General features: G+C 38.2%; 1 protein-coding gene across 1 annotated transcript; it reads right to left on the reverse strand.

Moving 5' to 3' along the window:
- Positions 1–471: 471 nt before the first annotated feature.
- Positions 472–52,410, reverse strand: FAM83B (family with sequence similarity 83 member B). The gene is made up of 5 exons (XM_061989831.1): positions 52,257–52,410; positions 46,960–47,464; positions 12,695–12,859; positions 5,103–5,227; positions 472–3,041 (listed from the first exon to the last, which is right to left on the reverse strand). The coding sequence occupies exons 2-5, from the start codon at positions 47,407–47,409 to the stop codon at positions 683–685; spliced, it is 3,099 nt and encodes a 1,032-aa protein (XP_061845815.1). The 5' UTR covers positions 47,410–47,464; positions 52,257–52,410; the 3' UTR covers positions 472–682.
- Between the last annotated feature and the right edge of the window lie 19,679 nt (positions 52,411–72,089).

The raw sequence follows: 72,089 nt of genomic DNA on the forward strand, positions 1-72,089 counted from the left end.
CACACTAGTTTTACCATGTAAACAGGTCTGTGAAAGCTCAGATTAAGGTCACTTGAAGATCCACATGCCAAATACTTCAGAAAAATACCATATTACATGGAAAAGTCAATAAACTAAGACAGATCCATCTGCCACCCAAACAGTTCAATAGATGCTATCTATTGCTATTAACACAATGAAGCCTAAAGGAGATTTTCAAAAATCAGTTTAAAGAGAAGAAACATGCAATGCATTAACATTTGTGTTTATCATTTGAAAGTGTTCATAAATGCTGAAAAAATGTAAGCCATAGTGCTATCCTATTTTTAAAGGACAAATCTTTGGAAACAGTACTATTTGAAGTTTAAAAACACCCTCCATCTTTTTTTTCCCCTCACGCTTAATTAATCTTTCAATATGCTCGTATGTACTTATTTCACAAGGAAAATGTATAAAATTAATCTTACAATATAAACACTATAAACAACTCCCTTGAAACATCTTCTGAACACAGAATTTCTGTAAAGACTTAGGTATAACAATTGTAAGATAATTATGCAAAAATATGTACATTCATCTCAATATTTTAGACCCAGGAAGAAAACCAAGTAAGCTCCTCAAACTTTGCCCATCAGTCTTGTCTGGTTACGATTATGTACATCTTTGCTACTTTTGCTGTGTTTCAATATAATCAACAGAAGTTTTACTTGTTTTTGTGTAGGAAGTTCCCAAACTTTTGCATAAAGCCTCTCAGCTTATTTTCATTGGGCTGCAATGGATGGTAAGCGGTTGAGTTGTAGCTGACCATGTGATTACTCCTGCCATAATTATTCCCCAAGGTCTTGCTTTTGATATCCGAGAGATGTGAGCTGCTGTTGGGTGCATTTCCTGCAGGCTGGCTGGTGTTCTCCATCTTACAGAAGGGTTCAAAGCGACTATATACACGCCTTTCGCTCAGACGTGACCTCAGCTCCTCTTGGCGTTTGGAGCTTGCCAGCTGTGGAGTCATTGAACTTGCCCTTTGAAGAGCAGAAACAGGGGCACTTTCAGGAGCAGTGTTTGTGGTGACCTCCTTTACATCTTGATACTGAATCTGTTCTGTATTAAATCTTGGTGTAGATGCATCTCCTGCGGTTTCTATGAACTTACTTTCAAGAGGGCACAAGAGAGGACATTTCTTATTGCTCTCATCAGATGGAGGTTTTTGAGGTTTCGGTGATTTTGGAGACTTTGGAGACTTTGTCGGGCTCCCGGTGACATCTTCTTTACTTCTGTTCAAGCTGCCTTGAGAATTTGATGATGTGTTTCTCTTTCTCCTTGGGGAAGAATCTGTCTTATTCTCAGACACCTTTGGTTTTTGATTCTCTTCTTCAGAAACCAATGTGTCAGAACTACTACACATTCTGTAAAAGGCAGGACCTTTGTTTTTTGACAAGCTTTCCTTTTTGTCTGGTGTGAGATTAAGAAGTGACCGCAATTTCTGGGATCCTTTCTTTAGAAAACTTGGGGAATTCTTACTTTCTTTCTTTGATGTACAATCCTTACTAGACTCCTCCTTGCTAGCTTCAGTGAGAGCAGCCATAGAGATTGCCTTGCTAGCAGTTGGGCTCTTAAGTTCTCCTTTGAGGTTCTTTTCCTCCTGTGGCAAGTGGTTGGTCACATTGTGCAAACTTTTAGAGCTCTTCAGCATGTCTTCTGGAAGTTTTGGACTAACTGGCTGCTTAAGTCTATGCCTAGTCAGCGTGCTGTAAACATAACTGGATGCATGTTTGTTGGCACTAGGGTCTAATATGGACTTTGAATTAAACATGGGGAAACTTCTCCTTTTTAGCATATTTTCATTTTGAAGGTTCTTCAAAGTTTCTGCATGTTTGTCTGCACACAGTGTTGCATACAAATAGAGTGATGAGTCACCCACTGCATTTGAATTTACACTAGGTTTTGTGTTGTCTGCAATATGAATTCTGTGGTCTTTCGCTGCATCTGATTTAAGTGGGACATTTGTGCTAAGCTCTTCTAAAACCTTATCTGTTCCATTTTCCACACTCGGAGCATGATTAGATGTCCCTTTAGGTGTTGCACTTCCCTCCGACCCAATTATAGTTGAATTGGAAGAACTTGCACAGCTGCTTACCTCCTGCTGTTCAGGTAAAGTTGGCTGAAACACCAAGGACGACCGTAAGCGAGAATGAGAATAAAGCGCATGAGCTTTAATATTTTCAGGCGTGTCATAGCTATCGTATCTGTCACCCAAGGCTGACCCATTAGGCTCTGCTGGATAGTCTGAATGATCATTTAGGTATGACTTTATTCGCCAGTTACGTAGGAATGACTTTGTTGTGTGTTCGAGGGTCGGCATCCTTTGCTGCAGGTGGCGGATGTGATTGTCTGTCCCATTAAAAGACCTCCGTACAATTGAGTTTCTTTCTGCAAGATTTACCTTGGGTCGTGCAAACTGATCGGCAAAACTTTGCTGGGGTGTGTTGTAGTTATTTGCGTATCCTCCTCGTAACGAAGAAACGATACTAAGGCTGTCAGATGGCATCTTCCAACTATTTGATGGATTGTTGGCTCTATTAATGGCTCTGTTGAGCAACAGGTAAGGTGTCCTTTCTGGCTTCTCCCCAGCATAACTATGTCTCTTCCAGTGCTCGTTCTTTTCACTAGGCTGATACTGCTGGATTGGATTTTGCACATTAAAACCTGGATGAAACGGTTGCTTATTATAGGCTTGACTTCTCAAGCCGAATTTATCTATTTCATTTACTGGATATCTTCCATGAGCTTTCCAACAAACAGGATCCATCTTGAGAATCTTGTCCTGCCTACCGAAAAGGTTTCTTTGGCTAGAAACTGAAGCCAAGGAAGACACTGAATGTTGGTACGTATCGTTCTCCCAGAGTGTCCTACGACTGTTTACCCGCACTAGTTCTGGGGCAAATGAACTAGGAACAGAAGACCGGGCATACAGTGTCCTAAACTCTTCATCAAAGGATTCCACCAGCTGTCCTGTGATAACTTGAACCATACTGAGGTTGGTTTTTTCAAATGACCACATAAAGCTGAAAGAAGAAAAAATTGACCATTAGAAACAGTTCTTCTGAACAAATACTACAGTGGTCCTTAAGAAAGGCGTCACACAAATACTTTCCAAATAAATAAATTGTGGGCATTAGATTTCAAATGTGTAATCTAATACCCGTTGAACTCAGCTGGAGACTTTCCACCGCTTTCAGTGGGAGCAGGGGAGAGTTTGTAACTACTTAATTGCCCTTATAAAAAGTAGATAGTGCAAAGAAAGTATTCACAAATGTAGAATAGAGGAGTACAAATACCCAAACGAGCAAAATTACTTCTACAAAGACTAAGCTGTGATTGACTAGACTCACTGTGTTTCCTCTTGAGTCAGAGAATCTTAATGTGTAGTTATGTTGTGAAACAAAACCCATGTCTGAAATAATAAGCAGAACTACTTCAACAGTTCTGAATGTATATCACTTTAAATGTATTTTTAAAGAGATGTCCTTTGGAACTGTTAGAAAGTTCACATTTTCTGCTATGCACACCAGATTGGATAGGAACATATTTTTTAATTGCAATGGTGATATCTATTGAAGGAACTTTTCCTCATTTCTAATGTACTTGGAAAGGCTGAACGCAGACTTAAAGCTAAGTAGCTATAGTTACTTTAGAGCTACTAAATGAGATGAGATACATTAACATGTATATTAAAGATGTTTCAACAAGTCCAATACCATGGTGTCAAAAGCATGAAATTAGTGGATTACAGCAAAGAGAAAATTTGTTTTGTAATCGTATTTTCATGCAAAATTTAAATCAGTGAACTTGTTTTATTGGCATTTATCTTCTGGATGTTAGGTAACAGGTAAATTGTTGATGTAATTTAAATTGCTTTGTTAGTTTTGTATTTTTCTTGACATAATAGCGTACTGAGATTAAATCAAATCGTGGTGTATAAGGTTTTTTATGAATTTTCACAATTAAGAATAATATATTTTGTAATATTTGCAAAAAATCTGTTTACTGAGTTCACAGAATCACAGAATCCCAAGGTCTGGAAGGGACCTTGAAAGATTAGAGGTTAAGAATTCAGAAAGACTTTAGGACATTAGGTTCTTTTATAAAACAAACTTAATTTCTACAGAAAATGATGACTTCAGACTCTGTGGTGCTAGGTTTTAAAGCAGTATTATATTTCAAAATGAACTGAGAAAAACTATCACATTCTCACACTCTTAACACTGGGTATAGATGTCAAAGCAGATAGATTCTCCATGGACTCTCTTACATCAATTCATTCATCAGCTTATCACTTACTTCACTACCATTTATATACATTGGTAGGAATCCGGGGCTAGCCGAATCTCAGAGGAAATAAAAAGTCAGATTTTTGAAAGCTTATAGTGGTGGAAATCTATGAAAGTCAGTGGCTGTGGATCTGGCACCCAGGCACTATGCTGACAGAAACTAATCAGTAGGCTAAAGGAAAAACGTGAAGCACAAAAAGAAGGAAAATATTTAATAATGTGTAAGATAAAACTGTCTCTGCTTTAACTTAGGTTTTTTACAGCTTTGCAAAGTTTTAAGTTTGTCCAGCCTATGCTTTGTGCACACATACGCTGGAAATAAAATGGAAAGTAGAATAAAGAAATTTTAAAGAGAGACTTTGGCAACTTAACATTAGCAATTCTGAATTTGACCATGATGTACTATAGAGCACCATAGAACAGATTTATAATGTTAGCTTTAGAAGATTATTACATGGAAGAATTATCCAAGAGAGCTTGTGAAATATTTTTTTTAATCTTCTTCTGGAGATAATTAATAATTCTCCAGTTACAGCAAAAGCTGTAAATAGCTATACCTTTTTTTCAAAGAAACTAACAAAACTAATAGAAAAACTGGAAAACTAACAGAGGATCTAAAAACTTAGCCCTCTGTTTGGCTGGTTTGCAATCAATATCGAAGGTTAAATTACAGAAAATATGATAAAATTTATCCATGGAGTTGCCTGGAAGAATTTTAAGAAACAGAAAAGAAACAAATTCATGATAGGAGAGGCACTGAGACACCTCCGTGGACACCTCAGCAACTGATCTTACCTGTAAGAACCATATATGACTTTCTTACAGTCAACAAGAATAAATTTTTGTTCCATTTTTCCATGGAATTTTGCTCCCGTTTTAGAATAGTAATCTTGTCCTTTTACTGTTCGTACCCTCATGTTCTGAAAAAGACAATTGAAATGCTTTAGTCGGTATACCGTATTCAACATTTAGCATCCAGGGGTTTAAAAGTCAGAAGTACAGTAGAAGAGTTATATTATTGCATATTAAGGAACTCTGCAGGGAAGTAAACCCTGTTCAAAGTCATCCCTTAGTGACCCAAGCCAGCAAGTTATTGCTTTCTTTTCAAGATTGATAAGATTCCCTTTGGCCACAGAAAATGAAATACTGCTTTTTCCATAGTCACCACACTCAGAAATGAGCTTCTGGCACAAGTCTGTAACAAGAGAAAGAAGCTTTGTACTGTAAAAAAAAAAAAAACACCTTTCATAATTGATGTACAAGATTTGTAAGATTTCCAAGCATCACAGCTAATCAGAGATAATACCTAAAGAGCCAAGATCACTTTTCTTACAATTGAACAAGCCTGCTCCATCTACAAACGCAGTCCACTCTGAGACAACCCATTGAATGATACCACCTGGCATTAGAGTCCCTTGCAGTTTTACCACCAATAAGATTTCTCAGTCCGCTTTGCATCACAGGATCAATCATATTTCTAAATTCAGATGCGCACAGGTAGCACAAACTCTATACAGTAGTTTTAATTCTATTAAGAGGCTTTATGTTTTACTCATGTGAACTCAGTAAATTGCACTTGGGGAAATTTTCCACGTTTGATCTCAAAAATGTAGTCAGTTTTTCTCCCACACTATGGGTGAAATTGATTCAGTTAAGCCAGTGTAATCCCCTCCCCACCCCCTTCTGTCACTTGTTTCTTTAAGCTCCTAGAAATTAAAGGTGTTACAACACTTTCTGGGCTGTACCAATAATAATTAAAAAAAAAAAAAATCTTGCATGTATTTAGAAAAAAAAAGCATTTATCAGAAATAGTTACAGATTATGTTTATTTACAGAAAAAAAACTATTCATAGAATCATTGAATCATTTAGACTGGAAGAGACCTTTAAGATCATCGAGTCCATTCAACGCAAACCAAGCTACAGCATCTACCTTGTGTGGCTGTGAGATACAAAATGCTTCACAAAATATTGCACAGACTGTATATATGGAAATAGTGGAATGTAAGACTTCTGAATCTAGAGGAATGTCTTGCTTCACAGAACTGCTACAAAGACAGCAGATGTGCTCTGTGAAGGTCAGGTACAGATGGACTAGGGTAGTTCTGGAAGTAAATTTGTTAAGATTGTGTATAGGGTAAATTCAGTAAAATCGTAAGGGATAAAAAATTGGAATGGAATGGAAGAGAGAAGAGAAGAGAAGAGAAGAGAAGAGAAGAGAAGAGAAGAGAAGAGAAGAGAAGAGAAGAGAAGAGAAGAGAAGAGAAGAGAAGAGAAGAGAAGAGAAGAGAAGAGAAGAGAAGAGAAGAGAAGAGAAGAGAAGAGAAGAGAAGAGAAGAGAAGAGAAGAGAAGAGAAGAGACGCTTTGTCCAAATGCCTCTTAAACACTGACAGGCTTGGGGCATCAACCACCTCTCCAGGAAGCCTGTTCCACTGTTTGACTGGATGATTAAACTTACAAAAACATTTAAGTTTCCAGTCTATAAAGTAACTGAATTTGCAAGAGAGTTATATAAACCTTTATTATCTAAGGGAGCACTTAAACATTTACCTAAAATATATGAAGATAAAAGTTGTAACAGTTTTCGTGACAGTTTTAATGATAGTGTCTACTACAAACCAACAAACCTCATCTTTCCAAACAGAAAATTTAAAAAAATGGGAGAAAAATCTCCATTAAATGAAAGTTCATTTCCAAATAACATATGCTTTTTAGATCAGTATATATTTCACTGTTGGTATCTTAAAATTTGTATTAAAAGATCTTAAGAGATACTGAGTTGGTAAATTACAATTTAACTCAAGCTACGCAAGTTCCTTAAATTTTATTTATTTATGAGGTGAGTTTTTACGTAGCATTTTTATCATGCAGTGTTTGAACAAAAATGCAACTCTGTTAAAACATACATAGAACTTAAAAATTACTTTTGTTTGTGACCTTAATATCTAGAAAATGGGCTAGACACATAGAACATAAAGCTTATTTCTTAATTAGATAAATAAATGCTGTACAACTTTAAAAGGTAAAAATTTTAAAAGTAAAAATACAAGTAGATGCTTAGGTCTATTTTCAGAAACAGTTAGAAAAAGAATCAATAACAGCCCAATTTGCATTATTGAATGGAAAGTTAACATAATTTCACATCTCTATCTGATAATCACTTTTGAAAATCTAGCACTGTGTTGAAATTTCAAGTTTTCTGCATTCTGATTAGAAGTTTTCTATCAAAGAAAGTCATTTTCCTGCTTTTCCCACAGCCACTCAAGATTTAATTAAAAAAAAAAGCTTTTATTTGAAAGATAAACAATGTGAAAAAAAATTTAAAAAACCATCCCAAAGCAACTGAAATTTACCCATTCTAAAGATTATCATAATAGTAAATCCTTATGTACTGTAATACAAAATTTCATTAATTAGTCATGATATTCACATTTACTTCAGTTTACCCAATTCTGTACACCATATAATAATATTTTTTCCTGTCAATTATATTTTACTATATTAAATTACATTTATGTCATTATAATTTGAAAAAAGGTAACTTGAGAGGCAGTGTATATATTTTTCAAATAACCATAAGTAATGCTGGCCTAAAGACATGCCAGTTGAACACATCAAATTGTACTGAGATAAGGCCTGATCGGTACAGGACAGGATATCACTTGGGAATCTGGAATGCTGGAGGCGTAAGCACGGCTAATGGCTTGAAAATTACTACACTATATAAAAAAGCCCCTTTGCCTTAGGTGCTCATAAGTTGAAATATAATTTCAAGAATGCGTATAAAAAAGGAATAAAATTTACATTAAATTATCAAGATTTTGGGTTTGTTTTTTTTTATAACACCCATAGTCACTGCTTCCTCTTTTCTCCTTTTTCTTTGCCTTTTCTTCAGTACAATTCTTCCTGCAGCTTTTCTAACCTACTTCCTTTATCCTGCCAACTCTTTCCCTGTCTTGATAGGTCATCCACTCAAAGACAGGAACATGGCAGTGTTATAAAGCCATGTGCCAGAGATCATGCTCACCTTTCTCACATAACAGTTCTTTTTCCTCCACAGCTCACCTTGGCATTCTTCAGCTACTTCAGACCCTCTGTTTAGTTGCCAGGCATATATACTTCGAATAATTGCTCAAAATGCCAACATTATTTGAGGATATATAACAACAATGTGTTTCACTTAGGATTAGAAGCAGTACGTATATACAATAGTGAATGGGAATCCCCATTTGGTATGACATGCTGGGCTTCATCTTCCTACTTAGTTTCATCTTCAGGCGACAGGACTCCCCTGCTAACTGTACTGACAGTAGCATGTCACTGATCACTGCAGAAGTGTTATGCATCGTTATGTGCAAAGCAAGAATTTCTCTATAAATCCTAAGAGGAAAATCATGGGCAAACTGTAAACTGTACATCCTGAAGGATCCCAGCTATCCCAACAGGACACACAGAAGTATCTAAGATGAGCCACATTGAATCAAACAGAAAGTCTGTCTGGCTCTGTAACCCATTTTTGTCAGTGACTGCTAGTGGATGCATATGGAAGAATAACTTTATCAAGGACTTGACATTTTAAGGTCTTTAAAACAAGATATAGGATATTCTTGCCCCTCAAAGAGCAGGGTGTAAGAAATCAGGGACATTTAAAACATCCAAAAGTTGCAATTTAAGGATAGTCATCAGGGCTATCCAGTTAAATAACATCCAAATAATGAAAAGGAAACAAGTTCTAATCTCTTTTATGTATGACTGCACCATTGTCTTCCCAGAGAGAGACAGATAAGCACGATTCAAATTTATGAAGTATAATTCAACATTACACATCTACTTTCATCAGTAAACGTGAAACCCTCCAATGTGATATATAAGTACAATGAATATACTGGTCTCAAACATTTCATTTCAGCACTTTTTATTTGTTGAGTATGTTTTTATCAGTGTTCAATTACCCTATATGTGCTGTCAAGAAAATGCTCAAAGAAAATGGATACCCATCTAACAATTTTAAAGGAAAAAAAGTCACATTTCTCATATTGTCCATCATTACCAATATTGGTTAGTATGCTGGGCCGCCTCTCTTCTTACTAAGAGATAATAGTTGGTGTACAAATGCTAAGCAGTTTTCAAGTTCTCTTCTATTCTGACCTCAAATCTGATTCAGTGACCACTGAAGATAAGATCTCAATGACTTCACTGGAGTCTCTTAGCATATAAGTATGCTCACATACATGACATTGTGCTGTGCACATCTACTTAATAAAGTAGATGGAAATACTGGAAAACTTTTGATGACTTTGACAACACTGGTGTGAAATAACAGGCAGCATCATGTCTCATGAGCAACCCCTAATATGCATTTCAGCGTGCATATCTGCAAGTAGAGTTCACAAAAGGAAAGTAAAATGAATTCATTAGTGGTTCTATTTTCTCATTCCTACAATTCACTAAAAATATTGAGAGATATATCAGGTGACAGTTTCTGTCAGACTGCTTTCAATATCCTCCGTAGCAAGATAATTCTTTCTTATTGGCAGAGAAGTAAAAATAGGTTTCTGCAGAGCATGGAGCCTCTGTCATATGTCTCACCTCATATCAACTAAAACATGAAGATCTGGCGTCATCTGAGGAGCTGGATTAACTTCTTAGGCATTAAACAACATTGCTTACACTAGTTGATTGTTTCTAATTCAAAATAAAGTTAGTGCATTGCGAATTTTGGTAGTTCTGAGTCTCGGATTTGCACTGCATTTTTGCAGTGCAAATCTATGTCATAGTTCACTGCAACACCTCTCAGTAGCAGTAGAAAAAGAAAAGCATCTCTCAATAAGCCTAGATAAAGATAAGAAAAAAAGAAAAACACATTAATTACCAAGGAAAAATGTAGGAAGGTCAGGAATCAGATAAATCAAAGCGGGGAGAGATAAATGGGAAAGTATAAAAAAAGAATTATCTGAATGGAGTTCCACTGCTGATGTTAAGGTGAACATTAAGGAAAATCCACAAGAAGAAATGCTGTAGGAAAGACTGACAAAGCTCCTAGTAAACCCCTAATTTCATATTTTCCTATACAGAATCCACATAATAATCACAGAATGTATGGTCACTCCATTTTTTCCATCTTTCAATAAATAAACATGTCCCGATAAACAGATGAGAAAAAATTTATGCGTAGACACTGAATGTAGATGTATGAACAAAATCTTCTTTTCTTCCATAGAGACTTTTGAATTTTACTGATTCAAAGGAAAAGAAAAAGAGTCTGACAAGGCACTGAGTCAGAAAAGCTTTACAGAAATTCCTCATCATGAGTGCATGGCATGAAAAGAGTCTGCATACTCCTGCAAGCCTGAACCAAATCATGCCAGAGAAAAACCAGACCAGTGCTACTGGTGCTATATCCTGAGGTAAACAAACAGATCCATACCTCTCTGCCCTTTTCTTGTTTTCACTGAACAGAAGGGGAAGACTAAAAGCCATCAGCACGAAAAATTAGCTTGTTGTTTTGTTTTTTTTGTTAAACTTGATGCAATATGAAAAAGATAAAGGGAGAAAACTTCTCCAAAGTACTGGTTCTTTCATAGTCACCATCAGTTTCTCCTCATCCTCAAGAAAGGCAGAGGAGAATTACTATGGGAGTAGTAAGCGTCTATTCCTAGAGTAATAGTCACTAGGAGTAGCACTTGGATGAGAAGACCATTAAACAGCTTTATTACAAGCTAAACTGGAAACCCATCACACAAGTCTATTTTTTGCTTTATGATAAACCTCAAAGTATTGTACGTGAACCTTGCAGGGTAAAGATGTACTTTAATTCTCACATCACTACAAAACAGAAACGTAGAATGCATAATGTCACAGAAGAGACCAAGTCCAAACTTCTCAAATCCACACTAATCCATACAAAATCCACTCTAATGTATGTACACCAATTCTTTCAACCATAGTATAAATGCTTGTAGGTCTATAAAACCAAATTAAAGAGACAACCTCAAGCCCACCCAAAAGAAGTTACATTGTTGAAACAGCTGTAGATACACATTGCACAGAATTACTTGAAAACACATACTATGACATTTTTTGAGATATCACTGAAATGTATATTCCTAATTTCTTTTGTTTTGTGAGAATAGAACTCGTGTCATAAAAAGACATACACCATTGTTGGCAACAGCTACGGCATAGTTAACCCAAGTAATCAGCAATCGGTGCTATCTCAAGTTACAGAGTACAGAAATGCTGCCAAATACTGACTTTATGAAGGCAATCATGACCAATGTTTCCAGACTCATGGTATATTTTTAGTATTTTCACTCCAGAAGTTCTCATAGCTCTGTGTGCTGGGCCACCAGAGGGCAATCCCCCCCACACACACATGCAAGAAACAAGCATGGAAATTGGTGTGGGAACTTTTAAGAACCTAAGCTAACACTTCAGAGTAAAAACTGTTACAAAACGGTTTACTCCAAAATTCTAAGAAAAAGCTTTCTTTATCCTCATGAATACACCACACCTCTGACTTTTGGAGTGAGTTCTTAAAAGATATGCTGCTAATAAGAGCTTTTGTAACAGTTTTGCCAGAAGCAAACATCATCAAAATAGTTACAGAAACAGGGAATTGCAAATGGAACTACACAGCCAGGCAGTGCTCAAAGCTTTGAAAAGAAACTCTGGCAACATCCTTGGAACTTCTTTAGCGCTACCTACGGTACAGTAAATTTAGAAGTATTTATGAAATGTTTACATCAGTTCAATGCAGCTCATGGTTTGTATTCTAATCTCTGTTAAATACTAGGGCAGCACAGGATATCTTGTGAAAAATGTAAATGTTAGTATTTCTGTTATCTTTCTTAGAGAATAAAACTCCATATTTCATATATAACAGTAATACTGAGACAGGATACAGACAGACACGGTAATACAGATTTCAGAAAAACAGTAATAAAATAGAACTTCAGGCCTTTTAAAATATTTTAATAGATAACTTTAAAGAAAAAGATAATAAAATGAAATGTATCAATTCACACAAGCTTTATCCATCTATTTGCAAACTACTTTAAGAAAAAGCAAAAGGAAAGTTTTTCAAAAGTGTAATATTCCTAAATACATAATAATCGAAAATTATTTTATAGTATATGAAAAACTATATCATTCTACCTAATACTTTTGTTTTGATTTATGAAAAAGACAGTCATCTTTCTAAAGGCAGAAACAGTTGTGGCGCACGTTCCGCTGAGAGTATACTTATTTACACCTCTTAGTGAATTTGAAAAAGCAGTATTTGATAACCATGTTTTGAATGCCCCTTTTCAGTAGGTTGTGGAGGAAAGAGTACTACTTATTGAACCACAATGAATGGTCACACATGGGAACATAAAAAGCCTTACCCTAAGCCTCTGAACTTGACAGCCTTGTTTCTCTGTCATTTTCAGAAAGTGACCAAAGTTGGACTCATCAAGTAGGAGATACACTGCAATCCCTCTAGCAGATGCCTCCACAATTTCTCTGAAGATATCCACATCTGTAAACATATCCATAACAATGGCGATTACCTGAATAAAACAGAAAAGACACAAATTATTGTATTGTATACAGTCTTCCACTGAAACTTGCACTGGGCAGCTGACACACTATTTTTTTACACATTAAAAAGGTCTGGCAAAATCTTGTGTTGGGAGTATGTGTTGTGATTTGTTATATGAGTAGAAGGAAATCCAGTGGAAGACAATGGAAGAGGAAACATCAATACAAACACAGTAGAAAAAAAAAATGATCAAATTATAAATACATGATCATAGAATCACAGAATGGTAGGGGTTGGAAGGGACCTTTAGAGATCATCTAGTCCAATCCCCCTGCAGAAGCAGCTCTACCTAGATCAGGTTGCATAGGAACATGTCCAGGTGGATCTTGGAGACCTCCAAGGAAGGAAACTCCACAACCCCCCTGGGCAGCCTGTGCCAGGGCTCCCTCACCTGAACAGTGAAATAGATTTTTTCTTACATTTGAGTGGAACTTTTTGTGTTCCAGCTTCATCCCATTACCCCTTGTCCTGTTGCTAGCTACTATAGAAAAAGGGATGTCCCAACCTCTTGACACCCACCCTTTAGATATTTGTAAATGTTAATAAGATCTCCCCTCAATCTCCTCTTCTCCAGACTAAACAGCCCCAGTTCCTGCAGCCTTTCCTCATATAAAAGATGTTCCAGTCCCCTGATCATCTTGGTGGCCCTGTGCTGGACTCTCTCCAGCACTTCCCTGTCCCTCTTGAGTTGAGGAGCTCAGAACTGGACACAGTACTCCAGATTATGTATAAATAAATATGATATATATAAATAATATAATTATATATATTATGTATAAACCCCCCCAGATAACAACTTTGTACAAAAGGCTTCTTTATCTTCCATAATTTTCTCTAAAGCTAACAGTGCAAGAGCTTGAAAGAGTCAATAAGCAGACACTGAAGAGCTCTAGGAGTTGAGGAGTTCAGGATCCATACTGTTGCAGCACTGTTACTCGGATGAAACTTCCTCAGCTAGTGAGAGTTTGGTTGAAGAGATTAGAGTGCTGAACACCAGCTACTGATGCCTTTCAACAACAGGGATCAAGTAAGTATTTCTGATTGGGAAAAGCAAGTCCCACTAATGGTATGTTGGAGATGATGTACTACTGGCATAGCATTAGCAATTTGAGAAGAAGTAGTACTGTAGTGTTAAAGAAAATAGCAGAGGGAGAACAGTAAATGTGTAACTTTCTTATCCACTAGAGTCTTCAAGAAAATTTTGAATGAGAAGGCTCAGGCATAAATTTCAATCAATTGAAACCTTCCACAGGTATCAGAGCAGGCTTGACAGTAAGCATGCTTCAGCATTTTCACTAATCTTTAAACTATCTGTACCTCACCTTTAATTTTTAATCACTCATCTTGTTCTGGAACCAAAAAATTTCTCTCACAAAATTTGGTAAGTGCTGTAGCACACACCTGGGTAAAAGTCATATCTCCAGTCAGCCATTTGAATTACCTTTCTGATTCTCACCTGCTTAGAACCAAAGTCTCACTTATGCCAAACATCTACTTTAAACACTAGAAATATTAATAAGGGCTGACCTTTAAAAAGTAAAATAACAATGTCATTAGGAAAGATAAAAAAACAGCTCCTGAAGTAATAAAAAAGGATTTGGCCTTACCATAACATGTCATCTGGCAAAAAAAACCCACTTCACAAATCCACCAGTCAGAGAGGAACTGATGATCATGAAATAATTCAATTACTTAAAAAATCTTAGAGTCTTAGGTAATATGCCCATGCACTACCTCATTCACTTTATTGACTTCTTGAAAATGAAACATAAATGTGATTTTTAACAGTAAAAACTATATGTCTTTATGTAAATTTGAAAGGAAAGACTGAGAACCACAAAAGCTTATCTTGACTCTAGGGACCTCAGCACTTTCAGAGTGCACTTTCTGGTTCATCTTGTTTCTAAGATACACAATGTTAACTGAACATGGCAATCCTATTTATTCATTTGTCTTGTTTCAGTTATGTCTGAGTACAAATCTGCCAAGATAGATCAAGTGTATTAGTTAAGAAGACCAAAGAAGAAATTCTGTCCTCAAATCTATTTCAGTCCCTGCAACCTCCTCCCTCTCAACTTGCTAATTTCTTCTTAACTTTTCCTTTTCTTCAGATCATTTAGAAATAAGTGCTCATTAGCTTCAACGATATATTTAAGAGAGATATCCTGAATGGATTCATTAGCTCACATTGACATGAATACATGAAACATGCAAAATCAACAGGACAGCCTTCAAAAAACAATAGTTCTACTATTTTCCTATGGCAGATACCTAAGACGCTAATTTCGCTGCAGTATCTGTGGTTGCCAAGACTAACTTAGCAGAAAGATAAGAAAAAAAACCCAAACAGGAATGAGTAATAAAAACTAAAACCCAATACTGATTAGAATGTCATATCTATCTTTATGAAGAAGGGAAGAGAGAAATAAATACATAAACAAGCAGGCCAGTAAGTTGGTGGCAAGAAAGGGACGTGTGTGCAGTACTATGCAGGCGTTTCCTAACTAGGAAATGTATGGGGGAATCTTCTTAGTCTTCACTAGTAGAACTGTTCTTAAACCATTTGGCTTAATTTTTGATATAATTCTGCAAAGCATCAAAGTAGTCTTGCAAGAAAAAGTAGGTTGCGCTTCCAGAGTTGGAATAGGTAATACATTCTGAAATCTGAAACTTGTGCTAGCTGCAAAATCCTCACTGGATTTAAGGACATTTATGCAAAGCCACAGTTGTGATCTGACAACCCACTGGACATCCATTCTTGCATTCCCTGGAAACCAAAGATGAATCTTGTATGCCCTCATTAGCCTGGCTGTTCACTCTTAGCAACACTCAATTAATCTAGGCAATACAAATATAATTAAGCTTAATTGCTGAAGGAAGAAGACTGTCCAAGCTGAACAATACATATGATATACATTCATAAGGAAAAAGTAATTTACAGTGATAAGGTCATTTCTGTATAGCAATTTCTATAAGCCAGACTAGTTGCTGATCATAAACTCTAGATTACGATGCAGAAAGAGTGGCTGCTGTAAATATCAGAGCATATCCTGGCTCTTCAATCTGTCAACACTTTTTTTGTTTTCTGGGGGGAGGTGTGGCATGGGGAAGGGTAGATTTCCAGCAGAAGGGAGTCTTGAGCTTGGGCAAAGAAAAAATCAATATAGTGTCCAGGGTCCCAAGTTTTTTATTCATTAAGGATACCAAGACTAGGAAGTTACTTCAAAAGAGAATATTCCATAATGTGTATCCACCTTTAAATAAAGCTGTAACAACAGTTGCAACACTAGTTACTCAATTCATCACTTTGGAAGAAAGTATATCTCAATATATTGTGTTTTCACACTTGTTTTTGCAGTTGCAGAGCCAACTTCCACCCTGATACTTGTAAGACAATACTTATACTTAGCACTGGAACAGGCTGCCCAGGGAGTTGTAGAGTCTCCTTCCCTGGAGGTCTTAAGACCTCCAAAGTCTTAACCCTGCAGAAGGACCCTTCCAACCCCTACCATTCTACGATTATAAGAAGCAGCCACATCAGTTAAATTCACCAAGGAAAAAAACCTGGTGGAATTCAAATTGCAGAAAATAGGTCAGAAAATTGCCTATTCCACAAATTCTGTTTCTTTATGGCATAAAACCACTATCCTACATCAATAAAATCCCCCAAGGCAGAACACTATATTGTCACACAGTAGGCTTCTTTCCAATGAATATTTGTTTTCCTTTGTGACCTACTCCAGGTGGTCCTGCTCTGGCAGGGGGGTTGGACTGGATGAACTTTTGAGGTCCCTTCCAACTTTTAAGATTCTGTGATTTTGTGAAAATTGCAGAAGTGTTTCCAAAAAAGCAAGAACCAATGCTTTTACAGGAAATACAAAGGCCATCCAACCATGCAGGGGACCCTGGAGAGCTGCATTAGTTTTCTGTTGAAAGCATTCTTCAAATCTTGACCACCCTGATAAAAAATGACCCTCAGTTGGCAATAATTAAGCATTTTACCTTTCATACAGGAGAAAATAGTTGTTGGAGCAGATACTTGCTGTATATAATATCAGATAACACTGATATTATGTACAGCAAGAGTGAACTACCAACATGTGACATTCAGTATTAGACAGAAGTGCAAAGATAGTGCACAAAACATTATTTTCCCCAAGTTAAATTTAAGTGATCTTAGATTGTTGCTACTAATCTTTCCGTCCTGTCTACAAAATCTTTTCTTTAAAGTGGTGAATGCTTTTTAAGGTTAAAATGTGGTTACAATGGCATTCTTACAGAAGAAGAAAATTTGCCAAAGTCAGTAAGCACAAAATGACTCCTAATAAAGATGACAGTTTTATCAATTTAAATGAAGGCACCAGTATACTTATATCTTATTATTCTCACTACTACATTGACACTATGAGTATGGTTTGCATTAGAAAAGTAAAGCTTCACAGATCCCTGTATACATTTAAGCTGAAAAGTATAATTGTGTTGCATAGCACGATTTTTATACAAATATTTTAAAACACTTTCCTTTGATAAGCTGATGTATTTAATTTAATGCTCACAGTTTATTTAATTTAATGCTCACAGTATTGAGTAAAGCAATATTTTAAAATTCATCTCTAAACTATCAGAACATTTTAACACAAAGTTCTTTTAATTTTTTATAAGTTTTTAACTCTAAGTTCAGGAAATTACATTTTACATAATTATAGTAACAAGATTCATGACAGACAGACACCCAAATTTTGAAAGTGAAAATAAACAGTTATAGGTGAAATATCCTGCAAAATTGTGCAGATTCTTTCAAAACAGGAGCTTAAGTATGTGGTAACATGACAACACACTGGATACTATGAGTGTGTAAATGAAGGCCCATGCTCAGTTCTTTGATCTATCCTGTTACAGCCCCATTTGCATACATTAAACAATTCTCACCTTCAGAAATGAGCACTATTCAAAAAGCTTATATAGAAAGGAGTTACTAATCCCAACAATACAAATACATCTATCGCTAAACATCTCCTGAACATGTCTAGAGGAGAGATACTCAGAACTGAAGCACTTGCCCTATGAAGAGTACATGAAGCAGCTGGGTTTGTTCAGTCTGGAGCAAAGGTTGCTTCAGGAAATGTTACAGCAGTATCCAGTTCTTTACAGGGAAGATCTTGAGGACATACAGCCAAGTTCTTCATAGTGGTATCAGGAAAAGAGACAATGATCAAACTGAAACAAGAGCAGGTCTGATTGGATATAGGGAAAAAAAATGTTATTCCCTCAAGGATCACACAGCAGTAGAGCAGGTCGCCCAGATAAGTCATCCCGTCACCACAGAATCATAGAATGGCAGGGTTGAAAGGGACCTTTAGAGATCATCTAGTCCAACGCCCCTGTAGAAGCAGGTTCACCTAGATAAGGTCACATAGGAACCCATCCAGGCGGGTCTTGAAGACCTCCAGAGAAGGAGACTCTGCATCCTCCCTGGGCAGCCTGTGCCACTGCTCCGTCACCCTCACAGTGAAATAGCTTTTTCTTATATTTAAATGGAACTTTCTGTGCTTCAGCTTCATCCCATTACCCCTTGTTCTGTTGCTATATACCATAGAAAAAAGGGATGTCCCAACCTCCTGACACATCATCCTTGGAGGTTTTCAAGACTCAACTGGATAAAGTCCTGAGCAACCTAGCTAGCCCTGCTTTAAGTAGCGGGTTGGACTGGAGATCTCCTGAGGTTCCTTCCAATTGACCAAGTGTGCAATTCAATAATCCAGAGATCTCCACTCCCATCAGTGTCAAAATCCAAGCATATTTTGTCATGTTTGGCAAAATAATAAAAAAAGAAAAATCATAAACCTTGCTGTGAGGCTTAAAGAAAACAGATTATAAATGAAGAATACTGAGAAGCAAAGGAGTTTTTCTGCTTCTCTCATTTTTAGTAAGAATTTTGGTAAGAAAAATCAATGGATTTTAATCTTCATAGCTCAGTTTTAAGACATCAAAATCAACTCTTTTAATGGGTGTGTACTGAAATGAAGACATAGATGTAATGAAAGGCCTTTGCTGCTAGTGCTCTGCAAGTCTATTTTGTGAACTACTGACAGTTTCATTAACCCAGTATCTTCACTCCTTTCACAAGCACTAATTACAATTCTTTAAGGAATAGCTTGCAGAGTGTGTTATGTAACATCTCCCTTGCTATAAACAGTAAAAAAACAAGAATCCTCTAATACAATTGCTTCCTTAGGTCAGGCTTCACTGAAGAGACACCTACCATTTCATCAATAACCTGGTAGGGAATAATGCTAAAAACCTTCCCTACACAGCAGGAATATTGATTTCTTGTAACCTACATGAGGCTTACTTTAGGCATGCTATGACAAAAATCCATACTGCTTTGCAGTGTTTTTGAATGCCAACATCGTTCCTCACCCCAGGACCAAAGAACCACACTTCAGATAGAAATGTTAACTCTGCTTTTGTTGACCTTTTCCCTGGTATTCCATTCAAATTCCTTTCCACAGATCTCTGTTTTTTGAGAGAATCTCCTCGTGGCACAGGCTCAGTGCTATCTGACGTTATCATTTCTCAGGGAGCAGGCAGATCATGATGCACGGAACAGTGCAGAAACTATGGTACAGCACACCTTGTCGTTAGCAACAGGAGGCAGGCAGCAAGTGACAGTGGGTTTCAGAGAGACAAATTCTGTGACCTGTACAGACAGCCTTCCTAGTAGTAAACTATATAATAGATTCCACAAATTACTTTGGGTCTTTTAAAGTTATGCTGTTGTTTACAGTCGAGGGTCTAGATACAGTTTATGCTTGCTGTGATTCACATTAGCAGTATCACAATAAATCACCTGATATCCTTGCTTTCCGGCACTGTTGTCAACATGAATGAATGTGCTTATACGATGACAGATCATTAATTTTAGTATTAATTCTCAAAATTGAACGCAGCCCTGAAATGCTTTGCACAACACACTCTTCCATTGCAAAACATACTTTGAAATCATTGCGACTTGCTCCTGACTGTCTCGGGTCACCTTCAGGCTGGCTAAATTACTGAGCTCTCACATTACAAATACAGAAGATCAGAAGTCTTGAAATAAAATGACAAAGACCAGTATAATAGGAAAAGCCTTCTCTGTAAACACAACCAAGATACCATAACACAAATAGTAATCAAAAGGATCATCTCTAGAGGTCCCTTTCAACTCCCATCATTCAATGTTTCTATGGTCTCAGAGTATGAGCCATTCTGCTACAATTTCTGTGGTAACATAATGGAAGAAATACTCAGATGACTTACAACACTTCCATGAAGTTAATGGCACTACTTCTAGTATATTATGACCAAAATCAGGCTCCTTAATATCATGTTTAATTTATTTAACTTGGCTATGCATTCGGAGAGCAGGTAGACCATACCAGCATCCTTTGAAACATTCTTCCATTATTGTATTCTTTAAAAGTAATTTAACTACAGGGCAAAGCCTGTCACTTCACTATAACAGGTAGCTACACTACCTCAGAACTGGTTCTCCTAAAGCTCACTATCCTCTTTTCCTCCTCCTGCTCCAAATAATTTCCACCATCAATTCTGAGGATACAATTCAGTGTGCAACTCAAAACTGAATGCATCTTCTGTTCTGATCACCAAGCCCCAGTTTATCACATTACATATAACCTACACAAGATAAGCATTTTGAAGGGAAAACTAAGTTTGAATGGAATAAAAAATAAATTCAACATGTAAATTAGCAGCCTTCCATAACCTCAACAGCTTCTCTCTGTAACACAATGTTAGACCTGCTCAATACTAACAAAAATTCATAGGAAAAAAGTCATTGTCCAGAAAATAAAAAGTAAACCAGGATTCTAGAAATCTCCTGCAATACAATATGGAAAGTCAATGCAAACCATTCTCAGGAAATTGTGAATGCAGGCAGCCACATAAAACACTATATAAATACTTCAACTGTATTCAACTGTGTAGTCCACTTGGAGAAACCTAATTTCTTCTGTTTGAAAAACAAGTAAGAAAGCTGTGTGGTAAGGGAACTTTCTAGCTATCAGCAAGAGGGAAAACTTCTTGATTCTGGTAGTAAAGAATGATACAGTAGTAAAAACAGGAGTTCTGAAGAAGGACATAACTTTGAAATACACTGGGAAGATCCTTTTTCAATACACCATTTTCTAACAACTACTTGACAATAATGACTTTTGCTTAATTTGGCAACTTTTGTGCAGCTTAGCATGTCTCTAAAAATGCAGATCAGAAGATCAACAGCAGCCCTTCTATGAATGAAACTAAAAGCAACACAAAAGATTAGTTCTCTGAAGTGCAGCTAAAACTGTTTTCTCTGAAAAGTAAGCATGAATGTACAGTAGCCTTCTGCATTACCTTTCAGAAAGCTACTGCAGGCTGAGCTAGTAATAAATACATGTGCCACCCTAAAATAACACCTTCTGTGTCACCTCTTCAAATTCACATGACTGGGAATTTTACAGGTAAGTATCTTGCAAAATGTATGGGAGTGAGCTACATTAATTCTGTAAATGTGATCTGTATCTATGGGTTTGGTAGCTGTTATTCTGGCTGAAGGATTAGCAAGAACTCAGCTTGAGCTGACTGAATGACAGGAGACACCACCTCACAGCAGTCAGCAGCAGAGATGGTAACTCTTCTAAAGCTTTACTTCTGCACATACAAAATTGAGTTTCAGCAAGACACAGAGACAAGAAGAGGGAAGGAAATATTCTGGAGATTGTTTGTGGGGACTTTCCAAAAAGCATTCATAAACGTAACCATTGGAAGACAGGATGTGCAAAACAGCTGCTGCGCAACAACTTGTGTACCACAGACAAAAAAAGATTTACCTAAATCTGCAAAGAAATTTCCAAGCATTCACAATGTTCAATTTTAACACTTTCCCTTCTGCTTGCAAGGATACCATCAATAACCAAACCGCTTTCAGTATTTACAAGCAAGCTATGTTCTGTCACTGCAAAAAGAAGCAGGTAGAAGTCCTACAGAGAAGCACATAAGGCAGCTCAGAAAATCCTTGGCATAATGGAGGGAACATTTTTGGAAGCTTACTCTGCCCTTTCTTCTCTTGCCACTGATGTTGTTGCTTTATTCTCAGTGCCATGTGGACTGCAGCTGGTTGGATAGTACGATTTTAATGTTTGTATTTAGCTCTTCAGGGTGTTCTTATGCAGTTGTTAATTTGGGAAGCTGCCAAGCTTTTCCTGAGGAAAGCAAACAGAAAGAAAATGCCAGGATTTCTGACAGCCTACAACTTTGCTATACCAGAATGGAAATTTATTACAAAAATAAAAGGTACTTCTCTAGCCTCTGGCATTCTGTCTGATGAATTTCAAAGACTTGCTGCTTCACAAATATTTTATTTAAAAGAGTATTAACAGCTTTAATATGTGGGTTCTCGCTGGATCCCTTAATATTTAGGGAATGTTCAGGCTACTTGAATTAATATTATAATGTTATACTTTGTATTTTAAATTTGTTTGTAAGTACTCATTTATTCATATGTGTATTACTTAGTGACTGCCCAAAAACGATGTGCAACCATGGGATAAGCCTTCTTTTTTTTTTTCAAGTGACAATAGTAATTAGGACTAAAGTCCTAATAAATTTTACTTTTTGATCCACTGTGCAGGATTGAAAACCTCACATGACAACCTCAGAGACCAATCTCAGTTTTGAGACAATCGCCAAATAATTGGAGTACTAGTAAGAGCAGATGTTCCTGACTAGCTTCTACCCGTCCAGGAGAAGTATGAGTTGACTACTGTAAAGAACTGTTTCAACACTCGAAATTATGAATGGCTGCCATAAATTGCCATACACAGCTAAGCATATGGGGAAAGGCCATCTTGTATGGTACTCTGGGACGTGGTGAATGCAAAGGGACAAAAATATTTTTTAAAATGTACTAAAATTGTCCATTTAAATCACTCCTACTTAGAAATATTCTTCATGCCAAGGTAAACCAGACTGGATGCCAACACTTCCGAGGACTCTTTCTGAGATTTCCTTCAAGAAATCTTAAAATCATTTGCTGCTTATCAGAGACTCAAAGTAAATGTCTGAGATTTCAGCTAATTTGGATTATAATTCTTGTAAAGATTTTGGGGGTTTTATACCTTTTGACACTCCTTTGGTGGGGTTTCTCAGACCAGGAATTGAATGAAGTTACAAGTCAGTCTGCCTTCCCACTGCTACACTCAGTTTCCTCAAGAATCCTATGTAAATATAGTTTCAACACTGAACCTCACTTCCTGAGATTTTACATGTTTAAAAAGAACTAGACAATCTATAGAAAACCACAATATTAATGAACACTTACAAGCTGCAGAGTTTATAAAAACAAGCAACATTTCTCTAAAGCAGACAACTTTGTTGGCATTTGTTAATTAGACACTTGGAAACAATGAAAGATTATCTTTGTCAAAGGCAGATGTATAGGAAGAAGAGATGATTCAGACACACTTTTCTAGACTGGGAAGAATAATTTTGCTTTTAAGTTTGCTTATGTAAGAGCTGTGCGTTGTTTCTCATCTTTGAGACCTTTATGGTAAACACGTGTTTCTGAAACGAATTGGGAAGGCCTGAATACCTAATACTAATATTTTATAAATAAACAACATATTTAAAATATCCTGCAGAGGGTTCAATGCTGCTGGTAGTGTATATGTATATGTGGAAAAAAAAATCCAATAAAACATAACTATATTGTTCAACTTTATAATATTCCTGAAATTCCTTGTTGTTACTTACAGGAATTAATATGTACTACTGTACACTGAGGACATTAGAAAATAATTAAAAAAGAAAGGCAGGGACTTGAGACAGAGGTGGAAACAGTGCTTCCATAGAGTATCTTGTAAAATTATTGAGGCTGATGAAAATAAGTGCTTCAAAAGTAGGAAACACTTATTTTTTGTGTTCCAGTGCACAGGAAGAATTTGGTGGATCCATGTCATCACACAAACCTGATGTGTTTCAGAGTTGTTTGAGATACAGAAAAATGAACTTTTGAATGTCATTATGCAGTACATTAACCACAGTCCACAAGGATGACCTGTCAAACAATTTTAGTATGCAGAAAATAAAAAAACATACAGTTGTAGTGGACTTGTAAACCAGGTACTATAAGTCCAGGGTCCTTATACCAGGGAGACCTTGCAGTAAGTAATAGAACTTCCTTAAAAGAATATTATTTTCTAACATAAAAAGCCATTACATCCAAGAGAAAATAAATCTATTCTGTATGGCAGTGCCCAATTTAAAAAAACTCCAAACATTCAGTTGCCAGATTTCAAATTAGTGGAAGCCTACAAACCAATGAGCGTGACCTCATTATATTTAATATTGAGAAATAAGACCTAATTATGTCATTAATTGTTGGAGGTTAGTCCTTTATAGACATTCAACACTCCTTTTTCCAAAAGGTAGATTTCATAATCCCAAGGAACACTACTAGTAAAAATGTCTCAGAGATCAATGGAGAAGAAAAAAAGAAAAAGAAAAAGTCCTTGCAGAAGTTATTGTTCATAGAACCCCAACTGAGACAAGAACCAATTCTGCTAAAAAGCCTCCCCTAGTTATGGTATAGTGAAGGTAATTATAAAGGGGAGAAAGCAGCCCTCAATAGAGGTTCCTGTTGGTCTTTGCAAAGAAGTAAGATAATTTCTTAAATGGTTGTGAAGGAACATGAGTTTATTGCAACAGGGTAATATCTTTTAGAACAACTGCCATTAGCACATCTGGATAGTTCACACCTAAGACTGTGAAGGAATTCCCTGCTCTGCTGTTGGTCATTTTTAACTAAAATTTTGAGTATCAGGGAAAGAACATTTATACCCAATATTAAAAATTAGCCCGAAGGCCAAGTTCGCTGTTCAGCGTGATTTCCAGCAGGAAACCTAACAAAGAGTCAATGAACACAGAAATAAAGGCTAATTGTATATTTAAGGCAGAGTACATGAGAAAAAAGCGTCTTTTCAAATATTATTTCATTCTTTGGCAGGGCTGCAGCCTTTTGTATTCAGCTTCATATATGTGATTACAAGTCAGTAACAGAAACATGAGGTATATGCATTTAAGGATTGGTTAATGACAAGATGTTTAATGCAGCTGTCCTGTGAAAACATTTTTATTACATCTGTTCCTAGCAGCTTGTAAGACTCAATAACACTAAAGATTTTCATATTGTTGACACAAAAGTGCAAGCAAAACCATTATTATTTACAGATTTTTATGACCTCTTCCCGTCCTCTCCCTTCTTGCACTGCGTTTCCCTTCCAGCTCTCATTCCTTTCTTCTCTCAGCTCTCTCCCTTGATTCCTTCTTTCTCTGTCCCTCCCTCCCTCCACTCCTCTGAAAAGAACTTCAAACCCAGGTAAATTTGATACCGAAAAAAACTGGTTTGGATCACTCCTACATGTTACGCAAACTTCAAACAATGTCACTTCTTATTGCACATTTTATGACCATATATAAAACTTTTGCTTCCTACTACAGATGCTCTTTACCTCACTGACACTACTTTCAACCACTCTAGGTGTACCTAGTGCTGTCTAAAGAGCTTAATTCAAACAGTAATATGGTTAGGGTAAACCAGAAAAATGCAGAATCCAGGACGCTTAAATGTGACCATTACTGGTCACAGGTCAGTGATGGGTCAGTGTGAAGGAAAGCCAATGATCCTCCCATATAAATAGAAGAAGATGAATAATGAGAAGCTTCCTCAAGGTTTAACACTGACAAAATCTTTGTTCACCTTATAGATTACTTAACATTTTTTCCACTTCAGCTACACGACATAGTAAAATGCATTTATAAGTAAAAATACCATGCCTGAACAAATACCTGCAGTCACATTTATGTTGCTAAGAAAGCAACAGCAATGATGCCAGATCACTGTTCTGCAATATATATTACACACATAATGTATGCCTCCATAGGTCCAGGTGACACATAATTAATCTGAATGGCAGGTAAACAACCCAGACAAATAATTTTCACTGTTTATTTTTTAAACATGATGCCACTTAATCAGGAAGCTCTCCTGATACTCAGGAAAAGCAGATTACAGGCACGTGCTTATACAGCAGCCACAATTAATGGTGCATCATGTTAGTAATGACTCTATGCTGGCAGACTGTCTTTCAGTTTCACCTATTTTAAAGACAGGTCACGAAAGCAATTAATTAATTAATTAATTATGGCATGCAAATCATGTTGAGACCCTCAGGTGAAATGCTAGATTATGTATTACAGAGGAGATAAAAAAAGAAAAAAAATAATTGCAGACTTGTCTTAAAGTATCAGCAGAATGTCTTAAAAAGAAGATGAGATTAATCTAGTTAATAAGTAACTATGTGCAGCTTTTCAAGCAGAAAACAAATTTAAATTTTTATGGACATCACCATATGGAGCAAGATTTCTGAAACAGTAGAGAAGCAATTAGATATACCCTGCTCAAACCTCCTGTGAAGCAAACTGAAATGAAGCAGATAAATAATCCTACAATTCTCCTAGAACCCAGTGGAGTGGATAGTGAATTGGAACTAAATAAGGTATTAAACAAAATTTAATTCCCGGATCAAGTGTAGCGCTTAAAAAAATAAAACAAGAGAGGAATTACAAGCAAAATTGCTACTAGTTGAAAGAGTTATAATTTCAGTAGAAATACTATACTTTAAAATGTATTTTAAAAATTATTTCTATTTTGAAACACTCTGAAAAACTTGCTAAAAGAAACCTGACAGTTCTTGCTCAAAGGTAGATTTTCCACAGATAGTGAGCCATTTGAGGGAGTGGCAGGTACAAGGACAAGAATAAAAATTACCAGAAACAAGTCAGAAAGATTTGGTTTTAATTTTCTTTCTTATTTCTTTCTGCCAGCTTTTTGTTAAGCTGATCTTCTAATCTCTATGCGAGATGAATTTTGAATATGATGTACGTGAAATTTTTTTAATGGTAACTATTACAACCTATATAGCTTAGTGATCCTGGTGACACTTTATTTTTTTGCATGATTTTAGCATCCATTTTCACTGATCTGAATACAGCTCCTCAACAAGTCAACAAGGTAAGTATTAATTCTTTATTTGCAGTTTGACACTACAAATATGTAAAATCACAAGAAAGATTGTTTGGTCTTTGCAATAGTCAGATACTCACAATGCTCCATCTTTGATATCTACTAGTCTTTCCACCTAAATGTAAAAGTTTAATGTTTAAAAGTTTATCTATAAAGTGTATTCATAATGTTTTTGTAAACTGAGGTCCTTGGCCATTCTACGGATGCATCTGGGGAGGAAAAGACACGTGGCTGGGCTGCACGACAGAGTCCACTGCCTCAGCCACACACAGGTAATGTCATCCTATGCTCATGGTCTGCTCCTCTCATTTTTCTCATCCTCACAAGGATAACGTGAAGCACTCATTCATAGAACCATATAATGGCAGGGGCTGGAAGGGACCTTTAGAGATCATCTAGTCCAACCCCTCTGCTAAAAACAGGTCTATGTAGACTAGCTTGAATAAAATTAGTAGTTATTCAAATACACGAGTTATCAGAGGAGGAGAGATCTTAGACGAGATTGAAGGGATCTCAGAGTGATCTAAGTGAACCTGCTTCTGCAGGGGGGTTGGACTAGATGATCTCTAAAGGTCCCTTCCAACACCTACCATTCTATGATCAGTGGATCAGTGTGAAAGTATCTGAACTCTTTATACTCAGTCAAGCTAGAGACCAACACGGCAAATTAATAGGGTTTTATTACTGGGTAGAAGAGAAACATGTTATCACAAATCTTCCACTGTACAACTTCCCATATGAGTACTGCATGTTGGTTCAGACCCCCCTCCACCTCCCTTTCTAGGTAGTGAGAATCGGAGATCTAATCAGGAAGCATGCTTAGCACCTGTGAGAAATGCAAATCTGCTGCTAGGGCAAGGGAGTTTCTCATGAAACATCACAGCAGCCACCTGAATTTAAGAATGGGGGAAGAAGAAAATCCCTCTGAGACACCTACTGCAGCTCTTGATTAGTTTATTTTCAGAGGTTTGATGCTTTATGACAGCGAGGCCCTTACAGCCACAAAGTATTCCTGTGCTGAACAGATATATACCTCACAGGTATACATGCTAGCAAACATGAAGGGTCGTGTGAAAATTCAGTTGTTTTGCCATTGAAAACAGAATGTGTCTAGTCATAAAGAACAAAAGGCAGAAACACCACTGACCAAACTACCCATGGACTTATATTAAGCAGTATTCTGTTGGAATATCTGTTCTTGAAAAACGTGCCAAGCATGCCAATAGCTTAATATATACCAGATGACTTGAGCTGCTTGAAATAAGGATGGAGATGAGAACCTGCAATACCTCTGTGGAGTAGAGGTGAACATTTATTCCAAGAACACTTCGGAAAATAACTGCTTTTTGATGCAAACTAGTGCCTTTCAAATAAACATTTGTTCTTACGAAGTACCTCTCTGATCTCAGGAAAGATCTTCCCTTGAGTAACCTGTGCACTGTAAATTCATGCCAACACGGCTTCCAATACCTGACTGCTCTGCATCCTGTGTGTGTATGCGCACCTAAAACCATACTTTCTGTAGCACAGTTTGTACACATGCATGTAGAGGGGATTGCACACACGTGATTGAAAAAGAAATATTTTATTATTTGCCTCTTTCCTTTAGATAAAACAATCACAGCAGCATTGTACTAAAGTGTGATTAAAGCGTGGAAAAAAACAGTATTCATTTCGGATGTAATAACAAGATGGCTTTTATCCCTTTTTCTTGCTTACTTAAAAATGCATATAAATTTTGCTGTTCTTCAGAGTCTTTCCTTGTAATTCTGAACCTGCTCTCAGATGTCAGTACACTTCATACTCGCTAGAAAGATGAGATGAGATGCAGCTCTCAGGAAGGAACTTTTCAAGCAGTTTATCATTTTTCGTCAACTATCACCAGTAGTTAGTAATTAAAAAGATACTCCAGTCTCTTATCAATCATAAAAAGTACGATATACACATTTCTAATTGGCAAGGGAACACTCTTTGCAATGAAATGTGAGTCAGGTATGCAACAGGTGGGACTTCCTTGTTTCTCACAGCTGCATGGAAGAATACTGTGAGAAGAATGTAATAGTAGAATATAAGCAGACAATGGCCAAGTGAACAACTCTCCTTCATATTTGGATAGGACTGAAAGACTTCCACTCTAAAGCAGACAAGCAATCTCATGCACAAGCAAAAATACACATAAGGTTGATGTAAAATATAAAGTTTTAAATCACTAGAAGCACCTGAGAGGGCTGACTTCAGCTTAAACTCTTGAAACCTTGTTCATTACCCCAGGACCAAGTATCCCAAACAGCATACCTCAAACAACATAAACTCATGAAGTTCAACAAGAACAAGTGCGGAGTCCTGCATCTGAGAAGGAACAACCCCATGCACCAGTACAAGCTGGGGGACAAACTGCTGAAGAGCAGCTCTGCAGGGAGACAGCTGGGAGTGCTGACTGATAATAAGCAAAACATGAGCCAGCAATGTGCCCCCCGTGGTCAAGAAGGCCAATGGCAGCCTGGGATGCATCAAGAAGAGTGTGGCCAGCATGTCAAGGGAGGTTCTGCTCCCCCTCTCCTCTGCCCTGGTGAGGCCTCATCTGGAGTCCTGCACCAGTTCTGGGCTCCTCAACTCAAGAGGGACAGGGAAGTGCTGGAGAGAGTCCAGCACAGGGCCACCAAGATGATCAGGGGACTGGAACATCTTTCACATGAGGAAAGGCTGCGGGAACTGGGGCTGTTTAGTCTGGAGAAGAGGAGATTGAGGGGTGATCTTATTAAGATTTACAAATATCTAAAGGGTGGGTATCATGAGGTTGAGACATTCTTTTTTCCTATTGTATCTAGCAACAGGACAAGGGGTAATGGGATGAAGCTGAAATACAAAAAGTTCCACTCAAACATAAGAAAAAACTATTTCACTGTTCAGGTGAGGGAGCCCTGGCACAGGCTGCCCAGAGGGGTTGTGGAGTCTCCTTCCTTGGAGGTCTTCAAGACCCGCCTGGACATGTTCCTGTGCGACCTGATCTAGGTGAACCTGCTTCTGCAGGGGGGTTGGACTAGATGATCTCTAAAGGTCCCTTCCAACCCCTACCATTCTATGATTCTGTGATTCTATGGACACATGTCTTCAGAAATCACTCTCAGCTAATATTCATGTTTACAGAGAAGGAGTCTATGTTCTAAAAGGAATTTGCAGGCAAGTCTTTCAAATCCTAGACCAATGCTTTTAATCATAAGACTTTTATATTCAGCAAAAATAAAAGGATAGAAATAGTAACTTTTTTTCCTTCAGGATGTAAACAGTCTTTGAATTGATATTAATGTATGAAACTAGAAAAGCATGTGAATCACTCCCAAAAAGCATTATAACTAGCTCTAGACGATATTAGCATAGAAATACATTTTTAACAGACAAATGTTATTTATGGCCTTGCAAATCATCCATGGCATAAGTAAAAAAAATTTAAAACTTACTAAAGTCTGCTACTTCTTTGTCATAAAAGACTAGGAAAAATTACAAGAAAAAAACAAGTAGCTTTTTGAATTCCTCCAAAATTACTTAAAATAACACTTAAGTGCATACATAAAGCTTTTAATATGTAAAGCACAAGCCATTTCATACATGTGGGAATAACATTGTTGCATCTATTTTTATCTGGGAAACTGAAAATATGAAGGGGAATGTGTGCGTGTCACACCGCTGTCCTGTGCAGGGACATGAGTCAGCCCATGGCTAATTATTTTTGTTACTGGAAACAGTCTAGTCACGCCAACATGATGCTCTGGGAAGAGGAAAACGCCCTACTCCTTATGAACCTCCTCGCTGCACTTTACCATGCCATGCAAACAGATCCTCAGAGACTAATGGTCTGGATTCACGGAGAGACGCTGAGCATCCCAAAGTCCCTCTGAAAGCAACCCCTGCAGCTACACAGATGCCGAAGCCTCACCTCGCCCTCCAGTCCTGCATTTAAAATTCTCTGCACCTTCTGTTTTGGCTGACTGTCATGTTGACTGATGAGATACACAAGCAGAAAGCTCAAACAGGCTTGGTCTGGGCTTGCAGAGTGTGTTTCTTCAAGCAAATTCCACCATTTAGAGAAAAGTGATTGTATAAAAAAAAATCTGATCTCCAGAGCAATTATGAATTAGTTACCCACAAGTGCTGACTGTAACACTACATCACCCAAGTACTTTAAGGTCAGATTTATTCTTAGCATCAGCTCTTTGAAGATGCAACACTGTCAGGCAGGGAGTCAAAATTTCATTATCATAATGGTCCCTTCTGGCATTAAAATCCATGGATTTCTTAGTCTTACCAACCTCTGCTGATTTTGCAGCTTGGAAAAGGCTGCAAAGTTTATCACGGAGGGCCCAAAAAACTGGTTAACAAGTTACAAGTTTTTAAAGGATGCAAATATTCATTACAGGTTCATGTTTACCCAGCTCTTTTTCAAAACAACTTCCCATAGAGTCATATCTGAAAAAGAAAGTCATGACAGGGCCCATGGAGAGGATATGTGAACACAGTATAAGACTGATTTATACAAAAAATCATATTCATTAAAATATCAGAAACATTACTAGTCCTGGGTGGGGGAGATCACGTCTGTCTGAATAAGCTCAGAAGTAAAGCCTTGCCACTGGGATTTTGAGGGGAGTGAACTTGGAGCATACGAAGTCTCACTGGATAAAGTGTTGAAGATTCATTCCTTTCAAAATCCCAGACACGAAGAACCCAAAAGCATGCTTGAAAATAATCAAGCAAGTAAAAAATGCAGACAAATGATTCTCTGAAACATTGGGGAGTATCTGGAAGCTCAAAAACAAATTAAACTTTTAATTTTGATATTTTCTTGGGTTTGTGGTTTTGAACAAACTTGAGAATGTCAGAAAATAGAAAGTATATTAACGTGAAAACCCTTCCCAGACAACCTGCTGACCTTCAAGAGCCAACCACGACTTTGAAATGAATTAGAATATCCCAAGTGAAATGCCATTCTCAGTTTTCATAATACATTACCTTAGTTAAATATGTTAATAATTACTATTAAAGATGTTTTGCATAGGTCATACTCAAGGTGTTCTGTCTTTCAACCTGTGTGGTGCAATACTCTCTGTAGCAAGCTGCTGACACAGCAAGCTTTTCAATAAAACTCCAGAGTGTGTGTGTACATTATTTATGTATATAAATATTATGTAACCTGTCTATACAGATAATATGAAAAGTTATTGCCATTGAATGCCACTTCTTTCCTCTTTTATACTTAAAGAGATTTCCCTATTGAGTTTATATATATTTTATAATCATAAGATTGACCAAGCACAGTGCTCTAAATCTTAACAGTTTCAGGTTAGAGATACAGATAAGCAATTTAAAAACAAAACCAGAATAAAGTAACACTTGTTACCTCCTTTGTAATTGCTATGGTCTTTATTTATAGCTGTTGAAAAATAGGCATGCTATGATGCAAAAATATAATTCAATGTATTTTACTGTACTCGGCACTACAGGATTTAGTCAATGGAAGACAGAAACTAAGGGGGGTAAAAAAAAGGTACTTCACTGTTTTTCATTTGTATTCTACAATGCTTCCCGCATTTCCAAAATTCTCCTCAGTAGAGAAATAACTTAAAGCCTGGTCAAAGCCATTTCTTGCATAATTTCCAAATAAGATAATATTTAGCATAATTATCAGTAACATCTCCACGGATAGAGCAGCAATGCCTCCAATAGAATCATAGAATCATAGAATGGTAGGGGTTGGAAAGGACTTTTAGAGATCATCTAGTCCAACCCCCCTGCAGAAGCAGGTTCACCTAGATCAGGTCACATAGGAACATGTCCAGGAGGGTCTTGAAGACCTCCAAGGAAGGAGACTCCACAACCCCTCTGGGCAGCCTGTGCCAGGGCTCCTTCACTCTCACGGTGAAATAGTTTTTTTCTTATGTTTGAGTGGAACTTTTTGTGTTCCAGCTTCATCCCATTACCCCTTGTCCTGTTACTAGCTACTATAGAAAAAAGGGATGTCTCAACCTCCTGATACCCACCATTTAGATATTTGTAAATCTTAATAAGATCACCCCTCAATCCAGAGAAGATCACCCTTCTCCAGACTAAACAGCCCCAGTTCCCGCAGCCTTTCCCCATATGAAAGATGTTCCAGTCCCCTGATCATCTTGATGGCCCTGCGCTGGACTCTCTCCAAGCACTTCCCTGTCCCTCTCGAGCTGAAGAGCCCAGAACTGGACACAGGACTCCAGATGAGGCCTCACCAGGGCAGAAGAGAGGGGGAGAAGAACCTCCCTCGACCTGCTGGCCACACTCTTCTTGATGCATTCCAGGATGCCATTGGCCTTCTTGGCCACCAGGGCACATTAGGGCACATATTACAATAGGTATCAACAAAAACGTTTTTGTACTTCTGCACCCTAGCAGAGATTTTTTACTTTGTGAGACACTGATCAGAGTCTGCCCCGATTTGGATCTACTGAGCAAGGAAAAATTACGTTTAAACCTATGTCCATGTATTGTTGCATGCATTGCAGCATGGATCGCCATACAAACAGGATGAAAACAAACCATATTTGAGTAAGTTCCATTTGGGTTTTTAAACCTAGAAACTGTATGTGAACGTCAGGGTGAGCTGAAATGCAGACAATAACATTATCGTTACTTCTTTAACAAGACATGGAGATTTCTGTATTTGGAATTAAAATGTAAACAATGTTTTGTTTCTCAGACAGTATAGTATTTTTACAACAGATAATGCTATCTAACTGTGCTGCTAGAATACTTCAGCCAATGTACTTTGCTGGAACCCACCCCCCGCCAAAATCTTCAAATCATAGAATCAAATACCTAGCTTTTTGTCCTAGCTTTTTGTGTTCTTTTTAAACTAATTACATTGTATCAAAAAAAGGTCTACCAGAGAACATCTTCTAATGCTGATTTCACATACAGTACTCAGCTTGTTAACTTTAATGCCTGCACTTAAGTACTGTATTTCAGAAATTTAATCTTTTCCCTTTTATAACTATGTGTATTTTTGCTATGCACAGTTCACAGAATGGAAGGGACCTTTAGAGATCATCTAGTCCAACCCCCTCGCTGAAGCAGGTCAGGTTGCATAGGAACCCGTCCAGCTGGGTCTTGAAGACCTCCAAGGAAGGAGACTCCACAACCCCTCTGGGCAGCCTGTGCCAGGGCTCCCTCACCCTCACAGTAAAATAGTTTTCTCTTATTTTAAGTGGAACTTTTTGTGTTCCAGCTTCATCTAAAAAGTTCACTATGTTAGACAGATGGGCTGTGAACTAGAGAGTAACACACTAAACTAAAATGCTTTCTTATTTTACTTTATATCTCAAGAGGGACTACTTTGTATAATTAAATGTAGTGAGTCATCTCCTCAGGGAGTATAAGCAATGTCTCTCCATGGAATATAGTAGATATGAATTTCTGATCCTTAGGATTTTTTAAAGCATTGCTAACAAAATTCAAAATAACTATGTCTATCTGAGTAAACACGATTTTCTATCAGCACAGTGTCGTATTTCTTCATGAAACTCTCTCTCAAGGTGGTCGGTTCATTGGTTTGTTTTAAATTAAGAATATGCAGCATTTAAAAAACAAAATCCATAAACTGTTTTGGACAGTTCTGCCATATTAATTACATTTCAGATGCCCAGTTCTTACTAATTTTCCTTTTGTTCTGCTAGCTCACATGCAAGCCTGCACGAAGAATTGCACGTGTGCTTTTATACATATTGGATATTTTGCAATCATTTCAAAAGCCTTACAGTACCAATTGAGAAACTTCTCTGGGGAATCTTCCTTGCATTGTATACAAGCTCAGTAAATGATCAGATCTGGACTGCACTGTGGCAGAAGACAATGAAGCATCTGTCGCCAGTACAAACTCTTAAGGTTTGCTAGCAGAGAACACGATCATTTTGGTTGAGTCCATTTATATGAAGTTAGAGAAAAAAACAGTTATTTGATAGGTATTTTATATTGGTGGACACTACTCTTGCTCTTTTACACATCAACATGACAAATTAGTCTCGCTATTCAATTTCTTTTTAAAGCCTATCTTTTATGACATTCCTATATGAATCCATTCCTTTGGGTTAGACTTCTGTGGGACCCGGACCTGTGTGTGCATGCTAGGATCACTAACGGAGAACTGAGTGATGGAACAGCCTTTGGGGAAGGGGAAACTTTCCACAAGTTTCAATGCCTTGCTTGAGTTTCAGATATTCAGTTATTCAACGTAGTTTTTATTTAGAATAAAAAACTTAGAGCAGTCTATTTGTACATCCTTTATTCTTTTTTTAATTTCCTCACAGTGGATGCAATCAACTGCAGATATGTGCTCATTTTGTACTGCAAGTGTATTGTGGCATGATTTAGGAGAAAGAGATTAATTCAATGTTTAAAACTAGATTCTTAATGATAGTCATTTCTCTAGGCATCAATTCTGCAAACATGTATGCATGCTAAGTTAATGGAACCTCTCGTGTACACCAATTATTTAAATCCACTCAGGATTAGGATTCTCATTTTTTCTGAAGAAGAAACAAAAAGGTATTACATTTTTCTCTCTGCCCTTCACTAAACACACAAAAAAATATTTTCAAGTTTTTTTTAGATGTAAGAAAGATGAGTAAGATGCAAATCTGGCAAATAAGACAGTCCTAGTCAGAAAACACACCTCCCCTAATATTTAATATTACATGTACAATTGACAATAAATACTAGAAATCTGCCAATGCTATTCAGTGATTTGACTAGCAATTCAAAAGCATTGCTGTATTTCTAACATTTTCTTACTAGGAAAGACAGAAGATGGGAAAAGAACGTAAACCCTCTACTGCAAACACTTGTGTCAATTGGCACCCTCCAAGGCACCCGTGTTTCTCTACTGACCTAAGAGGGAGCTCATATTCCCAGATCTCAATCCTGGAACTGCATTCAAGAAGGCCACCAACGGTACCTACAGCAGAGAGTAGATGATCACCTCTAGCTGAAGTACACAATAAAAGGAGAAAAGTTAGAGGAGAGATGGCTATCTGTGGAGAAGAGCTGGAGCAGGAGGCAAAGAGGGAGGGAAGGAAAGAGGAAAACTGTAACCAAAAATGTATAGGTTTCCTGTTGTACTGTAACTACTGTCACTTCAGGAGGTGAGAGCAGGAACGCCTGCATACTACACACACTACCAACAACTTTCATCCCTTACTTCCATCCATTTGATACCAATTCTTACAGAGTTACTTCTGATTGATCCACAACAGCATAGAGCTGACTCCAGATGAACTGAACATTGGTCCATCTGCATTTGTCTTAGGCTGTCTCCTCCCACATGACACTGTAATACTTAAGTAAACCAAAACTACCAGCATTTTCACTCTGGGCACAGGCTCCAGAGTGTTATGGTCCCTCAGGAGCTCTAAACAGCATTTAGTTGTTGCAGTGGTTTCTAACAGAATCATAGAATCATGGAACTGGAAAAGACCTTTCAGATCATCAAGTCAAACCACTAACCTCACACTGACAAGTCCAGCACTAAACTAAACCATATCCCTCAGCAGGAAGCCTTCCAGCAACTGAAAGGACTAACAGAGATCCCTGCTTCTCTGACATGCCTCCTTCCCAACTACAATGAACATTTTGTCTTCTCCTTCCTTTTTATTCCTCCAAAAAGCACTTGCGGTCCTGGCTTTGCAAGACTCTGACATTTACACGGAAAAACTTCTTGGGCTCTCACAAGCTCATTGCAAAGACACTTTTTAATTCCTATGAACTTCAAGTCAAAGTATGAAGCCTTTACTTGGGACAAAAATCCTACAAGAAGAGTACAATCCTGTGTCACAACACTTCAGATCTGGACTGCACTTCCACCATCAAAATTAACTTCTGCGTAAGAAATCAAATAATCTGACTAAATAGATCTCTAGCACAGGAGGCTTATTGTCACTCAATAAGCCTAGAATTCATGAACAAAATAGATTATATTACTGCAATCATAAAAATGCAATGCTGATTGCAAATCCATACAGTGATTTATCATACAGTGCGAAAACACAAAGAAGGTGATGGCAAATAAATAAACAAATAGAAGAATCAGTCATGATTCCCAGTTTCAACTCAAATCTTAGTTTTCTTATTTCAAAAGTATCTCCTTTGAGCAAAATCATCCAGGTTTTGTTTTACTTTCTGTTGACTCATAGCAGTATATACTACTGTTAAGAGCCAGATTCATTGATGGTTGATGTTTTTAGGCTCATCCTCAGCAAAGAAAGGTTACAGATCTCTATCTCTATTGTGCAGCCACATATATCTGCTTACTATTTAAAAGAAACCCACACCCTTGCCAGTGACTTTCAAAGGAATTACTGCATGCCTGTGCTAATCCACCAGTATGTAGTGCCAAGAAATTATCAGAACAGTGAATAGCTTCAGATATTATTGTGCTACCATGCTGGATGGAGACTTGGTTGCACTGACAGGCAGTATCCCTTTGGCATTTGAGGGAAATCAGATATGTTGGCTGACACTGTCACTTCTGTTTGCTGCCTCTGAAGTCTCTGATCAAGAGGTACAGCTCACTAGCAGTTAATTCTGTGCAGCTTAGAAACGGCTGTGCCTTGGTTGATATTTCTTGAGAAAGGTCCCACCAAGAATCAGCAGGGATTTGCTCTTCCTCTCTGACAGTTACTTCATTTCATCCTCATTACTATTTCTGGCATATTGAGCATCAAAAATCTAGCAGGAAAACACTAACTGCAATACTTTCTGTGGGCTGATGCCACTCAGATTCACCTGAATTAGAAGGTGATGTCTAGCACTTTACCTAGTGCTTAAGCCATAAAGGGAGTTTATTGAGCTGAAGTGCAGCCTGCCTGGCAAAGAGCACCTGCAGCTCCAGGAAACAGCATGAAAATCAGGCTGAGATGTTTTATCTGCCTTTTGAACTGACGGCACACCCTTTTGGCTTTCTGAATGCACAATCCTGTGCTACTGTTTGAGCCCAATTGCTAGTGGATGAAGCAGATATCAAAGTTTTCTTTTCATCTCTAAGAGATATGGTGCATAACTTCTCATATTATCCTATCTCCCAGCTTCATCTCTTACAGCAGGATCATTCGCAGAAGTGAAAAGGCCTGAGGAGATCTGGTGCTGCAGTTAGGAAAAACCCCTGGCTAAAAGGCGCACCACCAGCATATGCTGAAGGCAGCTTCACGACCACACGCCTCGCTAGGGTGAGCAGGGGTCACCATACACCCTGTTTTTCCCTCACATCTTACATCTGGGCAGTCAGTGCAAGCACTCCAGACCAAGAGACAGAACTGGTTAAGATAATCTGCTCTTAGCTAAGGTATGAGAACACCCTGTGCATGTCTGAAAGATACACCCTCTTTATCTGAAGATAAGAAAGGACTTTATGCTTTTACAAATATTTTTTAAAAGTAAGCACTACAAAGCTACAGTTATATACCAACATAAACTGTTTTGAAGAAGCACTGACATTCTTCAAAGTCAGTTTTCATGACTATAACACTAAATGCATAACTATAATTTTTCTTCTACCAACTAAAACCACACAGATGAGAAAACAAAAACCTGTTATCTTTCCCCTACTTGCTCTGAGTACCGTTTGCTAACGTATAATAGTCTGAGGCTTTTGGGTTTTAGTTGTATCCCTTTTTGAGTTGTGATTAATTTAACACTTGTGGCTCAGTATTCTCATCTATTTAAACTGCACACATGTTCTTTGATGGCTAAGGATGAAGGAGAGCACATAAATTATCAGTCTACTGTTTATATTAGAGCGGTGGTAAGTCTGAAAGATTAAGACACTAGTAAACAATGAGATACACAGACATACAGTGAAACATAACAATGTTTACAGCTTCAGAAAACAAATACCCAAGATACGGGAAAAGATGTCAAAGGCAAGGAAAGTAGGGATGGCCAGTTTGGTTGCTTCCACTTCTGTATTTGTAATGCAAAAACACTACCATAAATGCAACTAGCTTACTGATCAGTGGACTGTATACTGAAAAATTATTAACTTAGTCAATCAAGCAAACCATAGCCAGATCTTGCAATTGTTTATTTTGAATAGCTCTACTAAGGTGAGTCATTTTATGGATGTCTAGAGGTCCTACTATAAAGTAGCAAGCTCAGTGCCACTTACACCCCATTACTGTTGTGATGGCCATTGCTTCCATCCTCCCAAAGGTAAGTTACTGCAGGATTTTAAAGAGCAAAAGCCCTGTGAAGTCTCAGGCATGCTGACAGCGTTGCTGAAAACGTGGACTTTAACTTTTATTACATAGAATTGCAAACCTTTATTAGAAAATGGTTATAGACATATTTTATCAAGAGGCAAAAAGGAAAGGCATGATTGCACTGGTACCAGTGATAAGGTCTGCACTTTTAGAGGGGTAAATACTGAAGTGTACTTTGACTCCTCTATCACCTGTGCTGGAATACTTGCAGTCTTCCTCAGGGAAAATAACACAATGTTAAGCAAATGGTTCTGAAGTAATTACAAATGAAGTAGATGCTTGGACTCCGATCTGATATATGAGGAAACCTAATACATGTAACTCAGTGTCATTCAATCCCACTCCTTCCAAACAGGACTGTATCTCTCAGAACTCGTATCTCTCCTTGGATTTTTGTGCTTTTCATTTTGCTGCATGCCAGCAGCTCTCCACTTTCCATAGTTTCTATCATACTATATTACACAAATACTGCTGCAGTATTGTAGGTATCTCTATTCTAAGCTATGCCCATGTAAAATTCTGTCACAGATAGTGTAGTATTTTAGTTTCCAAATTCTGATACATAACAAACAAATGTAAAGTTTAAAATCACCCAAAATGCCCATCTCTCTGTGCATCATTGGCTATGTTGAAAACTTGTTAGAGATTAAAATCTACACTAAAACTGCAAGAGAACAATAAAAGGTTACGGAAGTATGAATGTGATGTGATTAATCCTATAGTTCCTCAGGCAAGACTGCTCCCTGGATGAAAAAAAATCCATAAAAACTCAGATCTCCTGAGGACGAATTCAGAAGAACAAAAATACCACTCTAACATTACCAGTTTTGGACAATCAAGAAAAGGAGAGGGATAAAACCCAAATAAATTCAGCTGGGCACTGAAAGAGGTATTTTGCTGGGAAAAATGATTTAAAATCAACTGGTTTGTATTGATAGCATATTTTGACCTATAATTGCTTCAGCATATTGTAGCACAAAGTTATTGTTAAATATAAGACAGAACATTTTAATCTACCGAATGTGCAAAAAGCACAAATGACTTTTTATTAGTACTTCTGTTTTGACTGGCAAAGATTTATGTCAATGAGAGAAAAAGTTTTAACGAAAAGCTACTGCTACAAAGCTTATGTGGATACTTACTTCTAATATATGCACGAATAGACAGACATTAATAAAGAAATATAGCTGCCTGTAAGATCTGGCCTTTAATTTTACCCATTCCATTTAAAATTCCATCACGGAGGTGTGATATTCTGATAATATATTAGCATAAGTGTGAAATAAAAATGGCAACACCTAATTGCATTAATACCAAATACAAGTATCAAAGATGTCAAAAGAGCCTTGCAAACCTTTGACCTTATAGAAACCTGTCAATAAAAAACCACCACAACTGATTAAAAATTATTTTCTCAGATTCCCATTCCTCAGCCTAACCATAGCCTCTCCTTGCTTTTCAGTTGTGGAACCTTCCCATCTAATAGGAGGGATACCAGGAAAAATTGTGTGGTTTATGTTTAGAGCAACTGCATATAAGAAACACATTTCACAGAATGTCCCAGGTTTTTCATATTGTAAAACTGCTTGCAGAGGTGTCCTATCGATGGCACTTCTCTCTGTCTTCACTACTGTAGCTGCTCTGGGACAACTCTTACACAGAGAGTAGGACAGCAGGGAGAGAAGGGGCCAGGCAAGTAAAATAGTGTGAAGACTCCAAAGGTAAATCCAGACAGATAGACTACCTGAAATAATTACCCGTTGTGAACAGGTAACAAATAATTGAGACTGGGTCACACAATTAATAGTACCAAGAGCAAGACACGTGTTCTCTTCCAATGCATGGCATGTGCCCTGCGTGATTAGAAATGCTGAGACATGACCTCACTCTCTCTAATAAATTGATCAAAAGCTAAAGATCATGTTTCACCTGGAAACCATACGTATGACTACCATATTAGTTCTCAACTAACAGGAAGTCATTTAACAGAAGGTGAGTGGAAGTGAATAATGAATGCATCCTTCATCGTAGCAGCTGAACCAATAAGCACCTGCTGAAAACCTTGTGGAGGAGCTTGCCTATACATCTTCAGCTGAGAATTGAGTCTTTCTACATGTTACTTTCAGTTTAAAAAACGTATCCACTGTTTATCAGACATGCTACAGACAAAAAACTTCTGAGGAGGATGACTATTGCATTTATCTGTTCTTTCTTCCTGAATTCAGCTGACTGCTCTTGCTTTTTATGAACAACAAAAAAAAAGCAGCCCTTCTCTCTCATCTGCTTGAACTGTTGCAATTTAATGAGCTAAGACAAGCATTGCCACAAGCACAACTCATCATCACTCCAGTCTGTTCAAATTATATTTAAATTAGTTGGAAAAAAGTATTGTTGAGAGAGTAAAAAAAGATTGCTTGCCACACCCATATTCTATAAGTTTCTTTCGGTACAGAAATATCACTCTTTATAGGCATGTAAAGACTTTGGTTTTCTTTCACACCAGACTGTGGTCAGTAATACACATTACTGTATTATACACACAACCAAATGAAATCAATAGTGAATAATCATTTCCTCTGTAATACACAACTTCTCACTCTTGCCTGAAATGAAACAAAACAAACAAAAAACCCAACCCCAAACTATAGGAAAATATTTTCATTTTTATATGATTGTAAAATGAGTCACCTGTTTTTTGTTTATTCAACTAGGTCCACTGTTCTAGAAGCAACACAGGTGGCAGATTTTGTATGTAACTCTCTCTCCCAAGAATTCTAAGGAAGTCCTTTTTTATTTACTGAGGATCTACCTATATTGAGTCCCGCAAGACTTAACAAGTTACACTCGTTTACAGTGTAACTTAATTCTTTCCCAAGGGTCCAAGTTTTGCAAACCTTTCTCATACTAAAAACCTCGATCACGAGTAATTGAGCAAAAACAACTGCCTTTTCTGATTTTCTGAGAAGATAACACATTAACCACCTCACTTTCTATTCCAGCTTCTACATAATTAACTTTTTAAAAAAGTCTTACAATTATCAGTGATTTTTTTGAACCCAGGCTTAAGCCTGATAGTCTATTTGAATAAAATAAACCCCATGAAAACTATTGCATATTTATCGAATAGAGTGCAACTTCACATATTCCATCAGAAAATCCCCAAAGTATGGGTGAGAAGACTCGGTGTTCAGCTTGTGCTGCAAACCAGCAATCCTTGGGTTTTCTGAGTTCTTTAAAAATCAGGTTTGAATTCCAGGAAGACACGATCCTTACTTGGCTATCAATCTAAAAGACTGAGAGATATGCATTCTGTCTAAAACTGTAGGAATGTCTCAGTGGTGGAGTATGGAATCCAGTTAATGAAGTGAGAGACAAGCACACTGCCAGAAGGACCCTTTGGTGCTTTGTCTTGTCCTTTCCCTGTTGCCTCACTCTGTCAATCACATCTGAGAAGATAGTACGAGCTGTTTCTTGCACACATGTATAAGCCTCATAACTGACGTTTTTGAGGCAACTCTTACCAGAAGTCATATAGGGAGAGGACACTTCATTATTGAATCCTCTGTGCTATTTTATAGAAAGAGAAAGAAGTTTCACATTAACCTGACACAGATGAGTAATCATCTTGATATCATTTCCCAGATGAATAACCTTCTCAAGAAAAACTGCTAAACATGATCAGCTGCGGTTCAGACAGCCCAGCCAGGATGAGTCAGGCCATAGGAACACCCCAAGCTTCAGAGAAGCCAGCCACTTGCCAATGATTAAAGATAGAAGTCTCCAAACACAGGAGAAATAAGGCTACTGGCTTGTTTGCAAAAGTCCATCCATCATTAAGGTCAGATAGACCTTGCAGTGGTTTTTCCCCATATGGTTGCATCAACATCTGAAAAACTCTCGTGTCTCCCTAGATGACATAGTCACGCTAAACAGCCTATTTCTATGAACAAGAGTTACGTTGACAGAGGAGGGTGGTTGGCAAACTGTATCATTTGGAGACGAGGTCTAGTAACACCAACAGCAAATCAATTTTGTTGACATGTTAGGTTTGACTTAAGGTGCTCTGCTAACATCACACCTATCCCGCAGAAGGGCTTTTGTACAGACTGCAATGTAATGCCATCCTATGTAGCGTACAGTTCTCCTGCTATAATACAAGTTCAGAAACACTAATTCATTTCCTCAAAATGGTTAGCTCGTTTTTTTCCTAGGATTTAATAATATTGATGCTTTTCAGTAAGAAAAACTCCCATTATTATACTGTCCACACCTACCACAAAGGTCATGTGCATAATTTCTATGCAGGTTATACATTTAAGAAACACGTACATGGTCAAGATTTTCTTATGACACTTTTTCATAGTCACTGTTTTTAGTCTAGTGCAGCATAGCCTTACAAATTATTTCCCTCTTTAGTCAGAAAAAATCACTGCCAGCAAGGAAGTTGCTTAATGTTGTTTACAACGTGTCTTCTTAAGGTCAAAATTAACATATGTAATGATCATCTTAATACTGTGATGCATCAAGCATGAAGGAGGTCAAGATTAAGTCCACCAATAATGTCATCTTATCCTTGTATATCTCCAAATATTCAAAAAAATCTAGGTTTCAGCTGTCTCAAGTCTCCTTCATTAATTTTTGGGCTGGTATATACATCCAAATATGTATCTAATGGGTTACTTCATGGGATGAATGAGTGCAGAAACATTCTCCACTTTGCCCTTTGTAGGAGACAGTTTCCTGCTGCACCAAGTATTCAGGTAGCCAAGGAAATCAGTGCCTGAACTCAAGCCCTCACATTTAGTGCTTAAAAGTTAAGCGGTATGAACATACCCACCTCCAACATTCTATTTTCTCACAGAGTTCTGCTGAAATACCCATAAATTTTGCTTAGAGCTGTATTGGTTTACTGTGATTTGCTGAAGAACTTGATTATTTTTTACAAGTTTCTGTTTTTCATGTGCAACTTTTTCCTATTTCCTTTGAATAATCTCATAAGACTACACATCTTCACTACTATATAACAAAGAACTCTGTTTAATATATTTTTATAAGTGCCTTAGGAGAAGTAGGTTAGCCTGTTTACAAAGTGTTTGCCTGCTGCAAGTATGTTTTAAATACCTTACTTAAAAATCATTTAAACTCTTCTATGCCTCTGCAGACAGAAAAGGCTGAACAACACTATGTCTTTAAATTTTAATTACTGCTTCCTGAAGCAACCAACCCATATCATCACTGTATCAAAAGTGTTACACTTGCTGCTGTTGAGGTTATGCTGATCAACTAAACAAACCTTCCAGCTGTCATGTTTGACAGTGTTACATACGTAACATCCTCTTTCTAAAGTGGAAGCACCACAAGCACATCAGAAAGCTGCGCACTCAACCTTTTTCCAAAGAAGGGTAACAATCACACCTAACTTTTCTCCACAGCTGCATTCAAATGAGGCATACTCCTCGAAAAAGTGGTTTACAAAGCAGCACAATCAGCTAATAGAGCAGTCAGAAAGGGCCTGGACTTCATGCAGTCAGCCAACAATACAGAAAAGCAGAGCAACTAATGGGAAACAGCCTTTTTTATGGTATTTCAAGACCTTGTGGCAAAACCGAACTAGTCTTGGCAACAGAGCTAACAGTGTTTTTGTAATTTCCCTTACAGTGGATACCCTCATAGCTGGGACTATAGGTAGTATTAACTGCAGTTGGAAATGATCTGGGAGTATCTTGGTCAAGCCAGTACAGGCTGGGGGTCAAACTGCTGAAGAGCAGCTCTGCAGGGAGAGACCTGGGAATCCTGATTGATAATAAACTAAATATGAGCCAGCAATATGCCCTCGTGGCCAAGAAGGCCAATGACATCCTGGGATGTATCAATAAGAGTGTGGCCAGCAGGTCGAGGGAGGTTCTTCTCCTCCTCTCCTCTGCCCTGGTGAGGCCTCATCTGGAGTCCTGTGTCCAGTTCTGGGCTCCTCAGCTCGAGAGGGACAGGGAAGTGCTTGGAGAGAGTCCAGCGCAGGGCCACCAAGATGATCAAGGGTATAGAACACCTTTCATATGAGGAAAGGCTGCGGGAAGTGGGGCTGTAGTCTGGAGAAGAGGAGATTGAGGGGTGATCTTATTAACATTTATAAATATCTAAAGGGTGAGTGTCAGGAGGTTGGGACATTCCTCTTTTCTATAGTAGATAGTAACAGGACAAGGGGTAATGGGATGAAGCTGGAACACAAAAAGTTCCACTTAAACATAAGAAAAAACTATTTCACCGTGAGGGTGATGGAGCCCTGGCACAGGCTGCCCAGAGGGGTTGTGGAGTCTCCTTCCTTGGAGGTCTTCAAGACCCTCCTGGACATGTTCCTATGTGACCTGATCTAGGTGACCCTGCTTCTGCAGGGGGATTGGACTAGATGATCTCTAAAGGTCCCTTCCAACCCCTACCATTCTATGATTCTATGAAGTCATGGTCAAGACTCACTACATTCTAAAGCAGAAAACACTAAATCTTACTCTGAAAGGGACAAAGAGAAGTAATTAATTCTCCTCCCTGAGAATACAGTCATTCTAGACTGTAAACTGCAGGTTAAAAGACCTAGTGATAACTCTATTATGGCAACAAATTATATGCTTTATCTAAATAGAGGAGAGACATCCTAGAAAGACATTGTCCTTCCCTTCCCCGCCCTTTTCAGTATATTTCTATTACATACGATTACATGCACATTTCAGACACTGAAGTGTAGCTACTGATGTGCTAGAGCCTGTCCTACCAATATAAAGCCTGTAGAGTGACAAAGAACCCAATTTATTTCACAGAGAAGAAAGTGGAGCATGGCATACTTGCTAGCAATACTTCTGAAACCCTGTCACATCTGTTTAAAGAGTTAACATGGCTCCAGATCAAATATCTGCATGCTAATACACTTTTCTGGTGTTTTTGAAAAACTGATACTGGAAAGTAAAAGGTGGTTTGTACACACCGTCACTGAGGTGTAAGATAGGTGTGTTTCAGGAAACTCAAGACCTAAGTGCCCCTAAGTGGAGACAAGGACATTTGAAGTGTCCAAATTTCTTACAAATTAGTCATTAGTCAGAAATGAAGGCAAAATACCCAACTAAAATCTATTTCCTTGTTGCCTACACCTTTTTTTTTTCCATCTGATCTCTGTTTAATACTTTCTGACTGATTTCTGGAAGGTCAGCTGGCATGCAAAATCACAAAACCTGAGACTCTCAAGGTACACGAGTAAGATGTACATCAAAGTGTTATTTTCCACTGCAAGTTCCCACTGATAGAATAGAGAAACCTTAGGATATATCCTGAAGTCAAGATAGAATAGTCTCACTGGAAGTATATTCAACTGAGGTCAAACAAAAGGTGTGCTGATTATCTACAAATTTGTCGTGGATTGGTCAGCATTGCAGTAGTACGGTAATTATGATTCATTAATCCCTCCAATTAATCCCTGATCCCTTGTAAATAAGGTTAATAACATTGTTGCATGTGACATCAAGGGATCAATCTCTAGCCTGGGAAAATCTTTCTGGTTGAATTGTTAGCAGTCAGACTGTTTTTTCCTGCCAGAAGGAAAAAAAAAGAAAACTCTAGTAAAACACTAATTAGATTATTACTGTCACTTGTTTTTTTTAAATAATGGTTTTTTATTATTACCTTTCTTGCATCTCGTATCATCTTCCGAATAGTTTCCTTTATGGTATAAGGCTGTGCTCGTGGTGGATGAAAAAGTAGGTCAATATTTGTGCCACCAGAAATTCCAGGCATCAAGTAGGGCCAACCTAAGTCAAGATTTGGAGCTTCCACATCTGATTCAATGGGCCAGTAGGTTCCCGAGGAAGAAGTGTCATCAATGGTGTGGTTGGAGGAATAAATTGTGTTTTGGGGAAATTTGTGAACATTGTTCAAAATATAATCAATTTCTGCATCCGCTAGGAACTCTGAGCACCTCTCTTTGGAAAGAAATTCTTTGTAGGCTTCTAAACCTCCTTCAATTAGAGCATCAATAGCTACGCGGTACCATTCCTTGTAATGAGGTTCAATATAGTTGTCTGATCTGCATTCATCATGTAAGGATGACAGCAGAGATGAAGTTTCCATTTTCATATATATTTTGTATAAAGTCTCCTAAGCTTCCATTCATGAGTCGACAAACATGTATCTGTAAAGAGAGAAAAGCATGAAAGGAATCAGAATACTTCTAGAGATCTATGACAGGCATACAGATTTTATTCAAAATATGTTTCTAGTAATGTTGCTGTAAGTTTCTCTAGCACCTTCCAAGAATCTAATAATGTTTTGAAAAGGCCCAGGGATTAATACCACCAAATGAATATTGATGAGCTACATAAAGAGTTCCTTTTACGTAAGGCAAATTTAAACACATAATTAAGTAACTTGATGAAGTTCTCACATTAAAAGCTACAGCAGAGCTCATAATACACTCAAGATCTGTACCAGTAACACCAATACATATCCAATACACATTTTAATATGCTGCCTTAGGTTGTGTTTCAAAACTCTGTGACAACTGACTGTGTGGTCTCTAGAGAAACGCTCCAGAACCAATTATATTTCCTACTTTTGGATGCATTAATCTTTGTCTGCAACGCATTTCTTTTCTCTGGCTTCTTTGAAACTACAGTCCTGATCCTTCTCCTTATCTGTTCTCCCATGTTGATCTAATCCATGCTCCCAAGCAGGACCAGCCTACCTCATTTCAGTGAGTTATAAGGAACTCCAGAAAGATTTCTCCTCCCACATCTGGGATCAAACTCTGAATCAGCAATCTGATGTCTAGTTTCCACCCTTCTCATTCCTTCTGCCAAAAGGAGCGGCTGCTTTAATCTTCTCTTTTTCTTTTTTTCCCCAAAACATTAATAGTAAGTTGTTCACTGCTGATGATTTATAAATTCATTCTTACTATCTTTTTATTTCATTTAACAAGAGCTGAGAGTTGGTTCCTAGTATGACAATGTGTGAAGGTAGAGAGAGGACAAAGGGACAGCATTTCTTCCTTCATGTTTCTGCAAACCTAAGGGACTCCAGCAACTTCACTGTTCGCCTAAAAACTAAACTGCAATGAATTTCTGCACTGGGCAGGTAAGCTACAAATATCCAAAAAAGAGTGGTTGGGGGCAGGGTGAGCAACAACGAGAGTAGCATGAGCATGGCCATGTAACATGGAAAGATTATATGTTAGCAGTGTTTCAGGGCTAGGGCATGCAGCTTAAGAGGAGGACAGCAGAAGTAGGAAGGAAATTCAACAAACACGAAATAGTTATAAAAAGCATATAAAAATTGTAGACTGAAAGTTAACACTGGGTTTTCTACAAGCTTCTGTAATTATAATATTACAGCTCAACAACAGCAAGGAATAGTTGTATGGAGTTCTGATTTCACTTACTGGCATATAAACACAACACAATTCTCTCTTCACATTAAGACCCATCAGATATTCTTTGCAAACAGTGCATCTGCTTTCCACTGTCTAGTGGGAACAGTTTAAATCTTCTTAAAAGGAAATGTAAATTAGCTACATTAACCTAAAGGAATGAAAATCAAAATCTCCATACACTACTGATACTCCAAAGTCCAATTAAACGTTCAATTAAACCAAGATTTTGGAGGAACTTGGGAAGTCTGAGGTTAAAAAAAAAAGACCCAAGAAGGAGAAATCCAGATCTGAGGCTGGCATCAGCATGTCAGATGAAATAATTCCATGTGAATCTTGTCTCTCAGCCAAGTAGCAAGGCAGATCTTCTCAGATAGGATTGCTTTCGAGCCTGGGGCAAAGGAGTGTTTCTGGCTGCTTCAAGTAAGTCCTTTGTGGTGAACTGGAAAGCATCAAGTGAAAAGGATCTGACTGCTCTCCCCAGATCCAGATTTACATGTATTCTTGTGCAGATATTCAGGATTTCATTCTACACTGCTCTCACTACCAGAAATAAAACGTTAGGAAAGAGGAGTGACACCATTTCTCTTTGCCCAGATGCAGATAAAACCTGTGGTGTAAGGCAATGGAGAACCGAGAACGTGGTACAGATGAGACAGACCAATGCAAAGGTCAAACTCTTACAATGTTGTAAAATCAAAACTTTTGCATCAGCATCCCAGGGCAGCCAATCATCTGGAACAGGTTTTCAAGACATTTTAGTTGAATAACGAAAAACTAGCAAGAGTACAAAACGTGGAGTTACTCGGACAAGTTGTTCTCAGGAGTCTGAATACTAATACTGGTGACTTCACTGAGAAACCAATACATGCCTCTTGTGGGGCCATCCAGGACAAGTAACTCTAAATAGTGTATTCAACCATGCAGTTTTATTATGATATTTAAGACCAAATTCAATTTTACAAAGGCAAATTAAAGACACTTCTAAACTTCTCAGTACTTTGGAATGGATATACTTCTACAATAGGAATTTTCCCACTGATGTCATACATATAGTTGAGAAAGACATGTGTTTCTTTCAAAATTGTCTAAAATCTTTTTTTCTTCACCCTTGAAAATAATATAAGGAAACAGGACTATACTTACACGTGAAGTTGTGCAATGCAAAATATTGAATGCTATGAACAAATAAATGGAAAAAAATCGATTGCATGTGTCTGCTGCCTCCCTTGTGGTTTTTTGGTTTTATTTGCTTATTTTGATTTTTTTTTTGTAATAATATAGTATATTATTTGACTTTTCATTGAAAACAATGTACTAATTAATTCTGGCATAGGTCAAATGCAGGAACTCATGCTCAGACTTCTGCTGAAATAGGGTATAACTACACCACAATCTTGGAAAGGTGAGACTCCTAGTGCAGCACCTTCCAAACAAGAATATTTTAAAGTGAACCTCTTTGATGTTGATCTTTGATTTACAAGTGCTGCTTATAAAAGAAGCTTAAATGTAAAATCTGCCAGTATGGAAATAAATCACGGAATAGATGAGACAAATGGGAAAAATTCTAATTCTGGTTTTTGGAATTCAAGACATGAGCACTTGATACATTCATGAGAAGAAACAAAAGAAAACTCCCAAATTAAAATGATGGCTTCAGGTACATTTGACAGAAGCTCTAGATGTCTTGACAGAGTTATTTTCCTCCTTAGAGGGTAGCTATTTTGTAAGAAACATATCTATGAGATCAATATAATTTTGGATAGAGAGGCAAAGATTTAGACAAAAATCTAAAATAAGCTTTCAGCTCTTTTCCTCATTTGTATATAATGATTTCTGAATAATCAACTTGATTCTTCAAACATTCTCCTCAGGTCAACAATGCTATTAGCAAGGTTGTGCCCATTTCTAAAGGCTTCCAGAGTCTTAATCAGACTTAATATACATGATTATAAATTTTAACAGCACCAGGAAACCTGTTCTTCATCCTCTCAGAAATAGCCTTGGCTGTCAATACCAGTCCAGCGTATCAGTCCTCTCTTCTGCTTTGGATCTATAACTTAAAACTTTTTTATTAAGTGCCAATAATGGGCTTGAATTGAATTTAAAATTCAGTGCCACCTCTAAAACCCAGTCTTTTGCTGAAGAACACAAGTTCTGAATCCTGATGTGGTGGTCATCTTGCCCTTCCATTAACAACATGCTCAGATCTTTCCAGTGACGTTATCAGGAACTTAGCAAGAAGAGAGTTTCTTCTTTGAAAGAGAAGTAGGTGTGCCTTTTTGCAGAAAGACACAGAGAATATCCCAGCTTCCACAAAAGCAGCAGACGACAAATGCCCACTGAAGAAAATGATGCAACATTCTGCTGTGGTTCCAGGAGCACGGTCCTCCAGGCCAGTGGTAAAGACAAGCAACTTCCCTGCCTTTCTAATAGGATTTGAAAAAGTTCCTATTCAGCAACTTTGTGGAGCAGTTCTAACCTCTGGCTCAAATAGACAGTCTTTGGCAAGGCCCTGGCCATGGATGGTGCTCTCCTCCTTAAGGGTGTCCTTATCGCTTTTCCAAAGGAAATGTGATTGCTTTGACAGCTTCTGCATAAAGTTTCAGTGAAAGAAAATGAAAGAAACCACGGGAATATCTTGCCAAAGGCTCCTCTCTTTGATACTGTTTTTACAAACTCACAGAATTGCAGAATCTTAAGGGTCGGAAGGAACCTCGAAAGATCATCTAGTCCAACAACACTGCCAGAGCAGGACCAACTATAGCAGGTCACACAGGAACTCGTTCAGGTAGGTTTTGCTATTTGGGGCACCCACCTGAGCACCTCTGACCCGTGCCTCTGCTGAGGAGCCTCTCCACTGCTTAAGGGCCTGGTATGACAGGACAGGCATTTTACGACAGCTGCCTTCCACCACCCCTTGTATTAAGGAATTGTATCACAAATAAATAATAATTACCTACGGTAAGTACTGATTGGCAATTATTTAATTATTAAAGAAATTACAGTGTTTTCCGTAGACACAAAGGGCATCAAACTCCAGTGAAAAACAACACCGCGAGCGCTCCTGCTGCTTCCTTCCTTCTTTCTTTTTAAATTTTAAACCAGAAAGTTAACTTTTCGGGCAGAAGGGAGGAGGCAGCCGGCCCGCTCCTCCGCGCGCCCCGCCACGTGCTCGGCCTCGAGGCCACCGCGCGCGGGTCGCCCGCGGCCGGGCCCACTCGCCCCGCGGCACCCGTGTCCCGCGCACGGCGGCGGCGGCGCCGCGAGGCAGCGCGGCGTGCGGGTCCGAGCCCCCGCCCGGCCCTGCCGACGCCCACCTCGGCCCGCCCCGCTCCTTTCCTTCCCCTCCTCTCCGCTCGGCGTCCGCTTCCCTCAGGTGCCCGTGTCCGGAGCCGCCGCCTCCATTTCGCGATCCCCGCGCCGCCGCTTCAAACGCCCCGCGGCTCCGCAGCCAGCGCGCCGTTGGCGGGGCGGCCGCCCTGCCCCCCCAGCCGTCCCGTGGGAGGCTGAAGCAAGCCCCACTGACCGTGCCGGTGCCCCGCGATGGTGGTCCTACCTCCGGAGTTGGCGGTGCGGCTCGTCCCAGCTGCTGCGATCGCGACGGCGGCGAGTCAAGGCGGCGGCGCAAGGCTCATCGCAGGTACTTCCCGTCGCTCTCAGCCGCGGTGGGTGTGGAAACCAGCTACAACATGTCAGGACGGTGTCGCACCAAACCCGCCGCCGCGGGAGCGGGGCGAGGACTTGTCTGAACTGGGGAAGCCCGGCCCTCCCGCGGAGCGAAGGGCAGCGCCTTCCCTGGGGCGCGCCGGCATCCCCCCGCCCTATCCCGGCCCGCCCTGCCCCGTGCCCTTCCCTCCCCACTCCTCCCTGCGCGCTGGGTCGGGCTGCGCTCCCGTGGAGCAGGGGCTGGCCCGAGCCGCGGACGTCGGCGGCCCCGCGGGGGGCTCCTGCAAGGGCATGTGCGTGTGTGGGACACAAAGCTTTTGTTGGCTGGAAGAAAGAGTAAACCCCTCTGCCTCGAGTCACAGTTTCCCGGTTAACAGCAGGGGAGCGACTCATGCATGGCAGTGATGCCAGGTTAAAACCTTTAAATTGGCTGATGCGGATGAGCCCCTTTTCTGTAGCTCAGTTACTTTAAAATGCTCTTTTTTTCCTCGTGATATCTCAGGTTAGAGGGATGGGCCCTAAGGCAGTGCCCCGCCATCCAGGCTGTGGTGCTGGCTGGGCATTCCTGCAGCCGGCATCATCCTCCTGTCCAGTGGACAAGCTGGAACTCCAAAGTGGCAGTCCTGCGTTTGAAAGCCTGCTCTGAGAGGCTCTTCCAAAACACACTCATCTTCTCAGTAGGATCTTGCAACTGCCACACACAGGAGGCTTAAGTACACCGAGTTTTCTTTGTCATTTTAAATTAACAGCAATCAATGGAAAACTTTTTATAGCCTTTGCTCATATCACACTCTGTGGTGCATAACTGCAGGAAGCTTTTTGATTAGCTATTTAAGACAAGGCAGTGTAACCCTGACAGTTATGCTTTATCACTAACAGTTCATCTAGTCTGGCTTTAAGCACAAAATTTTTCCGAACCTGCCCAGTAGTAAGGATAGCATATCTCCTACTTCCGAAGTTAAGCACGGTTTTACTGTGACTTTTTTGATGACAGTTCGTTGAGGGAAAACTAAAAAAGTAAGACTGTGCAATATCTACACAAGAGTATAAGTATGTATAAGTCTGGTGGCCACCAGGTAGTGACTTTTTCTGTACAGTTAAATCTTCTTGTACATTCCATTATCTGAAATAGTTGGCATCAATATACTCATGAAGAGCCCTTTACAGGCATAGGATCACCTGGATTAAATTAAGAGTTTCTTCTCACACGCAAAAAGGGTTTTCCCTGGTTTTGATGACAAGGGAGAAAAAAACTGCTGTAAAAACAATCAATGTTTTAAAATATGCCTAGCACTTTCTTATTAGGTAGGAAGCAGCACTTTTTTATTCCATGGAAATGTGTGGTCAGGAAGGAGAACATGTTTCCATGGAAAGTCATCCATGTAGAGGTAGGACAAAGTAAAATTTTAAAAGAGCAGATCCATTTTCTGAAATTATTTTTGAATGAGTGATTTAGATGGGTGATCACAGAAGCACTTTGGACCTTGACTGAATGGGTTAGACTTTTATTACATAAAATTTACAAGTTTTACTGGGGCATTCTTTTAGTGAAGTCAGGGATTGAGTACTGGTTAGTGTAAGCAAAAAGTGGTAATGAGATCACTAAGAGCTTGCTAAATAAGGAAATCTGCATGGAAGAAGGACCATGGGGGTTTTTTTTCCACATTAGTATCTGTAGAAGGAAAGGGTTTTTTCCCACTAAGCAGTGCCTGCCTCTGAGAATCCAATTTAATACTGAGATCTTAAGAAACACCCACTCACACATGCAACAGAGTATAAACAATAGACTATAAACCAGCAACAATAATATCAGCAATAATAAGGCGTTATTATTGCTGCTGTTGCTAAGGAGAAAGATGCGCTCTCTAAATAGCCCATACACTGTGCCAACTTTAATGTTAACACATAAACAGAGCAATGAGAAGTGATGAAGGAAACTTAAAACAGATCTTTCTAAATACTGAGAAAGCCTTTGCATAGCAGATAGGAAAAGGGGATAGCAAATGCTGTTAGAGAGTCTTCCACTCAGTTGGGGGTGCCTGAGTTTATCAACTGAAGCTGTGCAGTAGCTATAACAGACCAGCCATTTCGGAAAACCAAGCTTGACTAGCTGTTTTAGAAGGCAGTTACCCACAGTCAAAATGAATCTTTTTCCTCTGCAGGTGGTCAACTTCTGGGTCTTGCAGCTACAGGAGTCCGTGGATGCAGATGACAAGAGCAAGCTCAAGAAGCATTAAGTCAAATTCTTAAACAGGAGATATTAAACTGTATTCTAAAAGGATGAAGCAGGGATATACTCTTCGGCGTCCTTGCTCCTAGACTTCTGAAGCTGCAGCAGTCTGAGGGGAATGGAAACTGGCCAGCATCTCATTTGCCTGAACAGATCTTCCTTTTGCTGTTGGAAATGTAACATAAGGCAGGAGTGGCTGAAGTAGTCTATCAATTGGAATCATTTTACTGGAATCCCACTGATTCACACAACCCTAAAACTACCAAAAAAGTCCTTGTTATGGACATAGCTTGTTTGGGGGGAAAAAAGAATCAATTCCATGTGTTTGACACCACCATCCTGAGAATGTAATCTGATGGAACACTGATTCTTTTAAGTGATGTGCATTCTCAGATGGTGGTGCTGATGGATGATCATCTCTGTGACGACTTGACTTCTGTCAGTTTCTAGTTGCTAGTTGTGAGACTTTTTTTGTGTATTAACAGATCAGTTTTGCATGTTTGAGTCTATCTGAATGCATGCAGAAGATAAAATATTGTTATCACATATACAATGACGTCCATAAGTTTCTACGTGAATAATTGTTAAGGATAAATATTTATATGAATGTTATATTCCTACTACATGCTTACTAAGATTTAATTTAGATTTACTAAAGGAGATATTGATTTGGAAGCAGTGGATGTTTGCACAATTCATGACATCTCTGAGTTGAGCTTTATTAGATTTTAAACAGATGAAGAAAGTACAGTCCTGAAGATTCATACTGTTTACACACCAAAGGCCATCTCAGTTAAACCATAGATGCAGGGACTTCACATAGTAATCTTAGAGGAAATGTGCTGCTATAGAAATGGGTATAAAAGGAGCTGCACTGCATTTATACAAAGCTTGATAAATACTGATATGAGACCGTCACCTTTCACAAAGTAGTAGAGAGAAAAATGACACAGAAAAGTACAAATTCATACAGAAAAGGAGATGTCTGACTGTCAGTAAATGTTTTTTTCAAATTAAATAATCATAACCTACTCTATTTGGTATCATATTCTTAAATCAGAGATACATTAATTTTGTCACATGTGGCATTGTCCAGACACCAATTAGTTTACCAGTCACCCTCACAGCTTCTGTCATGAAATGGACAGTAGTTGGACTACAAAGAGTTAAAGTCAATATCTTTTTATTGAGGAAGGATTCCTAACCCATATATGGTAGATTTTTGACCTAGGTCAGGTGCTGTGTCAAAGCCTTGTGCAAACCTACTGAAACGACTTCAGGAAGTTCAACTGTGAAGAAAATATGAGGGTTTCCTTTGAGGACAGAGGAAACTGCTGTAAAATAGAGCTGACTACAGAGAGGAAAAATCCTCTGAGGTCTGTTCTAATATGAAGACAACACCTCTGGCTTAGGATGCTCTGAGACAAGAAGTTCCAATCTGATAGAGGATGACAAAGTATTCTCCACCCCAATGCTTCTTTCCTCTCTGTTTCCTCTTCACTGTATGTCTACATGCACTGCTGGTCATTGAAGGGCAGATACAGGGTGACGCAGTTTGCTCTGACTTCATATAGCTGTTCTGCTATTCCTTCGAAGCATGTGAAGGCCATTGTATAAAAGAGAAGGAGGAGTACAGTTTCCTTCAGATTTATCTTTCTTCTCTATGGGTCAGAGAGGTAGCTCCTCTTGACCTTCTTAGAGCCTCCTAGACCTCTGTGTTTGTCTTAAAAATGGTTCCACCCCTGCCCCTGGGGAAGGATGACTGCACAGCTAGCAGCAGGTAGCCCAGTTTGTTTTCTTCATGACTTGTTGAGTCTTAGCTACACTGTTAAGTGTCTTTCTCAAGCTTCTCAACTTTCATAGTGTCTGAAGTCTTCTGAGATTTTGTTTTAGGTCCTTGTGATTCATCTTTGAAATCTTTTTGCCTAGGTAGTATGTATGTGGTTGTTACTTTCAAAATACACACTTCAGGCTGACTCTTGTAAGTATTTTTTCTTTTCTCACTTGCCCTTATGTTAACATCCACCTTTGCCTTTCTTTGGAAATAGTACTCATTGTAGTGTTACTACTACAAGCATGAAGTAATACAAAATTGACCAGAAAATAAATGCATCTGTTTCCCTAGTTGTTTGGAAACCTCTCTTATATCTTGCTCTCCACCTGCTCACTTTTCCAGGAAACAAAACTTTCTGAAGTATTTTCCATACTTTCCTTTCCTTAAAAGGTATAACCTCCCTCTCTGATCATATCTTCCCAAGGGCTGATGCACTGCTGGAGTTTGAATGCCAAAAATCTTAATTGTGTATTTTGTGATCTGAACTCAGGGCTTAAGGTTTTAGAGATAAGGGATAAATATTGCATATCTGTTGAAGTCAAACATACTTTGGGGTAATGCAGAGGGCAATAATGAAAATTTTATATTAATATAGTAAAAGGTAAACTTACAGAATTTTGCATAGTCAACATTTTAATATTATAGAAACTATTGTACAAAGCTTTGCATTGTGTATAGGTAAGAATCGAACTACTGAAAGCTAGCTTTTGACCCAGGATACACCAGTTTAACCAAGATTTTCAATACATAAGATTCCAATTTACTGTTGCTACATTAATAATGGAAAATATGTCTTCAAGCTTAAGCTATGTTTCCACATTCCATGAGTCTTCAGCTCCCCATAGAAAGAGACAATGATTCCTCTATGGAATGATAAGCTATCTGCTGACGTTTGATCTTAATTTTTTTAATGAACTGCAGACCCAAATCCTGCAGTCCATGGCCAGGGATCTGAAACAAGTACACTGGGTTCATGTAGATGCTCACTACATAGCCATAAGATCTTTCTGTCACAAGAAAAATTCACAGTTCCTATGTTGCTTCTGACTGAGAAGTAAGGTGAGCCCTGTAAATAAATTAAAGAGAAAATGAAATAGAAAGAGAAAAATGAAACAGGGCTAGAGGAAATGAATTATTGCTTGGTTTGCACATGGTTTCTTTTCAAAGTTATAATGCCTTTAACAAGCCTGTGTTCGCACTTACAAGGACCTGCTTTTGGCCTAGTATTCACCTCTCTGCTTGGAAGTGAGGTTGGCAAAAGGATGAAAAGTCTTTGTCTTCTTCCAATCCCAGAAGTGCCTGAAGCTAGTTTCGCTCCCATTGCTGGTTATGGTGGATGCTTCGAGCTTTCAATGTTCTCATAGTGCTTGTGGTCGTAATGAACTTTGTAAACCCAAGCCCATCTTTCTTGTAACCTTTCTAATACTAAAATTTGGAAGGGATTAAAGGTTTCCCAATGTGTTTGGAAAGACTCTTGCCACCAATAGTAACACTGGCAGAAGTAGAAGGGAGAAAGAAAGCAGGGAATAAAGCAACCACGTCAAGTACTATGTTCAATTTTGGCCTCCTCACTACAAGAAAGATGTTGAGGTGCTGGAGCATGTCTAGAGATGGGCAACAAAGCTGATGAAGGATGTAGAGAACAAATCTGAGGAGGAACAGCTGAAGGAGCTGGCTTTTTTTAGTCTGGAGAAAAGAAGACTAAAGGGAGATATCATCAACTTTATTTATACAACTACCTGAAAGGAGGCTGTAGTGAAGTGGGAGTTGGTCTATTCTCCCAAGTAAAAAGTGACAAGAGGAAATGGCCTCAAGTTGCACCAGGGGAGATTTAGATTGTAGATTAAGAAGAACTTTTTCACTGACAGTGTAGTTAAACACTGGCACAGGCTGCCCAGGGAGGTGGTGGAGTCCCCATCCCTAGAGATATTGCAAAGCTATGTAGATGAGGTTCTGAGGAACATGGATTAGTGGTGGACTTGGCAGTGTGAGGTAGTGTTTGGACTTGATATTTTTGAAGACTTTTTCTAACTGAAACAATTCTATGGTTCTATATGAAATAATGAAATCATGTAAAAGCCTTGTCAGCATAGAAAGATATGTTACTGTTCCAAAGTATCAACAATAAGCCTTGATACAGCACTTAGGAAATGGCAGGCTTATTCTTTTCTGTTTAAATTCATGAACTGTTAATGAAGGTATAACCAAGGAACTATAAGTTGTAAATAAGGTCTAAAAATATTTCCTCCTCATAAACAATGCTTTCTTAACTGTCCACATAACTGTCCAGAAAACATACATGGCCTATGATTAGGGATCATTTATTGCCTGAATAATAAAAAACAAATACTGAAGTTCACACATGAGCTTAGCAAATACTTTCACATCAGTTTGGTGCTTTACAATCAGTGTGAAGTTGTTAATTTATGTATAGAATTAATGAAACGTTTATCAAGCCGTCTTCAGAATTAAGGTAGAAGTAGTGTTACTGGGACCATGATAAAGTAAGGATGTAAAATATGCTGAGTTTTAAGTAGAGGTAACGTCTTTGATCAAATCAACTAATCCTGTTGTGAAATGTGTACAAACTTATGGATATTCAAGCATTTCCAGGTCTGAAACAGACACAGCAAACTTCAAATGGAAGTACAAACTGTGAACAGGTGCTCTGAGTTGAATTAGAGATGTTTCAAATACAGAAAAGGAAGAACATACAAGTACAGGAGTAGCAATACTAATTGAACACCATGTCTCTCTCAGTAAGTTGTTAGAATAAAAGGTTTGGTCAAGTTTGTAGTCTCCTGTTTTAGTTGCCAGCTCTTTCAAAGGCGTGTGCAAGTTGGAGATGATGGATAGGGTATGCTGAGAGCCCAAACATCACCAAAACCCCAAGTAGAGAAACGACAGTCACTTGTTTCAACTTCGGTTTTTAAAAACTCGTGCTGCAGGGTTGTGAGAGGGAGATACATTGTGATGGCACTTGGGCAGCGCTCTCCATGACAGTGAGACAGCCAGACACAATGAGCAAGGGAAATTTTAATTGCACTCTGGAAAAATTCCTCTCTGTGAGGGTGGTTAAGCACTGGGATGTGCTTCCCGGACAGCCTGTGGGATCCACCTCCATGGAAATTTTCAAAACATGACTGGACAAGGCCTCTTTAATTTTTCAGTTAGACCAGCTTGAAGCAAGAAATTGCTCTAGATGACTTCCAAACACCTTTTCCAACCTAATTTTTTCATAGTACTGTGATTCTATATCTACCCACCCTCCTGTGACACATGTAATTCTAGCAGTTTCCTCCATCCCAAGGTAAAGTGCTTTCCAGAGATTTGCTAAAAGACGATTTTCCTTTATGCTTCACACTCTGCTGTGTGTTAGATTATAGTCCTTAGTCTTTAACTAGAATTACCTGGTGATAATCAAAATTTTTGTTTCACAACCTTGAATTTTGTGTTATCAACACATAAAAACACTGTAGAAGGTACCTTAGGAAGTGGAGGGGTTTGCCAGTTAATAAAAGAAGCAACTGAGATAGAGGTTGAGATTATGTTATTACCTGATTGTATCTGCTAATATTATCAGTAATGGAATGGTAAGGTAAATTTCTATGATAATTAACTTAGCTTTGGAGTTAAACCAGCAAGAATAATTTAAACCATTCTCTCTCAACAATAGAGTCTTCAGTTGACTCTGCGAACATCTTTAAAGTCTGTCCTGAAATTCTGAAGCTGAGAAATACATCTTATTTTTAAGTAGAAGTTTAGATCTGAAACTCTTATACTGTGTTGCTCAGTGTATAGTCCTTGTATATGGACTATACACGATTATCACTGATGAAACTGCAAGTCAAGCAAAACAAATGCTATGAGATTTTACTGGTTGTTATTGGACCATCTCATGTCAGAGAGAAATTTTATATCAAATGTTTACAAACAAGCTGAAAAGTTTCTGTAGTTTATCAATAATATTCGTATGGCTGTGAGAGATTGTGTTGTGCATCAGACCTTGAAATAATTCAACACAGAGTCGTCTGATATTTGATGGTTAAAGTGAAACAGTCAAGCTCCTGAACAGCATCTTGGGCAAACCATGCTCATAAATTCAAACGTTTATGCATTCTCTCCATTCCCTTCAGCTATCTAAAATGAAAAATTGTTAACCTGTGTGATAAAGGCCCAGAGGTGGATTTGAGCTATCATCTTACATTTTCCAATTATGAGACATCATAATTCAGATGGCACAATGCAATTCATTTTGATCAAACAAATACATTAACATTTAAGTGGCAATCCTAATCTGACATGTACTTAATTAGTAAATTAATAGGGGTAGTTCAGCTCAGGAAAAAAAAATACATAGACTAAAGAGTAATTCAGTAAAAATGGCTGGGTTATGAACAGGGAAATTGGCAGTTGCCCTTGTCAAGAATTAAACTTGTTTGAAAATGAACTCATTTATACAGAAAAAAAAATGCTTTGAAGCTAGAAAATGTCTAAAGTTCAGTCATTCTGAACTGTAAATGTATGGCAAGCTAGAATGAGGCAGACTATCATTAAAATGTAAGGCAACAAAAAACCTTCTCTACATTAAGCAAATGCTATCATTTCATTTTTTTATCAAAGGCTAAGCAACTTCTAAGTAACGTATCCGAAATGACTTCAACTCTTAACAAGGGACTTTGATGACTAGCACAGGACCTCAGGCACCTATGTTGAAAACTGGTCTTCAAATAAGCCCTTCAGCTTCAACTGTGATTTAAACTGACTTTACAGAGTATTACTTTTACATGTTAAAGCTCCAGGGTGCCTCTCACTCTGTACCTCACAGACCTTGTCCCCTCTGGGAATCTTCACACCTAACTCATAAGCCCGATCAAAATTCAGAAACTTTGAGTTCCTCCTCTTGCATCCCACATGATGCTCAGATCAAAAGGGGTTTTTAGGTACTTAGGTCCTCTGTTGGCTCTAGTCCTCTCAGCTATATTTCAGTTTTCATTTACTATGGTTTGCAATCAAATGAAAGAAAGAACTCCCATTTTAATTTTCTTCAGTTAGGTTTAGTTCAGGCCCTTAACAGACAGTCCAAACTTCAGTGGAGACACGAGCAGAGTGCATCAGAGAAGACTGGTGCATAGACTACAGTGAGTAAGAAAGGCTTCCGGTGACCTCAGAAACGTGGAGTGCTGGTGACCTTCTACATCATGAACCAACATGCAACGTGTCCACACCCACAGGAAGAACAACAAATACAAGGTTATGTCCAGTTGTTGTTATGCATAGCCTAGTAGTAGGAAGTGATTAAAAAATAGTGGAGTTGGAAGACGAGTGAACAACAATGCTTCGATTTTGATTAATAACCTCTAAATTGGCAGTAATATTAGGCAATTATTTGCCTTATTCATAGCAGAAATAGGGGTTTTTTTTTGTGAAGGAAAGTCATAATGAAACATGGTCTGAACTTGGGAAACTATTGCCTATGTCAAAAGTCACACAGAGTGAGAGGCCAAATGATGAGCGAGAAATACCAATACAAGTAATTGCAGATGTGATAAGAAACAAAAATGTTCCTTGAGGGCTATTTTATAGGCAAATGACTTAATAGCCTCCTGTGTAATCTCCCTTATCCCCTTACCTGAATATGCACGTACATACTGTTGTAACATACCTTCTCAGCAACATAGTTTTCACTGTCAGAATCTTGATGTTTTCCTTGTCATCATTCAGTTTCCTGATAAAGCCTATTATTCCTGAGAAAACCAAAATTTCATTCTCCTTTCCCCTGTAGGTTTGTCTGATATTGTTGCAAAAGCATTGCTCCCTTGCCTATTAAAGTTTAAAAATGCACAGATTGCAGAGGCTCCATACCTTGTCTGTAAGTTTTTATTTGATTTAATTTCAGATTGGGCAGTGCAGAAAGCCAGGCACAACAAATGTTAGTAAGATTTATGGCAAAAAGTGCTTGAGTGACTGTATGTTTGACTGAATTCTTCTTACTCTATTGCCAGAGAGCACAGGGGAGATCATCACACTGTCAACCGACACGGAGGAGTCACACTGTCACTAGAAGGAGCCTTGAGAGATTTCTGAAAATGCTTGGCTGTAAGGGCAATCTTGTCCTTTGAAACTGGAAATACAAAAATAGGGAGAAGTTCATACAAGTTTTAATTCTGTGTATTTGTTAAAATTAAAGCTCTAATTCAGTGTTATAGTTCATAATAACTACTGGATTCTATTTTGTTAGCAAGTACCTTCTGGATATGCATTAACCAGAATGCTAAGAAATGTGTAGGAGTGACTGGCAACTTTGAGAAGAGCTGTCAACAGAGGAACCAAGTAGATTACTCTAGTGAATTACTGGCATCATAGTAAGTGAAAATACAGTTTAAAATAGAAATAGTCCATTTTGGACCTTAGAGATTTCAGATCAGCAAATATAATTAAAAAATGAGGTGCGTAGCACATGTATTGAAAAGGCAGGAAAGAAAAAGGAAGTATATGACCGTGATGGCCTATTTCATAAGAAAAACTAATTAATTTATTCATAAAACTAAATAAACACATTTGTCTAGAATATGCTGGTGCTCATGGCTGGAATATAGTTCTTCGAATGGACATTAGTTATTGAGAGGAGACTGTAATATAGGAAAGATTGTAGTGAGTTAAGGTCAATATTTTTATGTATTTGTTTACATTGGACAGCTTTATATTTCAGATGTTGTGCCCTGATTGTAATGGAATTTCTGCAATATTGAATGACATTTAGTGCTAGTAAAAAAAATAAATCTGAATGTAGTACAGTCTGCATGAAATACTCTTACAGTGAAAACCATATTCCAATCAATAAAGTTCTTGTTTCTTATCTTTCACCACTTTATCCATCACACCACTAAGTTTTGGCTAAGCCTTGACAATAGTGTATGAAACAGCAGATACAGTTCACTCTGTTCCTTTTCCCTCAGAAGGAAAATTGTTTACATCTTGTACTACTTGATTTTGTAAGATTTTTCTCAGGAAGAGTAGGGAGATTTAAACAAACAAACACACAAGAAGTGCTAAGTTTTTATTAGAAAATGTAAGACTGAAGAGACATGCTTTGCATCTGAAATGTGAATGGCTAAACATGCAATGGTTATTATTTTTGTTCCAAAATACTTTTACACTTCTTGAAATGGTGTATAAAAAATTCCTTCTCCTGGAGACTCTCTTTACCCTTAGGCAGAAAGTTGGACTGTTACGCACAGAAATTCCTCAGAGCATTGTATTCAACAACAAATCTCATTTACAATTTTTTTATACCAGTTGGATCTTTCTTGAGTGAAAGGTGTTATTTTAATAAAATATCAGAAGTCTATTTTTCCATTAATTTGATTCCACCTACTTCATGCATTATGTAATTTAATGAACTGTGAAGCGTCCTGATAAGATTTCCATAACAATAATGAAAACAATGAATTTTTAAATCGTAATATAAAAATTCTTACAAAGGAATCAGAAATACATGGTGAAGATAAAAAGGACAGTCAAAATAATTTTAAAGGAATTGTGGATGAAAAACAGAACTTTCAAACTGTGAAACTGCTTAACTAATTTATGCAATAAGCTCTTTATGTAATTAAAATAGAGTTGCCTACAGGGAGAAACTATACCAAAACAGTGATGAGAATTGCAAAGTCAGATGTTTAAAATGTGAGGAATGTAAAAACAAAGGCTTCCTGTACAAATTTCATTCTGCTTTTTTGAAGTATCCACATTGTCAGACAGCTTTTAATTACGTGATTGTGTAGGTATTGCTTTTTCCCTCTTTGGGAAATCCTGCCTAATTTAATAAAGGGGTAGTTACTCCATATTCCTTCTTTTTTCCTTCTTATTTGATGTCAGACCTTATTCAACACCCAACAGGCAGATCCAGCGTCAAACGTGAAATTATTTAATATGTTCACGAATAATGGTGGTGTGTTCTCACTATAGCATGTAACTGCTTCATAAAATTAGCGAATCAGTGATTCTCTATACAGTTAAGGTCAGAATTATCAAAACGATTTGGGTGCTCACTATGTCTCATGCTTCATTTTCAAAGCATGTAAAAATTTCATTGCACTTTTGATCCTTAAAACATAGCTTTAACCAACATCAAATTGATCAGCTTTATAGAACAGAATTGTAGCTGTGCCTCATCTTGGAGACACAAGATTGGATGTTTAGCAAATGGATCTCTATGAGAGATGAGGTATATTGAGTGTCACAAATACACCTTGCCAGAAGAGAAGAATGGTCCTTCAGTTCTGTTCTAGGCTTTGGATGGTTTTGGGCATGCATTTGTTTGTATGGAGTGTAAGCTAGTGCCAGCAGATAAGGGGTATCTTTATATCAGCATGATAGCATAGCTCTAGTAACAAGCCCCAATTTTCAGATGTATGAATTAACTCACACAGAGTAACTTAATGGCAATAGTTACCTTGTTTTGGAGATAGGTCACTTGTCTCACTCCACCAACAGGTTAGGGTGATGACAGAAATATCCATGCCTCCTTTCCTTAATCATGACTGATGCCATTCCAATGCTCCTGTTTTGTCCCAGCAGTGTGTCTGTGGTTCTGCCTCCCTGTTTTCCATGAGTACCAGAACTCATGCTGCTCTCTACCATTACAGGTGATCAGAGTCCTGTCAAGTTTATCTTTTCTCAGTGTGGCTCATTCTGTTTCTGGTCTCATTTTTCCACTAATGCTTATTGGCTCCTTGCTCCAGTCATGTGGATCAGCCAAGTCCAGTCCCTGTGCCCCCTCCATCTTGTCCCTCCTTCCCATCCCTTCCTTCCCAATCTTTCTGATTGTAACACCAATTCTTTGACTGTTGCCCATGTGTTTCTACTTACAGCTCTTTATATTTGACCTTCTGGCTGGCCAGCTGGCACATAAGTTTTGTTTCATCCTTTACCTGCAGCCTCTCCATAGCTACTGCATTGTGGAGAAGCACACAGAGGCCTCTTTCACCACTGGGCAATGCAAGAAGAGAGATGGGAAAGAAGGAAATGATCAACAGGAGAGGTAAGAGATTCCAGTCAAGCAGTTAACATTTCACAAAGTTGGAAGCATCTGAAACTAGGGTCTTTCCAGGAAGACGCCAGTCATCAGTCTGTATTCAAAGATGTCTGCGAAAGACTTCAGAATCACACAAGTGTTTGAATGACTGAGTCAGACCATGGTGTCCCATACTTAAGTCTTTTTAGTTTTGGTATTGAAGGTATCAGCAATAAGAACAGAACCTGTGCATAGGATAAAGAACAGAGAGCTCCCCAGGCAGTCTCCAAGGTGACATGACATTTGAAAATTACCTGTTTTCCATGAATCGAAACCAAGTTTCTTTATTTTCTCATGGATGACTTTTTAGACTAATTTGTGTGTTTGTTTGTTAGTGGATATATATCCCATGTAAGACTCTATCTGATGCAATAACCTCAACTTCTTTCTCAAGGCCTCATGCTTCAAGTTTTTCTACCACACCATTGCAAACTGTCAGGTCAAGGTCACCATGTGCTTCTGGCCAGGTCCCTCAGGCAGGGAAACAGAGCACATTGGAGGCTTTTGCTCAGGAACAGCATTCATCTGGGTTCTTTTTCTCTCCCCAGAAATCAATCTGAATTAAATCCCCAGTGATTTAATATGGTGTTACCTAAAGATTTTTGTGAAGTCAGTCAATGTATTAATAGTATTGTAAGGGTGGAGAGGGGACAAGGACACTAGATGGGCTGACAGTAAAATCAGAGACCAACCAGTCCTTAAGTGAAATAGTCTCAATAGAAATTAGGGACTAAAACTGAATCATTAAAGGAAATAAACAAAAGGTTTGAATTAAAATAGTTTTTAAATTATTATGACTAAGTTACCAGCCTTTGAGGAAATAATGCCCAAAGTATAGGATTTATGGAAGATACTTGCTGGCACCTGTATTTACAGTAGTAAATTGTAGTCACACTAAGGAGTGGGAAATTTGCTAATGAAAGGGGGAAAAAAGGTGTCTCAATCCTTTTTTAACTTGAAGCAGTGTATCAGGAGATTCCTGCTAAGGCAATAGGTAGGTAAATGGAGAATCCTTTCTGAATAAATTAGTATGACGCTTAATAACAATATCTACATTTTAAAGCTTTTGTGGTCTTTAATGGAAGCCAAAGTAACTGATCTTAAAGAAGATGATCTGTTGATACTGTCCCAACTTGCATCTAGACTGAACTTAAATTGAGACAGACATCCTTAATTAGTTTAGCACCTGAACAGTGTCAGTTATCTTGAGATGTGAACACCTTGCTGCTGTGAAAGACACTTACACCTTTGCAGCTTTTATGACTTGCCTGTAAGCAATCTCCTGTTTGGCAGATTTATTCACAGAAAAGATATTACTACAAGGAAAACTGATAGAACCATAGTCTTGTAATTGAAAACACCACCAAGGTAAAACTTTTTCTCTCTTGAATGTAAAAGTATTGTTATTCACTTATAAGCTTCTTTATTTCCTCTCAAGGGAGAAAGTTTCTGTATAAAGCCCTGTGTCTTTTTACTATGATTCTTTAAAAAAAAAGTGATTTATTGTCTTCAGGTGTTACCGGTTTTGCTTTCCTTTGCTTTCCTTACATTTCTTTTTCTTAGAGTTCTGTACTTTCCTGCACTAGTAGCCATATTAAACATTTGCCATTCTTACATATTACTGAGCTCTATATTTTATGTATATTTTTAAAGCTCTCCTTCCTTGGAGGTCTTCAAGACCCTCCTGGACATGTTCTTATGTGACCTGATCTAGGTGAACCTGCTTCTGCAGGGGGGTTGGACTAGATGATCTCTAAAGGTCCCTTCCAACCCCTACCATTCTATGATTCTATGATTCTATGAATGAACATGCGTTTTGTATCTTTCTCGTTTTGACTTACATGCATTTTCCATCTAATTTTATAGATATTTAGCATGTCTGTCTTTGTCATAAACTTTTCCTACAGTTTCTCATTCTTTCTATCCTTGAAAACAACATATTGCTACATAAAATAATCCTCCTTTTATTTTTAACTTCTCCAAAATACTATTGACTACATGGTGCTATTGGCAGCTCTCTGGGACGGGAGTTATACTGAAGCATATGACCTCTGGAAAGCAGTGGGAAGGATCTTCGGTGCCTGCTTGTCTCTGAACCCCTCACTGCATCGTTTTTTTGGAGTACATCTTGTTTTTGCTTGTGCAAAAACCTGTCACTATTGCATGATGTTTGGGAAAGATTAAACCAAGCTCTTCTTTACCTCTTTCCACATCTCAATTTAAGATTCATAGTTCTAAATTGGATTAATGATAGAGTAGCTTCAATGTGCCCTGAAGTTAACTGCTATGTTTTTTTGACTTAATGTAGGCCATGCAAGGTTGGTTCCTGTCCCCAACTCCCTGTGTTCCTGCATGCAGATGTGCATGCGGGAAGGGAGGACAAGCCATTAGGAAGCAAGAAGTAGTATTTTTCCACAAATATTCAGTGGTATCCATCATTTTGAGTGTTTCTAAATAATGTATTGTTAAGCCTGTGTGACATGCAATCAACCTTTAGTACAGTCCTCTGTAGAGTCTTATGGGATCACTCCTATCATTACTATTATTCGGTGTGAAGGTAAACCCACTCTTAGGGCTGATAAGAAACAGAGAGCTCTTATGCTTATATCTCAGTTGTTGCACAATAGGGAGGTGGGTTTTATTCTCTACCACTGCTAAGGATTTGGCAGAGCTTGGTCCCAACTCTAATTCAGTGACTGGCAAAAGAAGGATAAGTAAAAGGAAAAGTCATGCTATATATTACAGTATTACATACGCCACAGTTATTTCTTGAATCTTGTTTAAAATACATAAAGAATTTTGTGTGTTTGGTGATTGCTCCCCAGTGAATCTTTCACAACCATCAGAGCTACCTTGATGCTTTGCCAGGGTCAGAAACATTCATTGTGTCCAGAACATTGACAGATATGACATGCTGGAACTTGGAGTTCATTTCTGGAGTACCAGGATGTTGGAACTTAGCGTTAGTCTGTTCTTAAAAATTTTGTCCAAGAATGTTAATTTGTAAACAAGGCAGAACGTGGAAAAATATTTAGGGGCGCTAGAGCCACCTCTGTGCTGTGAATTGTTCTTAGCCCTGGAGATCAATTCAAGGCTTTTGACAGGACTTTAGTAAAATGATGATGATTTCATTTCCATGTGAATGATTCCTTATGTCAGCTACTTTAAATTCCTGCATTTGGATCTGTTTATGTAGTTAAAAGAAGCCTGTACAGATCTATAGATGTACAATTCCATTGCATTCTTAATATAGTGACAGAAAGCGTTATCTCCAACTGCTGAGAATGGACCTGTGAAAACATTTTGTGTTGCCACAGGTTGTGTTGTTTAGTGCTAATACTCCAGCTTCTGACCTGACCACTTCAAATAAAATAATTCATTAAGAAGAATCAGTGCTCTTCATCAATGAGTAAACAATTCTGAGCCTCTATGTAAGTGTCAACAAATCACAATTGGTATCATATTCTGTCTCTAAGACTTGGACCTTTGTCTGTACAGCTTTTTTCCTATTGTCAAATTAACTCTTTGGAAAGGAGTTTTGGAAAATGTTTTAAATTCTCAATATACATAAAAAGGAGAGTGATCTTTTATCCCACTTCAGGCAGATACTTCTATCTACACCAGAACTGGTAAAGGGTAAAATAGGGCTACTGTTCAAAGGAACTCCAAATACTGTAGAAATGTTTTACATTTATTCAAAAGTCTGTCTGTGATGATTTTGCAGTGCTGAAATGTTGATTAGTTTTTATTTTGAAAATACAAAATTTTAAGATTAATTGTTTGCTGTTATCTTGTCATTTTTCTCAGTTCCTCAGGTCTCTGGGAAATAAAAACAATATTACCTGCCCAAGCAAGATGAACATTCTTATTAGCTTTAAATGAAGTCAACACAAATAAGAGCTGTTCTAGTGAGTAGAGATTTGTGAAACTTTGTTATAATTTACTATAATGGCATAGTAATGAACAGACAGAAGTATTTGATAAATAGACAAAATTCTGTATGGAATTTAATGTAGATATTCACTATATGTTAATTTTGATCTTTTTGTAGTTGGTATCAAGCCAAAATTAAAAACATTAGTCTGACCAAATCTGCGCCCCATGTCTTGTGGCTGCTTGCCCATTTATCCTCTGCAGTGTGGTCGTGTACCCCCATGTGACCCAGGACGAGTCTGTCTTGTTCAGGGATGTGGCAATGCATGTCTGGTATTAAGAATGGTGAAATCACAGCCTTGCTTGTTTCCCGAGTTATGCTTTCTTGTGTAAATACTGAGTAGGCTTAAATTCTCCATTTGCTCAATATTGCAACTTAAGAAACAAGCCTAATTTAAACTGGAAGAAACCTCTCCAAAATAGCAGATTGTCTAAGCTCAAGGATATTCATCAAATCTTAAAGTATTTCAAGGGCACTTTGTACAAAAGCTCTTTTAGGTAGTTTGGAATCACTTTTATAAGTGGTGATAAAAGTGTTGAGATGTGCAGTTTGCTGACACTTTGATATGATCTGAGAATTCATACTATTTTAGATACGAAAGATGAGAATTTGTACATCTACAAAGGCCAATACATGACCTATCCCGTAACAGTGTGAAGCTAAAAGGCACTGTGTTTCAGTTTTAGATTGGGAGTACTTACATGACTTTCACTGCTTCTATTAGGCTGAAGTAGTGTTTGAGTGTTGATAATCCATTAAGAAATAGATTTCTTCTGCAAGTGAATTTTGTATGAAGTAAAGAACAGGGAAAGAATTTCCTAGTTTATGCCTGTGTTTGATAGAGTTATGTAAAGTTGGCATAGATTTTCTCTGAAATTAGACAAGCACCTACCATTTTCTTTGGGCTCTGTAATGACCATTCATGCTTAGTAAGTTTTGTGCATTCATTAGTATGAAATAAGCTAGAAGAAAACTTTATATTAAATATTTTTAGATTAAGAATGTAATTCACCACAAACTCATAATTTTTAATATTAGAGGTCACGGAGGAGGCTCTGTGTTCATCAAAGTCACAGAGATAGATGATGGCATGTAATAAAATTCCTGTCAACTATGATGTCAAAAGACTTGCAGTGTAAATTTTTTTTTCATAATTGTGTAATTTTATCCACTGGTAAAACTAAGGTAGTTAGTGACTCTGGCCTGTATCAGGAACAGTGTTGTCAGCGGGACCAGGGAGGTAGTCATTCTCCTGTACTTGGCTTTGGTGAGGCCGCACCTCAAATACTGTGTCCAGTTTTGGGCCCCTCTCTACAAGGACATTGAGGTGCTGGAGAGGATCCAGAGGGAGGATACCAAGGTAGTAAAGAGTTTGGAGCACATCCTATGAAGAATGGCTCAGGGATCTGGGGCTGTTTAGCCTGGAGAAAAAAAGGCTCAGGGGAGACCTTATCGCTCTCTACAAATAGCTGAAAGGAAGCTGTAGCAAGGTGGAGTTTGATCTGTTCTCCCTAGTGACAAGCAATAGAACAAGAGGAAATGGCCTCAAGTTGCGCCAAGGGAGGTTCAGGCTGGATATGAGGAGTAATTTCTTTCCTGGAAGGGTTGTCAGACATTGGAACAGGCTGCCCAGGGAGGTGGTGGAGTCACTGTCCCTGGAAATGTGTAAGAGATGGTTGGATGCTGCACTTACGGAAATGGTCTAGTGGTTGATAAAGCTGGGACAAAGGCTGGACTTGATCTTAAAGATGTTTTCCAGCTGAAACGATTCTATGATTCTATGACTTGGAATAGTAGCTGAGGTCTATTGAGAGTTGTTAGTCTGAGCATCAAGTCAGATTGATCCCACTGCAGATAGATTCATATAATATAAACCAGTATTTTGTTTCCCGGTGAGCAGGGATTTGCAATTTCAGTCTAGCACCTATGAAATAGCCTAACACTTCCACTGCTTTGTATTCATCTATGACACTTAACTGATGTTTATGAGGCTGCATTCTCAGGAGTGCCCATCACTCTTACACTGAGAAATCACTGATTACTTCACCAAGCACATGGGCATGTTAGTTCCTAAATAATTTTTACTCCCTCTAAAGGCAGAGCTGAACTGCACTCACTGAAGCTCAAAATACATATCTAATCAAGTTTTAAATGGATTAGATGGGTATTGACACTCAGGTAGCAGCAGTGTAGTGTAGCAGCTTGGAGCAGGGAAGGTTGGTTGACTTCTAAACTATTTATTCCACTTTCCTGGTGGATTTTGCAGCTTCACTCAGATGTGTTGGCACCATCTGCAGTCACAGCAAAACCAGCAATTTAAATGTATCCCTAACCTGAAATTCACTCCTGCAGGCACTGATGTCAGATAGACAGCAGGATAACAATTCCAATAAAGCCAACGGGAGCTTTAATTCAGGTAACATTTAAAAAATAAAAAAAAAGAGATAATTTCTGTTTTCATCTATTTAACGTGTGGAAAACATTGATAGAAGGCCCTTAGAAATTGGTACAAAATGGAGATTGAGAGTAGTGGAGTTCACTAATTGCAGCAGAAATTTTTTAGAAAGAAAGGAAATATTCTGGGTTCTGGGCCCTTAACGTTGAAAAATGAAGAATATCAGATAAGCATTACACATTACCTTTTGGTGA

The sequence above is a fragment of the Colius striatus genome, chromosome 2 (assembly GCF_028858725.1).
Source record: "Colius striatus isolate bColStr4 chromosome 2, bColStr4.1.hap1, whole genome shotgun sequence".
NCBI classification, from domain to species: domain Eukaryota; kingdom Metazoa; phylum Chordata; class Aves; order Coliiformes; family Coliidae; genus Colius; species Colius striatus.

Excerpts from the sequence above, each read along its gene's own strand:
- FAM83B (XM_061989831.1), bottom strand. The coding sequence starts at position 47,409 with ATGAAAATGGAAACTTCATCTCTGCTGTCATCCTTACATGATGAATGC. Across the intron at positions 12,860-46,959 it reads TGATACGAGATGCAAGAAAG|GTAATCGCCATTGTTATGGA; the intron begins GTAATAATAAAA and ends TGTTTTATTCAG. Across the intron at positions 5,228-12,694 it reads GTCAAGTTCAGAGGCTTAGG|AACATGAGGGTACGAACAGT; the intron begins GTAAGGCTTTTT and ends TGTCTTTTTCAG.